The sequence below is a fragment of the Nelumbo nucifera genome, chromosome 7, assembly GCF_055504915.1.
Source record: "Nelumbo nucifera cultivar China Antique chromosome 7, China Antique-T2T, whole genome shotgun sequence".
NCBI lineage: Eukaryota > Viridiplantae > Streptophyta > Magnoliopsida > Proteales > Nelumbonaceae > Nelumbo > Nelumbo nucifera.
Genome location: NC_142655.1, coordinates 21,661,626 through 21,733,714, shown reverse-complemented (window position 1 = coordinate 21,733,714; position 72,089 = coordinate 21,661,626). Strand labels below are relative to the sequence as shown.

At 38.4% G+C, this 72,089-nt stretch overlaps 1 protein-coding gene across 3 annotated transcripts; it reads left to right on the top strand.

Annotated features, from left to right (window-relative positions):
- The first annotated feature begins 32,859 nt into the window (after positions 1-32,859).
- Positions 32,860-70,883, top strand: ASD1 (alpha-L-arabinofuranosidase 1). 3 transcript variants are annotated; one of them, XM_088891647.1, is made up of 19 exons: positions 32,860-33,106; positions 33,903-34,108; positions 34,761-34,815; positions 36,367-36,578; positions 37,217-37,338; positions 37,455-37,608; positions 43,987-44,056; positions 46,126-46,271; positions 46,395-46,440; positions 46,560-46,612; positions 56,058-56,202; positions 57,635-57,753; positions 57,875-57,946; positions 58,023-58,126; positions 63,369-63,425; positions 63,533-63,731; positions 64,530-64,676; positions 67,861-67,933; positions 70,533-70,883. In XM_088891647.1, exons 2-19 carry the CDS (start codon positions 33,935-33,937, stop codon positions 70,613-70,615), a joined length of 2,031 nt encoding a protein of 676 aa, XP_088747773.1. In that variant the 5' UTR covers positions 32,860-33,106; positions 33,903-33,934; the 3' UTR covers positions 70,616-70,883. The 3 variants fall into 3 exon arrangements, with proteins under 3 accessions (XP_088747773.1, XP_010251797.1, XP_088747774.1); XM_010253495.3 differs by lacking the exon at positions 67,861-67,933; XM_088891648.1 differs by lacking the exon at positions 67,861-67,933 and having other exon boundaries at positions 33,023-33,106; positions 33,802-34,108.
- Positions 70,884-72,089: the final 1,206 nt, after the last annotated feature.

Below are 72,089 nucleotides of genomic sequence, written 5' to 3'. Positions count from 1 at the left end.
AAGTCGAACCCAAGAGTAAATTTCAGCCCATTTAGTTAAAATGGGCTTGAGCCAAATTTCATATCATTTCAGCTCTCTTAGTCCTTGTTTCCTGAATATTATCCATAAAGAAAAAAAAGAATGGCCTGAACCTTGCTTTGTTTGCATATGATATATTCTACTGTTTAATTGAGCAATCAATTCTGAAATTTTTCATGTGATTCCACCATGAATTTGTTACAATGAGTAAAGATTTTCAGACCTGAAATCTATGTTTGCTTTGTAGCATGGGAATTAGCCCTCTTAACTTTCATTTGCAACAAAGATCCCTACTCTTACCAATCAGCCCTTTGCTGTCAACCCTACTCTTGAAAGGGCCTCTGATTATTGAAAATTTTTGTTTCCGCCTTATTCATATCTGTTTCAACCTTAGATTTATGTTATTCATGATGAGTATCCATTTCTTACCTTAATGATAGTCTTTGTTGCTTATATTTTGAACTTTAGTTGGGCTATCAGCTATGCATACAGAATAAGAGGTTTAAACTTCAAATGTGCTAAATATTTGCCAAATGTAAAGTATTGTTACAAGTGAATCATGTTAAATGTAGTAGCATTTTGCTCATGAGAGAGAGGCAGGCTTACTAAAAACAAGAGCCTACAAGGCCTCAAATGGATATAGTTCTTGTTGGATATATTTTTAAATTAATCTATATCATTCATTAAATACCGAGTCCGACCTGAAATACAGTCGGGCTTACTATGTAAGGCCCGAGGTCAGGTCCGTGGGCCTAATAATATGACAAGCCTGGCTGGGGTGCGGGCCGGGCCAGGCCGGGCCGTCGGGCTACCCGGCCCATGAACTTTGGAGCTTTTGTATCACTTTGAGAAAGAGGCGGGTAGGTAGTGTAGGACTGATGTGGATTGGGGAGTACACATTTCATCCATCCATATAATCCCCTATCTAATAGACAGATCTGATTGGTAAAGTTTTGGCAATCAATGGGCTTGGATTTGGGTAAGAAAGATAAACCAATTGGACCACCTCATTGGCATCCTTACTCCACATCTTTGCTATTGGGCTAAGGCCCTTTGTCATCAACAGTGATGAAACCTCTGTTGAAACTTGTGAAAGTGGAACCCAATCATGAATTACCAGTTAGAGGCTCATGGAGAGTTTTAGTTTCTTTCCTCATATGTGAAAGAAAAAGAAATAAGATAATCCAACTATGAAGTAAAGTGTAAGGGGGCACCTGTCATAGACTGAATGGAAGTGTGAAAAAAGTAGAAGTAAAGGATATTTAGTTCCTTTATATTTGTGTTTATGTCTACCAAAGTGACAAACATACAAGCGGAGGTGTTTCTAGCCACCAAGGTTTTTGGTGACATTTAAACAAATGTCACCAAAACAGGATATTGTGATGTTTTAAAAAACGTCACGAAAATAAACAAATAAATGTCACCAAAATTGCACATGGGTGACTCTTGAAAACTATTCCAATCAACAGAGCAGTGGGCAACGAGAAGAGGAGAAGAGAGAAAGAAATTGAGAGAAAACTCAAACTTATATTGGTGGCGCCAGTATTTTTATTATATATACTAGGATGATTGTACAACTTAAAAAAGGAAGAAAAAAACCAAAATGCCCCTTATAGCATACACCAAATATTAGATCACTCCCCCTCAAGTTGGGGCATAGATGTCAATTATCCCTAACTTGTCACATAGATTATAATGGTGCAAGGAATTCAATCCCTTAGTAAAGACATCTACAAGTTGTTCCTCTGAGCTGATGTAAGGGGTGCAAATTTCTCCTTTCTCAAGCTTGTCTCTGATAAAATGTTTATCAACTTCAATATGCTTGGTTCTATCCTAGAGAACTGGATTTGTAGCAATGTTGATAGCTGCTTTGTTGTCACAATAGAGTGACATAAGGTCTTTAGCTTGGAAACCCAATTCACTTAAAAGGTTCTTGATCCAGAGTAGTTCTGCAACTCCATGTGACATGACCCTATATTCCATCTCTACACTGGTTCGGGCAACCACACTTTGTTTCTTACTCCTCCAAGTAACAAGATTTCCCCTACAAAGGTATAATAATCACTGGTGGATTTCCCGTCATCTACCGAGTCAGCCCAATCAGCATCAATGTAAATCTCAACTCTCATATGCCCATGTTTCTTGAATAATAGGCCTGTCCCTAGGAATTTCTTCAAATATCTCAGCACCCTGTCTACCACTTCCAGATGTGCTACCTTAGAAGCATGCATAAACTGGCTAAGAACCCCCACAGCATATGCTATGTTAGGCCTAGTCATGGATAAATAGAGTAGTCTCCCCACAAGCCTTTGGTACTGCTTTGGATCCTCTAAAAGCTCACCACCATAGTCCCCAAGTTTATGATTCACATCTATACGAGTATTGGCAAGTTTGGCCCCAAGTTTTCTTGTATCTTTCATGAGATCTAGGGTGTACTTCCTCTAAGAGATGAAGATGCCCTGTTAGGAGCGGGCCACTTCAATTCCAAGGAAGTAACGCAATGGACCTAGATCCTTCACTTCAAATTGTGTAGTTAGGAACATTTTTAACCTTTGTATCTTTGAGACCCAGTCACCGGTAATGACAATATCATCCACATAAACAATCAGAGTTGCTGGTTTCCCTTGTTCCTTTTTCACAGAGAGTGTGTGTTCAGATTGGCATTGTTTGAACCCCATTTGTTGAACTGCCTGGTGAAATTTGCTAAACCAAGCCCTTGGTGATTGTTTTAGGCCGTATAAGGATTTCTTTAATCTGCACACTTTTTGCTCTTTACCCTTAGCACAAAAACTAGGAGGTTGAGTCATGTATACTTTCTCTTCCAAATCCTCATTCAAGAAGGCATATTTAATGTTTAGTTGATGAAGCTCTCAATCTAGGTTTTCCGCCAAAATGATAAGAACCAGGATAGAAATCATTTTTGCCACAGGTGCAAAAGTCTCAACATAGTCAACACTATACACTTGTGTAAAACCCTTTTCAACCAATCTAGCCTTGTATCACTCAATTGTATTGTCTGCCTTGTGTTTCATAGAGAACACCCATTTGCACTCTACAGGTTCCTTTCCCTCGGGAAGATCCACTAGCTCCCATGTGTCATTTTTGTGGAGGGCATTGATTTCTTCCTTCATAGCCTCTGCCTACTTAGGAGAAAGGAGAGCATTTGTGACACTTTTAAGAACTGAGACATTATCAATTTTAGATAGAAAAGCACGAAATGAAGGTGAGACATTTCCATAGGATAAGAATTGAGCCATGGAATGGTGTCTGGTGCATGACCTAACCCCCTTCATTTTTTTAATAGGAAGGTTTATATCACAATTTGAAGTGTCAATGTCAATGGGTTCAGGAGTTTGAACAAGAATAATAGTACCTAGGTGAGGGCATTGATTCAACTCCTGGAAATCCGATGGCACTGATTGCATAGTCTCAGGCTGTCCCTTGGTTATTGAATTATGTTGGCCTTGACATTTATAACGTTGTCTCCAAAAGACACAAAGTGGAGGAGGGTCAGGTGGGGAAGGCAACAAGACTGGAGTCCGTTTCTGTTTCTCTTCACCAAGATTCTCCCCTTGAGGGGAAACAGAAAAGAATGAAACATTTTCAAAGAACAAGACATCCATAAAGACAAAATATTTCCTTGAGACTGGATCAAAACAACGATAACCCTTTTGAGAAAGGGGATATCCAAGAAAAATACACATAATAGCCTTAGGATCAAGTTTACCCCAGGTAGGGGAAATATCATGGACGAAGCACTGGCATCCAAAGACATGCATGGGTATGGGAAACATTGGTGCCTTGGGGAAGAGGAGCTGGTGAGGGAACCTAAATTCTAAAAACCGAGAGGGCATCCTGTTGATAATATATGTGGCAGTCATAATAGCATCCAAGCAAAATCTTTTTGGAACTTGCATCTACAACAAGAGTCCCCGAGCAACTTCTAAGATGTGAGGGTTTTTTCTCTCTACAACCCCATTTTGTTGAGGAGTCCTTGCACATGAGCTCTTGTGAATAGACCCACAAGATGTAAAGAAGTTGGAGAGGTCTCCATGAAAATACTCCTTGGCATATCTGATTGAAAGACCTGAATCTCTTCCTGAAATTGGGTGTAGACCATTCGTTGAAAATCTTTCACAAGTTTAGGAACTTCTTCTCGTGAGTGCATAGGATACACCCAAGTGAATTATGAAAAGTCATCAATAAAAGAAATAAAGTACTTATAGCCATTCTCAGTTGGAATATTCACATGTCCCCAATCATCAAAGTACACAATATGGAAGGAAAATCCGATATTTTATTACGTAAAGGAAACGAGGTTCTACAGTGCTTGCTTAATTGGCAGACACACTTGACACTGAAAATCATTGACAAAAAAGACTTAAATAAATCTAGAAATAAGTACTTCAAAGACTTAAAAGACATATGACCCAAACGGTGGTGCCACAAAAAAACTTGACTATTACTAGACTGACTCAAAGACTCTGAAACTACAAGACCAACTTTATTCTCTAGAACATAGAGGCCATCGACCATTCTCCCTCTACTAATCGTCCTCTCGAAAGCCAAATCCTGAAAAACACAAGAGTCAAGAAGGAAGGTTATTGAGCAGTTCAAAGCATGTGTAATACTACTGATGGATAACAAATTAATAGGCATTTGTGGGACATGCAAAATATTTTGTAATGAGAGACCAAAAGGTAAAGATAGATCCTCGACCAACAATGGAGGAGAGGGATCTATCAACAAGTCTCACTTTATCTTTTCCAGATAGAAGGGTATATGACTAAAACAAAGTTGACTTACCAGTCATATGGTTGGAGGCACCATAATCAATAATCAACGGAGACTCCAGAGGATCAATAGTCATATGAAAAGCAGAGGTTATGTTACCTGAGGAAGAAGCAAATGAGGTAGAAGGTGCAGGTCTAGAATCTATTTGTTTGATAGTCCTACCATACTGCTCCAAATGGTTATAGAAGGAGCTGATAATATTTTCCTTAGATTCTGAACTAGAGGGACAATCCAGAGACTCTTGTGAGGCAAGATTGGCAGAGGTGGACTTCTTCTGATTTAGCTTCTTGTTCTATTCTGTTGCAAATTTCTTGTTGAGTTCCTATGCCCATTTCGGTTTTCCATGCAGTTTGGAACATGTCTCACAGGTGTGTCTAGACTTTTGACAGTGAGTGCATTGCAAATTATCCTTATCATCCACCTTTTTTTTATTTTCCCCCTTCCTAGCTGAATTAGTGTTATTTCTTACGGTTAAAGCTATGGTCTCCCCCTTAGGAGGATTCATAGCAGACCTCCTACTCCCCTCAAACTGAACTAAAGCATACACCTCTTGAATAGATAAGAGATCCTTGGTACCCAAAATCTGTACCCAAATAGGCTTATACATGGGGTTAAGGCCAAGAACGAAAGTAAACACCCGTTGCTGGGAGACCAACTGTTTGTAGGCCTTGGCATCTTTCTCACTTTCCCATTCAATGGTTTGGTAGTAGTCTAATTCCTTCCAGACAGATGTGAGAGCAAAGTAGTAGGCTGATAAACTCATCTCACCTTGTTTGCATGTTGAAGATTCAGCTTGCAGCTAATAAATCCGTGCATAGTGTCTCTGTTCTTAATATGTTGCCTTGGCTTAATCCCAAATTTCTTTTGTTGTCTCAACCCACATGAAATTTTGCTTGATAAATGTCAGCATTGAGGTCAAGAACCAAGACATTATCATGCAATTTTCCTAGTCCCACTTATCATATTCAGCAGTACTAGCTTTAGGTTCCTTTGTCTTCCCAGTTATATATCCAGCCTTACCCCTATCAGTGATGTACAATCGCATCTCCTTGGACCAAGCTAAGTAGTTTCTTCCATCCAAGGGGGTAATGGTTATAGGAAAGTGCAGGGTCTCATAACCACCAGACATCCCTCCTTGATGTGAGGTAGTTTCTGAAGTTGTAGACTCTTCAAAATTCATTAGAGCCAAGTGAAGGCAGCAAACACAAATTGATTACAGTCCTTACCCAACTAGGTAAATACAAAAAAAAATGCTAAAAATAGAGCATAGTCCTTGCTGTCTCAGATTTTCACAGACCTAAGAGGTGTCTTCTTAAGGCAATATGAACTATAGAAAACATTTAAAGAGGTTGCTACCTTCTGCCAGTCGAACCAGGTCACTTATGACCTACCAAGATTCCTCAAACATGAAGATTATTGGGTCCTCACACCCATGAAGAGGGATAAACTTCCTTTATATCATTCGGTCAAGCAGAATAGCTTAATTAGTTCTTGGTTTCAACACCAAGAACTAAAAAAAAGGGTGGTTTAAGCTTTTGTTCGTTTTCAGTCCAGGGTCTCTGTAGTTTCCAACCCAGGAGCAACAAAAAAACACAGGAAGAGAGCATTGACCTCTTAGGGAGATTCAGTCAGTCATCCATTGGCCTCTGGGTCTCGTATGAATCAATTGCAGTCCCAAAAACAGGAGCAGGACAAGAACGAACAGTCTTCAAATGGAGTTTGTGTGTGTCTCTTCCACTTCTCAGTCCAAAGGCGTAGGAAAGAGTTTCAACTTGTAGGAGAGGATTTACAGAGCACTGTCCTGCTCTGATACCATGTTCCAATCAACAGAGCAGTGGGCGAAGAGGAGAGAAGGAGAAGAGAAGGGGATATGAGAGAAAGAAATTGAGAGAAAACTCTATATACTAGGGCGACCGTACAACTTAAAAAAGGAAGAAAAATACCAAAATACCCCTTGCAGCATACACCAAATATTACATCACGAACTTTTAGTGACGACTGTGAAATGTCACTAAAAGTGGTATTTTTCATAATGTTTCACAAACGTCATGAAAATAAACAAATGTCACCAAAATTGCGCCTGGGTAACTCTTGGAAACATCATAAAAATAAACAAATAAATGTCACCAAAACTATGCATTGGTGACTTGAAAAAATGTCACAATAACTAAACTAAACATCACACAAACTTTTGTGGACAATGCATTTGGTGACAAGGGTGCAAACGTCACGAAAACATTTGTGCCATCATTGGTGACGTTTGTCAAACGTCACAAATATACATTTTTTTTTGTGTGCCAAAAGCCCAAAATATAGCACTATTAAGGTGGATTGTAGCTTCACAAATGCTGAACTGCTAACACAATTGTAAGGACCAGAAGCCCAAAATATATTTCTCATGTCTAACAAGTATAGCAATTGGACTCACATTTAGGGATGTAAACTTAGGGCTGCAAACATTATCCTATTGTCTGAATTTCAATTCAAAATTTAATCTATATATAGTTGGATGGAATATGGATTCACCTCGTGTCCAATCTATATAATCTAATTTAATCTAATTTAAATATATACACTCATTTATATATATATATATATATATATATATATATATATATATATTTAAAATTCAATTTGTATGTATAGTAGTAGGTTGATTTCAATGTTGTGTGTGTGTGTTTTTTTCCTTCAAAAAAAAAAGAATGTTGTGTTTTTCTTTGCCTTCAAAAAATGTATAATATAATTATACTATAATTATATATTTTAATTTTATCAGTTATAATTCTACATATTAATTTTTTTTGCCTTCAATGTTATGTATAATAAATTTATTTAAATATCAAATATTAAGTTTAACAATTATAAACTTTATATAATTGTACATAATATCAATATTATGTATACATAATTATACTATATATTTACATAAAATAATAATTTTTATTGGACTTGAATTCCAAGAAATTTGGATTTGGAGTCGAATCAAGTATTGGACTTTCGGAGTCCATTGACAGCCCTAGCGAGTAGGGCCTAAGCTAAGCAACCCCAAGCTCAATCTATAAGTTATATACATATATATTTAGGTAAAAAAATTATATTAATATATAAATAGAAATTTTTATACATCTTCTATAATATACTAAAACTAAATAAAAATCTTAGTTTGTAAAAGAATAAGAATTGTGTAATTAACACGAGAAATCCCATCCTTCTCCCAAGCCCAAAAAATCTTATTACACTTGGGGTATGGGCTCTGTTAGGCCAAAGCACCTTAAAAGATGTTAATACACTATCAAAACCTAGATTTACTTCTTTTTATTTTTTCTAATATTTTATGCAACACAATGGAGGTAGCCCATCCCCATGGCTCTTTTTAATTTGCTTTAATATTAATAAATTTTATTTAAAAATAGTTAAAAACAAAAAAAATAATGTAAACATGGGGTGTACTTGGTTTGGTTCAGTCTAATTACGAGTGTTTTGTTGCTTTTAGGGATGCAACTTGGGGATTGGGTTAGGTTGAGGATTAACCAAAGCCCAACCCAAAGTCTTCAACTTTGAATTCAGGCTTAGAATAATTTAATCATGACTAGAAAATTAATCTATAGATTAATTTAATTATGACTACAACCTAATTTTATATATTTACAAAATGTGAGCAAATAGGTAGATTCTACCCAAAACCAAATGGAACCAACCCTACCCAATTTGTTATAGGATAGGGTCTAGTTCCAAATTCTTGGAACTAACCCCTTCCCAAACCAGTTTTAGGGTCTAGATGGCTTACCTACCCAAACCAACTCGGTGTATCAACCTATTTTTTGATAAGTAAAATAAAATTTATTAAAAAAGAAAACAACAAAGGCAGAGAAAGTGCAATTGGGCCCTAGAGCTCAAAGTCCATATGATAAAACAAACCCAAAAACTGTACATCAGAACCGTTTTTGCAACACAGACTCCTCACAACCTCCTTAAAACAAGACAAATCCTTCCAATAAGCAAGAAAACAAAAGCAACCAATAATCAACCAAACTGCCCCCTTATCCTTCCAAGTTCCAAGTGACCCCCTACCGTAGGGGTGTCAATTGGGCAGGTTTGGGTGGGTTGGGTTTGGGTTGAGTTTCAACCCAACCCATTTGACCCGTTAACCCATTAATGACCCATTTATGAAAAGTTAAATGGGTTGGGTTTGGAATATACCCATTTACATGTGAATCCCAATACTATTCACATATGTCACTCAATTATATAACAGTACAAACCAATACTATTCACATATGTCAAATGGTTCAACATGGACACTAACCATATTCCCAATTCTAGTTAAAGCTTAGCCCACTGTTTTAGAAAAAACTAATGATAATGTTAATTGTACAACTACAAAACCGACGAAATGGCAACTGGATCTCTAGGTTTGGAAACCATCCCGTCAATCTCCACTTCTCTTCCTACTTAAATTTTAATTTCTCTTTTTCAACCTTTAATCCAAGGATTAAAGTATCAGTATCGGATATTGTATTGGACAATTCAGATAAGGATACGTTTTGGAAACGCATGGGTATAGAGAAAAAATATGGAAATGAATGGATACGCTAGGGAAATGCATACGAATTTCATAAATATATTAATAGCACTAAATTTAAGATCGAAATGATCACAAAATAGCATATAAATATATAAAAAGTGTAAATATTAAGGATATATGTGAAGAAATATAATACGATTAATAAATCGGGATGCATAGTTTTATTTATAGTGCATCAATCAAGAGTCCAAGACACTAAACATATGAACCTATTATATTTTAATTATTATATGAATTATTTTTTATTTTACTATTTTAATTTTTTTACATTAAGAAAAAGTCAACTAAATATTAAATTTTCAAGTGCAAATTAAAATATCAATTAATAATTTATAAAATTATAATATTATCTTAAAGTATATCAAATTTGTTAAAATTTTTAAGATGCATATTATATACAAATTCATAGTTTTTAATTACTAAAATAATTATTCCATTATTAATATTTTCATTTATATAAATTTTATGAAATAAACAATCATTTTTTGAAATAAATGTAGATTAGTGGATTTGATAGATTTAATTTAATATTATATATTCTTCAATATTTTGTAAATAATAAATAGGGTAAAATACAAAAACCTCCCCTAAAGTTTCTAACAATCATAAAAACTTCCCCTATAGTTTCATTTTAACAAATATCTCCCTGAACTTTTGAAAAACTAGACAAAAACCTCCCTTCCATCACCTTCCCAGATGGAAAATGTTAGATTGATGCACCAAAATTTTCCAAATACCCATTCTACCCTTTTATAAATTATTTTACATACAATATTACTAAAATAACCCCATTTTAACTCAACAAAAATATTAAAAGATGACCGTTAAAGGAGGTTTTTGTCAAATTGAAATATGGTTATTTTTGTAATTTTGTATGTAAAATAATTTATAAAAGGGTAGAATGGGAATTGGAAAAAACTGGTGCATCAGTCTAACGTTTTCCGTCTCGGAAGGTAACAGAAGGGAGGTTCTTGTCGAGTTTCTCAAAAGTTTAAGGGAGATATTTGTTAAAATGATGGGAAGTTTTTATGATTGTTAGAAACTTTAGAGGAGGTTTTTGTATTTTACCCTAATAAATATGTTGTTATTACTTATTAATGTAAATTAAAATATTATTTAATAACTAAAAGATTATATAAAAATTTTAAGATTTATATCATGTGCAAATTTATAAATTTTAAGTATTAAAATAATTATTTTGTTATTAAAATTCTATTTGTATGAATTTCTTTATATAAAAAATCATCTTTTTAAGGTACGCATCTCTAACCCGTTGTATTAAAATAAAAATTCTATTTGAGCCGTCGTTGACCCAGATGATCGGACCGTTCGGCCCTAAAACCATCCAAGCAACCGGTTCTGTTTCACCCCTAACCCGTTCTTGGGTAAAAAATCGTTGACTTCATCAGAAAAATGCTGACTTGGGTAGTTGAACTGTCGACTCGTTTGACCCAAACAGCAGTTCACGGTTTAAAAAAAATTGTAGAGAGGGGAGAAACTGAGACTCTGAGTCTGAGACACTAACTTAGATGTGAGATCCAGCACAAAGAGAGAGAGAGAGAGAGAGAGAGAGAGAGAGAGAGAAGAAGAAGAAGAAGAAGAAGAAGTTGAAGAGACTTGATATCTATAGAGCAACAAATACAAATGACAATGGATTAGGTGTAGGATACTTCTAGTTAATTAGGGTTAGCGTCGAGGCAAATCCATTGACATCCCTACCTAATTAAGTAATTCATAGTTATTAATAAAAATAAAATAATAAAGAAATTTTAAAGCTAATTAATAGAGATGTTAAAGTTAATTAGCAACAATAATAAATTTGGTAAAATTTTCACAAAAGAAAAAAGAATTTTGGTGACATCCCTATCTAATTAATTAATTGGTAATTGGTAGTAAAATATAATAGTTGAACAATTTTAAACCTAATTTATAGGAATATAAAAGTTAATTTGTAATAATAAAAAAATTGCTAATTTTTCACAAAAAGCTTTTTGAGATAGACTCTAGCTACTATGTCCGAACCCAACGGTGGCGGAGATAGAATTTAGTTGCTGGTAGGATTTGAGACAGACTCTACAATGTCCTAACCCAAACACTAAACAACAGCTTGGGTAGTCTTGGGTTAATTTATGAACTCCTAGTTAATTAACGACTTGTATATATATTATAGTTGGATTACGATTAGGGTTCTATTCTATTTATAGATCGATCAAATAAGAGTTTGTGATCAACCCACATTATCTTCGATCTCCTCATTATCTTCTTCTTCTATCTCTATCTCTATCATCTTGTTGACCTTTAAATCTTTATTAGCGGATATATATTACAATGGAAATGGAAAGAATAACATGGGTAAACGACGAAGTGGTGGAGCTTCCAGTGGGCTTCAGGTTTGCACCCACCGATGAAGAGTTAATAACTGCCTACTTGGCTGAGAAGATCAGAGATCCGACGCTAAGAATTCATAAAATAACTGAAGTCGATATCTATCAATTCGATCCTGAGGAGCTGATAGGTACGTACGTAGCTTAATTTCTTTATAATAGTTTCTTTGTTTTCTTGGTTACGTTAGTTCTTTCTTCAATTAATCTACCGTTTTTCTTCTTTCCGTTGTTCTTCTGCATATATGAGTCATCTCTAAATTTAAAAAATCTTCATGCGGGCATGGCCTAAAAGTAGGCAAAAAGAAAAAGAAAATCAAGGTTGAACCAGCAGCCTTGGGTTGGATCGATCGACGTGTGGTTCGTACTATGCATGCATATCTTTCTTTATTGAAACCTTAATCTTTCAACTTTGGGGCATAATGGGTTCACCTTGTTTGACCGACTGCACTTCTTGATTTACTGAAAAGTTTAAGCAGAAAACTAATTAATGAATGATGATAACATTTTTGCCACTTGTATATTTTGCAGCAAAATACAGATACACAGGAGAGAGAGAAGGGGAATGGTACTTTTTTACACCAAGGAGTCGAAAATATCCCAACGGTAGCAGGCCAAGGCGTGATACAACCAACGGACACTGGAAAGCAACCGGAGCTGACAAGCCTATCAAGGATAAAGATAAAAATGATATTGGTGTCAAGAAATCCCTGGTATTTTACAGTGGATCATCATCTCACAAAGGAAGCAAAACTAATTGGATCATGCATGAGTATAGGATTGCTGAACACGAAAGGGCTGTGAACAATGAACCAGATCGCCTGAAGGTATATATGCAAATCTGAACCTTTACTTATATTTGGGATGTCTATTATATTGTACCAATAATATTTATATATATATATATATACTCCTAAATATATGTACCAAATATAATAATATTTGGGATGTCTGTTTTTCTCATCTATTAATAAATGTTTTTTTCCTGCAGTTCGATGACTATGTGTTGTGTAGAATATATAAACATAGTCGTGGCAATGGAAAAGGGAATGATGCTTCTCCAACTGTAGCAACTGATCAGAGTGGTGAAGCTGGGGTTGAGGCTGAACGGGAAGGACAAGAAAGAATTCAAAGGCAATATGAAGCAGAAAATAGAAAGGAAGAAGAAGACCTATATGAAGCTCTCGATAAGATGTTGAGTGATGATTATAGGAGATACTCGGATCTCTTAGAATCCCTTGAATTGCAGTCAGATTGTGGTCCGTCTGAACCCAGGTTCTCAAACCTTAACTCAGCACATGCTACGTTTGACATGGGCAACATGATTAAACCAGCTCCAGCAATGCCTAGGCATAATCTTCCTTCAATGAGCAACATGCTTGAACCAGTAATTCCAGTGATGCCTTTGCAGAGTTTTCCTCCAACAAACACCTTACCGAATGTGGAGTTTACATCAGAATTTGGGATTCCAATGCAGAATGTGGGTGAACCTGTTACTCCTAACACAAAGAAACAAAGAATCCTTTGAGACATGGGGATACATGCATGCCGGAGGGTCTTGTCATTGATTTCAGACCGCTTGATGAATTAGGGAAAGTTGGGAATCTCTACAGGCTTATAGAAAGTTTGGTACTCTTTTTTATGTGTACTTCAAACTTTGATTTATTGTGGTCTGCTATTTTTTTCATCTGATGCTAATTATCTCACTGCATCTTTTTTGAGAACTGTATTGTATTTATAAAGCTGCATATTGTAAAAATGTAAAACTTGTATTTACATTGATGTAAAACTTTATTTTGATGAGGTTTTACATCGACTTAAGAGAATTCCACTCCATCCAAATGTCGATAAATTTAAATTGGAGTGTAATTTTACATCGATTTTAATTTACGCTCCATCCAAACGCCAATAAAACCAAAAATAGAAACTCATTTGCCCATAACAAAAGCATCTCAATGATTTTCTTAGCTACTAAAATCTCATCACTAATGAAAGGATAACATCTTCTAGCTTATATATTAAATTAGGGTATGCATGGAATTTACTACTGTACAAGGCAGTCAACGGGTCTGGGTGGATCCGACAGATCTACTCAATTGAACCGACCCTATTATATGGATGAGGATTATCTTTGGCTGTTGGGGCCCAATAGCATAGGCTGTTGAGACAGTTTCTAAGCTGGGCACTTTCTTGGCAGTTCACCTATTCACGTCCATGCTTTGATTTTTAATAACAATAAATTAAAATGTAATTATTAATTTACCCATTCTCATAATAACGTGACAGCCTAGGCGGTTGACCCCCAACAGCTAAAGTTTTTCTGGTCTGGTCTGCATTACATGTCCATAAAATAATTCGATTAATACTGGATTTGATATGATGTCCCAATTAATATAATAAGATTGAGATTGGATTTGATTTGATTGTTCCAAAACTAGTTAAGACACATATAAAGGAAATGGTTTATTCTATGTTTATGGTTGTTTTGGTCCGTGACCTTTTAGGCATTTAGGGTTCAACCTTCTGGTCAGTTTGCATTGCCTTGAAACTTGAAAAAATAAAATAAAATAAAGGGTGTTTTTCATTTGAGGTCCATTTTTCCCTTGTATAGTGTCAAAACAACATAACAAATGAGAAATGGGTTAATTGATAACTTGCATCTGTGCCAAATAGCTGGATCTGGATGAATGGGGCCAGGTAAAGAGAGTACTGAGACTGACCAGACCAACCTAATATTTAGCATTTTATGCATAAAATGGTAGGGGTGCAAGTCGGGCGGGTTGGGCTGGGTTTATGGTCCACCCTAGCCCAAATCTTTTTGAACTAACTTCTCTTTTATTTCATCAATCGTCGGTGCAATCTCATTTCGATGTAGCATTTGGTTTTCTTTGAAAGAGAAGGAGAAGTGGTGCTTCCGTACCTGTTTTCTTGATCCGTTTTGATTCCTTTCATCATCCTCTAATTGTTGTCTATACACCTCATAGATGAACTCGTGTAGCATGCAATCATCAGCTTGGTAGAGCAGCTCTCTAAGATACTTCAAATGGAGCCTTATAATATCAACTTTCAATTGCATCTCCTCTAAACAATTGAGTTTTGTCTTTTTCTTTTTTTTTCTGAAATCGGAAATTTGGAGAAAAAGAATGAAGAGAGAGAGGCTATTGGGCGGCTAACAATTTTTAAATATAAAATATGTTAAATCATAAAAAGAATATACATTAATTAAAAAGTAGGGAAATTGTCTAAAACTTGCTATAAATTTTTTAACATACCTTCTTCTTCTTCTATTTATCTTCTCTTTCTCTCTCTTCCCCCTCCAAACGAAAAGGATTAAAACATACCCAATACACAGACAATAAACCACTCTAAGAGTAAGTTGTTTTCCATTCTAACGAGTTTTAGTTCCACTTATTGGCAACTCAAAATCTGACGGAAAAGTCGTTAATTTTGAAGAAGAAGCACCACCGACTGGTAGGTTATTATTAAATCATACCGAAACCAACTTTTGACGGAAGTTCTTGCTCTGTTTTGCAGTCGCTGATGTAAATTTTGAGACTAGTAAGTGGTCCTAGCCATCTTCCCCAAACAATTTGAAGTTGTCACAAAGTGAATGATTCCCCCGTTGAGTTGATGATGCTCAATGTGATTAATTAACGACAACATTCATCTGATGATCCAGCTCTGCTTTTGGGTCTCTGAAATTCTCCTTGAACACTAAAGGCTGTGCCATTGGCCTCTTGCTTCGTCTCTTGGAGTTAAATAAAACACGAGTTGAACTGCTTCCCTCACCAAATTGCCATTGAGATTGAATTCCATCACCTTTCCTTCAAATGCTTTTTATTAACCAATGCTACTTGCTACCACTAAAATCCAGTGTGTAAGAATGAATCCATGACCGATTCAACTGGAGAGCTAAGAGCTTTAAGGAGATCCATAGGGAACTCAAAAGGGAAAAAGACCAACTTTCAGTCTCAGAGGCAAACCCCCTCGTTGTCGTTAGTGTGGTTCATATTCTCCGTGAGCGTGAGTTTATTTGTCCTTTTCATGAGTACGTGTGTCATTGAGAAACTAAGAGGGAAGCCAAAACTCCCTGTCGTCTATGTCCTCTACCATTTCAGAAGCCCTAAAAAGGGAACAGATAGAGACTGAAGAACTATTTTCTTTCCCTTCTTCTTCCCCTCCAAGAAGAACTATTTTATTTCGTTCGGAGCAAAATCAAATGGAAGGGTAGCGTAGTAAATTTATACAAGCCATTCATATTGTAATTGTAATTGTAGATTTCTGACATGGGATTCCCTGGACGTTTTAAAAAGTTACCGTGAATTTCAGACAGTTTCCCTTAAAATGTAATACAAGAGATAAATGTAAAATGTGGTTGGTTGAATCAGTTTTTGTTCGGTTTTTAATGCAATAACCAATAACTGAACTGAATTGTCGGATTATACTATTTTTAAACCGAAAATGACTGAATTATTTTGAAAACCAACCATATCAAGTCAAATTGGGCCGGTTTGGTTGGTTTGACCGGTTTCTACTTTTTTGTGAACATGAATGACTGGATCTCTTATAAGCAAAAATTCTGTGATTATATCATCCAATTGTGTATAGAGTGTGTTTTCCATGTGAGTTATGGATCATCTGCCAATAAAACAGGTTTCAATACCCTCCCAAACAACTCCTAATCTCCTACCCACAAGAATTCTATCCACACCTACCCACAAAACATTATACCCGTGAATTGAGAACATCTCCCTATGCATAATAACATACAAGTACAGAAGATGTTCCTTATGTTGGGATATGATGTCATGTGGGTAAGTGTGGGTAGAGCTCTTGTGGGTAGGAAGTCCAATCTCCTCCCAAACTTGATTTGACACTGCATGTTTTCACCATGAGATTAGGACCCATCATAAAAATGGAACCCGACGTGTATGAGATGTGTTGTGTAAGATCATATTGCAAGGGTGTTGACTGTTTTTAGACATATTTTGTTGCCAAGAGATATAGACTCATGTATATTAAATTCATAGAGATATATTTTCATTATGCAGTTGCATGTCATAAATATCTCCCATATTTATATGTTGTATTGAAAAATATTTCCAATGCAAAGCTATAGTGGACCCAACAAAATCTAACCGAAGTGACCCAATTATAACATTTTAAAGCGGTAAGTCGGCACACGTCTCAACCAAACACATGAAATTACTGATTATGCTTACATAACAGTTTTTTTGGTATTACAAATAGGTACCTTGAACTTTCAATTGCAATACTTGAGTACCCTGAACTCTCAAAAATAGACACTTGGGTCCATTTGTTAGTATACTATCGGTTAAACCTTACATATTGCCAAAACTACCTTTCTCGTGTATTTTAGACCACTTTTCCCTTTTAGTTCGAGATTGAGTGAAACCAGCTCCGACCCGATAAGAATCGGAACAATATTTTAGGAACCAGAACCAACCCAATTGGATTGGGTCCGTCGGGTCTAACCCAACCCATTAACAATCCTAAAGTGAGAAGGAGAGAGAGAGAGAAAATAAATGAAAAGTAAAGCGAGTAATAACAACTATGTGACAATATTATAATTTCTTTTTGATGACACTCTTATAATTATATGAAAACTCAATGCCATATGCACAACTAAAAAAGATGTAATGATTGCTTCCAAATAGCACTCTTATAATTAACAAAATATTCAATGTGATAAATAATGGCACTCTTGTAATTAATAAATAATTAACAAATGCTCATTTGTTAACAATTGTATTCTTGTAATTAATAAATAACTCAAAGTGATAAACAATAGTATTCTTGTAATTAACAAATGCTCATGAGCATCCACATGCACCATCAGTGACAAAAAAAAATCAAAATATTTCATACGAGCTCATAGTTCCCTCACACATTGATATTCCATTTGAAGCAAAATGGATTCATTGTTCATACCCATTTTTGCTGTATATATATACTTTTTATATTTATATGTAATGATTTTGCGATTTGGAAGTCTGTTGACAGCCCTAGCATAAATGGCCATGGGCCCATCAAGATTCAACCAATGCCAACACCCACATGCAAATATGGGATGATGGGTTGAGTGGATGGGTTAGAGATATTTATTAATAGGATATTTCATGTTGTAGTGCTTTGAGTCACACTTTTAAACTTAAATCATGGCATAGAGAATTTAGACAATGAGTGTTTTGTCTTGAAACATGTGTTTCAAAACATATATGTAGGGGTGATCATTTTCATCCCGGACTGACCCACAATTTTTTGTCTTGGGTTTGGGTTTTGTGTTCAGGCCCACATTAAGTCCAAAAATTTCCAAGGTGGGCCTAGATCTAAAACTTCACACCCAGCCCACGATATATTTATGTTAAAACATAGACTTTATTCATATGTTATATGACATAATATAAATTATTAAATCTATTAAATATAATGCATTGGATGACTTAGTTCCAAAGCCCCAATCGAGTCTAGACCCATATAGACATAGACATAGACACAAGCTTATATTTTAGACTTGTGTTTTTTTTTTTTTTTGGATTTTGAGAGAGGGAAAAGTTTGTCAATAGTTTTGATTCTATTAACCAAAATACTCATGTTCTTTTTTTAAATTTATGTGGGGTTCATGCAAAATTTATTTTTCTTAGTAAGTGATACCCATCTCTCAGGTGGATAACTTTCCCAATTGAAAGGAAAGTTACCAATACTTGAATGTAACTTACCCAGATAAGTGTTTTCTAAGAAATATTTATCTAAGTAAGTACATTTACTTAAGTAAATAAATTCCCATAAAACAAACGGGACCTTGAGGTCCAGCCTAGGCCTAGACTAGCCCATGATCACCTGAGGCACCATTAAGTGCCATATAGGACAATTGAGGTCATGACTCCATGCAAAATTCAGCCATTTTAGGTTAAATCTAAGTAGCACAAGAGTACCTACTATGCAACGTGCAAGTATTAACCATATGTTATTTAGATTTAATTTTATGACTTGCATGCAAAATCCAATACAATTATATACTTTTTACTAAATAGCCTACCATGTGAAGTCAAAAATAGGAATGCAACAACACAGTTCCAAAAACTATTAAAGGTTTGTAAGTTTGTAAGAGTCATTTTCATTACTATTTTCAAGATCTTGATTCACCCATATGTTTATATGAGCGTTGTTATGCCAACCTGTCATATTCTTTGGCATCCTTGGATTAAGAGGGTAGCAATTGGAGCCTGAATTTGCTTTCACATCACTACATGTAGGCAGTTATATATATATATATATGTCCAATCATGGGTGAAAACGTCAATTTTCACAGCAGTGGGAGTCATACATCCCAAGTGTACCAACTGATGGAGACTCGTCAACTTCTCTCGTTAGTTGTAAATTTGTAATAGAGATTTGGAATCAAACCCCTTGCCAACAGGGTTTGGGGGGTTATGGGTATAGGGGATGAGCTACCCCCTTGTGTAGCCCCATGAAGAAATAAAATCAAATGATGAATAAGAAATGAATATTAATAGAGTGGGCATCAAAAATTCATAATGACTGAATTGAACCATCATTTGGCTTAACGGTTCATTTGGTTCACGGGAAACAATGGTATATATAGACTTGGAATCATAATCGGCCATTTCGATTCCAACTATTTGGCTATGTAGAATTGGAACCCCATTACCATTCTTGGTGGAATGACATTCCCTCTCCCTCCCTTGGGAATTAAATTTTGTTGATGCTCGGGATGGTTGAGGACAACAAAATAATTTTGCCCCTAGACTCCGAAGGCTTCGAAGGTTTGGGGGACTTATTGCTAAGGCCGAGGCAGAGAGGGCTCCGAGTACTGTAGAAGTCAAGGGCAGGTGGTCGAGGTGTTGCAAGGCAGAATGCGTCAGAGGCCCCGAATGAGAACCCAAGGTAGAGTCTCTGACGGTCAAGTTAGTACGGGGTGTGAAGAGGGAAATTAGAATGTAGCTTTTGAGACCAGTTCCAAGTCCAAATGCAGATTGTATTCCATCCCCTTACCTGGAGGAGGGCACCCCTATTTATACTTGAGATGCCTTGAGGTAGGTGGATATGAACACCTAAGATGGGAGTCGTACGAGGGCAGTCAGAGAGCTTTGCGGGAACGCATGGGAGCTCCGCGATTGGCTTCGTACGAGGGGAGCAGAGTAACCTCTGGTGTAGAGGATCTCGTTTCCAGGTCTGGCGCTCGTGGACTGGGTTGGGTCACCCCACATCACTTGCCCCCCACTCACGAGGCTAGGAGAAAAATTCGGCTTCAGCTGATGGAAGTAGTAATGGTTAGCACCAGTGGGCCCAATAGCCAAGGTGTACCCTACAGTGGCATCCTCTTTTGTGTCTCTGCCTAGTTCATCTTCGTAAGTTGGGCCGAGGCTGTGAATGGTCTACACTACTGTTGCTTTGGACAAGTGACCCAGGGGGCACGCTCATTACGAATGCTCTGGTGCCACCATTTGGGCCGAGGACCTGTGAAGCCAAAGGCTGTTTAAGCCGAGGACCTACAAAGTCGAAGGTTGTTTAAGCCGAGGGCCTGCAAAGCCAAAGGTTGTTTAAGCCGAGGGCTTGTAAGGCTCGAGGATCTGTGCACAGGACGGCTTTCCAACCGGACCGGTGTGCGCATTCGTGCAATCGGGTCACATAAGCCGGTGGTTCACAATGGGCGGACACGTTGGTTCACCCGGAGTGTCGTTTCGTCTTTCAAGGGCGGGTGTCATTTCGCCTTCCGAGGATGGGCATTCGGGGGTGCAGCACGGCTGGATCACAGGTGTGGAGGCGTTGTGCATCCGTTGGATCATGGACAATCTGTTTTGCCGCTAGCACATCGTTTCTCCTTCCGAGGGTGAGCTTTACGTGGCACACCATGATTGGGTTGTGGAAGCGGTGGCTTCTCAGCCGTTGGATCTCGAGAAATCTGGGTCATTAGTTCCTCTTTAAATAGGGCCCTTAGCGGTGGCATTCTTGTCGTTTGCCTCTAAGCGCCTTTGCCTTCAAGTGAACTCAGCTTACAGACTCTACAACCTTCAACACTTCACTCTCACTCTTTCTTCCTCCACATTTCTTATGTAACTTTAAACAATGTCTTTCTTAGATTCTGGTACTAAGTGTTATGATCTTCCGAATGAGTCAGAAGGGAGCTCTTCCCGTACCCTTCCCTCTTTTCCTTTTCGAGTCCTACTCTTGCCCCCCTTCAGCAAGAGGTTGAGGTGCTCCGGGGGAGGGTAGCCCCTAAGGGTGCCAAAGGCAGCCGTCGAGGCGAGGTCCCTCCTTGTAAGAGTGCCACTTCCGTGACACTGAGAGAGGCCGAAGGGTCTTACCCAGCCAAGGGGGAGGGAACCCTAGACCATGTTCCCGGGACAAGGGCTGCCCAAGTAGTAGCTAAAACCGATGTCCTCCATCTGGGTTTCGAGAACTCTCTAGATGGAGACCAGGTCAAAGCTCTGGCAAGGCAGTACTTCATTCACTCGTCTTATGGTATGAGGGTGCCCGAAGTAGGTGAACAACCATGGACTCCTAAGGAGGGGGAGATTTGCATCTACCAACATTTCCTCCAGTTCGGTCTTTGGTTTCCCCTTCATCTGCTAATTTCCAAACTATTGAGGGCGTATGGGATTACTCTTAGCCAGCTAGTTCCTAACGCCATTAGGACCATAGTGGCCATGTTGGTGGTGGCTCAAACTGTCCCTAGGTCAAGCAACTGCACGAGACCATCGTTCTCCTTACTCGTGAGCACGGGGATACTCTTCTACGCAGCCTAGCTAACCTCTCCCCACCCTGACTTAAAGGACCAATCCTCGGGACATGACAGAAAGAAGAATTTTCCCTTCCAATTATGCACATAATTTTTGTGCATAATGAAAATCAGTGGCATTTTTTGATTTTTTGCTTCAATTGTTGCACTTGTGTTTTGTTGTGTTGTTTTTCCTTGTATTTTTTGCACTTATGCTTTTGTTGATTAATGGTCCTTGCCCCTCCAAAAGAAAAAACACAGCGTGAGACAAACGTAGTTCTCTTCACTTCACTTTGTACGTCAGGAGCATGGCAAAGGGGTGGCCTAGGCGAAACCTCCGCGGTTAGGCCGGGGCTTGCCTGGTCTAACGCCCTTTTAAGTATTCACTTAGGCATTGCCAAAGAGGCCTATGATGAAGGGAGGCCGAAGCAGAGCGTGGGGCTCGCCTAGCTCTCTCCCCTTTACCTATACTTGGGTAAATAGTAGGATGACCTGTCGATGTGAGAGTGGGGGCCGAGACTGAGCTGAGGGTCGCCTGCCTCCCATTCTTCTAAGTGTTGAGAGTGGGGGCCGAGACTGAGCCGAGGCTCGCCTGGCTCCCGTGTCCTTACACATTTGATTTAGCGAGGCCAAGGTAGCCTACCCTATTGGGGGGTGGCCGAGACAAAGTTGAGGCTTGTCCGGCTCTATGAGGCCTAGGCAGAGCCGAAGTTTACCTAGCTCCCATATCCCTGCATACTTGTTTTGACAACGTCGAGCGCGATGCTTTGAGGAAGATGGCTTCCTTTGCTGGTAGCGCTAAGTGTGAAAGTTTAGGAGGTCGCCGCCGAGGTGGGGCGCCGAGGCACATGGGGCCCTCGTCGTCCTGGTGTATTCTGATGCATTAAGTCATAGTTAAGGTGTTCGCTACTTATTCGTAAAGTCTTAGCATCGGCCTAGTGAGGAAGTGTAGCCCTCGGAGAAGGCCATGTGCCCCTGCTAGTTGCGAGGCCGAAGAGTTATAAGAATTTACTAGGTACACGCGCTAAGCATTGAGCCGAAGAGGAACTTTTCTTCGTTCATTCGACAATTTCAAAAAGATGTTACAATCATTTGCAGTACATCCAGAGGTTCTCCGAATTCCATGTTCGAGGTATAGGTCTTCCATCTATGTGTTCCAGGCAAAAAGTGTTGGGGTCGATGACTTGCTTGATTTTGTAGGGGTCTTCCCAATTGGGGCCCATCTTCCATACTCCGGGTTCGGAGGCCATGACTTTTCTGAGGACGAGGTTTCCCTCTTGATAGTGTCTTTCTTTTACCCTGGTGTTGTAGTAGTGGGTCACTCTCTGTTGGTAAGCAACTACCCTTATTTGTGCTTGCTCTCGGGCTTCTTTCACCAGGTCTAAGTTTGCTTTGAGGGCTTCATCATTCTTGGCTTCATTGTACACCTCAACTCGGAGTGTCGGCTGGCCAATCACTACTGGGATTATTGCTTTTGTACCGTAGGTTAAGCCGAAGGGAGTTCCTCCCGTGGCTGTCCGACGGGTAATTCGATAAGCCTAGAGTACACTATTTAGTTCTTCAGCCCATAGGCTTTTTGCTCGATCTAACCTGGTCTTCAATCCATCCAGTATTGTCCTATTGGTGACCTTGACCAGGCCATTAGTTTGAGGATAGCCTACCAAGGTGTACTATTTCCTGATGCTGAGGGAGGCACAACACCCCCGAAACTTGACATCATCAAATTGCTTCCCGTTGTCGAAGACCAGCATGTAGGGTAGGTCGAAGCGGCAAATGATGTTTTTCCAAAAGAAATTTTGGATGGCTCGCGTCGTGATGGCGGCCAAGGGCTCGACTTCCACCCATTTGATGAAGTAGTCTACTACAACAACGAGATACTTCCTGCCCCCCGTGGCCGGACAAAAGGGGCCAAGGAGGTCCATGCCCCACTTGGCAAAAGGCCATGGGCTGTTGAGGGCCGAGAGAGTGGTGGCCGGCCTGTGGCATAAGTTGGCGTGCCTCTGGCATGGATTACACTTTTGCACCAATATAGCTACATCCTTGTGGAGGGTAGGCCAGAAGTAGCCCTACCTTAGGGCTTTTTGGGCTAGGGCTCTCCCGCCGAGATGGTTACCGTAGATGCCTTCGTGAATTTCTTGTAGCACATAGTTGGCCTCCTCCGAACAAAGGCATCAGAGGTAAGGCAAGGTGAAGGATCTTCGATACAACTTTCCCTCTAGCAGGCAAGGTGAAGGTATATCAGCCGCCTTTCATCTGAGTCGTTTTGCCTCATTTTTGTCTCCGGGCAACCATCCAGTTGATAGGAAGATGACGATGGGATCCATCCATCAAGGTTCAACCTCTATGGGGAGTACTTGGACTTCTTCAATAGAGGGCCGAAGTAGCTTCTCGACGTGCACGATGTGGCCGGGGGATCCGCTCGAGTTACTTGTCAACTTGGAAAGGGCATCGGCTTGTGTGTTTTCAACTCACGGGACCCATTGCAGGGAGAAGCATTGGAAGTGGCAGGATAAATCTTGGACTTTGGCGAGGTACTTGGACATACTTTGTTCCCTGGCCTCGTACTTGCCATTCACCTGATTCACCACCAGTTGAGAGTCACTAAAGGTTTTGACGTGTGAGGAACTAAGGTCCCTAACAAGCAGCAGACCAGCGAGGAGGGCTTCATACTCGGCTTCGTTATTTGAAGCTAGGAAGTCGAGCCTTTGCTCGTACTTCAAGGCAACACCATCTGGGGTGAGGACGATGAGGCTCGCCCCGCTTCCTTTAGCATTGGAGGAACCATTGACAAAGAGCTTCCATTGAGGTTGAGGCTCGTCGTCCACATTATCCCCCTTAACATTTTCTAGGGGCTAGCGAAGGGCTCGGCTGAAGGTGCATTCTACTATAAAATCTTCCAGTGCTTATGCTTTGATCGCAGGCCTCGGCTGGTATGGGATGTCAAACTCAGACAGCTCGATGGCCTACTTCGTCAGGCGCCTCAAGGTCTCGGACGTGGCAAGGACAACCTTAAGGGGCTGGTTCGTTAGGACCACTACAGTGTGGGCCTGGAAATGCAGTCAGAGTTTTCTTGCCAAAATCACGAGGGCGAAAGCCAACTTTTCTATCTCGGGGTACTTGGTCTCAGCATCGCAGAGAACCTTGTGGCATGGTACACTGGCTTCTGCATTTCATCTTCCTTGATAAGGACTAAACTAAATACTTCATCCCCGACCGAGAGGTACTGGTATAGGGTTTCCCCTTCGGTCGGCTGGGTGAGGAAGAGAGGCGAAGTGAGGTACGCCTTGAGCTCGTCAAAGGCATGTTGGCACTCCTCCGTCCATTGAAACTCTTTCAGCTTCTTGATGGCACGAAAGAAGGGCAGGTAGTGGTCGACTAACTTTGACATGAAGCAATTGAGGGCTACTATTCGGCCAGTGAGTTTTGGGTCTCCTTCACCGTTCGCAGGAGTGACATGTCTAGTATGGCATGTATCTTCTCAGGATTGGCCTCAATGCCTCTTTAGTGATGATGAAACCTAAGAACTTGCCTAATGTGACGCCGAAGGCACACTTGCTGGGGTTGAGTTTTAGGTTATACTTCCACAAGGTGTTGTAGGTCTTGGCCAGATTCAAGACATGGGTCTCGGCTTTCAGACTCTTCACTACCATGTCATCCACATAGGCTTCAACGTTCCTCCCCATGTCACAAAAAGGCATCACATAGTAGCAATATGTGCCATGTTAGGTGATGAATGAGGTCTTCTCTTCATCATCCGGGTGCATCTTTATCTGATTTTATCCAGAGAAGGCATCCATGAAGCTAAGTAGCTCGTACCCTACCGTGGTGCCAATGAGGTGGTCTATTCTCGACAAAAGAAAACTGTCCTTAGGGCAGGCTCGATTAAGGTCTGTGAAATCAATACAGATATGCCATTTCCCATTAGCTTTCTTTACCATAACAACATTTGGAAACCAGTTAGGGTAGTGTACCTCTCGGATGAAGCCGGCATCGAGTAACTTTTCAACTTCCTCCTCTATGGCCTTCCAACGCTCCGATGCAAAGTTCTTCTTCGTCTACCGAACTGGCCTAAAGCTCGAGTCAACGCTCAGCCTGTGTGTAATGACCAAGGGGTCAATTACGAGCATGTCAGCAGCAGACCAAGCAAAGATGTTAGCATTAAGTTTGAGGAAACCTACCAGTTTGGATAGGCTCTCGGGGGGAAGGTTGGACCCGATGCGGACTACTTTGTCGGGCTCGTCCTTGTCTAGGGGGACTGAGATTAGGTCCTCGGCTCGCTAGCTCCTCCCTGAGGTCAAGTCCTTCTAGAGGCAGAGCTTCTTTATTCTTGCCCTTCAATGCTGCCACATAGAACTGATGGGTGGCGTGTTAGTCCCCACGAACAACTTCGATGCCGTGCTTGGTGGGGAACTTCAAGGCGGGGTGGTAGGAGGAGATGGCTGCCCGGAGTGCGTGAAGAGTTGGTCTCCCCATGATGGCATTGTAGGGTGATCCGATCTTCATGACTAGGAACTCTGTCATCAGTGTCAACTGATGGGGCTCCACCCTTACTGTAACTGGTAAGGAGATCTTTCCCTCTGGCTTGATGATGCTGCTGGAGAAGCCGAATAGTGGGTTATCTACTGATTGAAGGCGCTCTGGGGCTATCTTCATTTTTTCAAAAGCTTCGTAGAAAAGGATGTCGGCTGAGCAGCCAATGTCAACAAGGATCCTTTTGACTATGAAGTTTGCAATGATGGTCGAGACCACCAATGTGTCGTCATGGGGGATTGCTACCCCCTTCAGGTCCTCGTCCGTGAAGGAGAGGGGTTCTTGCTTTTGCTTCTTGGGGGTTGGCCCCTGGATATTCAGCTGTCTGGCATAGGCTTTGTGAGCTGAGGCTGAGGCTCCACCCGAGGCTGTTGCTCCCACTATGACGTCGATGACGCCTGTTGCTTATTGGTGCTACTACTGTTGAGAGGACAAGGCACCGGCCTCGCCTCCGACATACTGCTTAAGGTGGCCCCGATGAATGAGGGACTCTATCTCGTTTTTGAGATCATAATAGTTCTCGGTGTCGTGGCTAGTACCTTAGTAGAACTTGTAGTCTTTTTTGGGGTTTCCCCTACGGGGGTTCTTCTTCAACTTTTCAGGCCACTTCATAAATTTCTCCTGCTTGATCTGCATTAGAATCTGTGTGCGTGTGGAGTGAGTTGTGTGTATTGATTATAAACCAAGGCCGAAGCCGGTGGCTTCTTGATGTTATTGTTGTTGTTGTGGCCCTGGTCCCCGTTCTTCCTCTTCTTCTTGGGGGCTCCGTCCCAGTGCTCTGTGCCTCTCTCATCGGCGTCTGTAGCCGAAGCTTCTTCGACGACAATGTATTTCTATGTCCTTTCTAAGAACTCCAGCTTCGTCTTTGGCTGGCTTTTGGAAATGGAGCACTTGAGGGTCGAGCCGGGGAGGAGCCCGTTGATGGCAGCATGCATAGAGACCAGGGGTCGAGGTCACGGACCTCGAGTTCTTCTTTCTTGAAGCGGTCGATGTATGACTATAGGCTCTCTCTTCCCTTCTGCTTGATAGTCATCAACGAGACAACGCTTTTCTAGGGGCGTTGACTACTAGTGAAGCGAGCGAGGAACATGCTAGAAAACTGCTCCCATGAGGTGATGGGTCGAGGAGAGAGGCTAGAAAAGCACCATTGAGCAGTTCCCTTGAAGATCGCCTGGAAAGTCCAGCACGTCAAGGCGTCAGAGTATCCGTACAGGATCATGTGTGCCCTGAAGCTTTCCAGGTGGTCGTCTGGGTCTGTATTCTCGTCGTACATCTCCAAGGCAAGAGACTTGAAGTTTGGGGGCAGAAGCTCGATGACGATATTAGGGGAGAAGGCACCCATTCTCCCCAGGCAGTTGCTTTGCTCGGCCGAGGTGTCAATTCGACCTTCCTTAACCTGTCGGAGCTTGGCTTTGACAACACCAAGCTTGACTCGGAGTTCGGAAAACATGGGGTTGGGCATGGCCTGCATGCCATCCCGGTCTTCATGAACATGGTGGTGCTCGGCACGGACTCTAGAGTGCTCGGAGTTGAGACCGTGTGCTTCGCGCTTAGCACGGTTGTCGTTCAGGACGTCCCGGAGGTCCGAGACGTGAGGGGAAGAGGCTCGATGCCAACCCTCGACCCTGGAATGGGCGTTGGGGCGACCGTGGCGTCCACCTTCATCCCTCGGATTGGCCTTTTGGCGTCAGTGATGCTGTTTGGAGGGCTGACGGCTATCATTCGATCGTTTCGGCTCCTCCTCCCTTCGAATGGGAGGTCTGGTTGTTCGGGAGAGCGGGTCGGCTGGGCGACTACTACCAAACTCTGAGGGCTCAGTCCGTTGTGCATGGCCAAGGCTGGGGACCAATTGGCTGGTGGACCCATGTCGGCCCGGCTATGTTGACTCCCCAGCGGGGTGGCCACCCTAGGGATGACCTCCTGCCTGGGGGTAGTTCTGCTCGACTCGCTATGTCAAGTACTCCAGGCAGTCGAGCACGGCCTGGAACTGTTCATTGGTGACAAGATTTTGTGTATTTCTTGTTCTTCGTACCATGTTGGTTGGTTGGAGCTTGGGGACTCGTTAGCTTGTTAAAGTTCTTCTAGGGAACGTCCTAGCGATGTTTCCCATAGATAGTGCCAATTGTTGATGCTAGAGATGGCCAAGGAGTACAAAGTAATTTCCCCCTAGACTCCGAAGGCTTCAAGGGTTCAGGGAGCTTGTTGCTGAAGTCGAGGTATGCAGGCTGAGGCAAAGCGGGCTCCGAGTACTGTAGAAGCCGAGGGCATGTGGCCAAGGTGATGCAAGGCAGAATGCATCAGAGGCCCCGGGTGAGAACCTAAGGCAAAGTCTCCAACAGTCAAGTTAGTACAGGGTGTGAAGAGGGAAATTAGAATGTAGCTTTTGAGATTAGTTCCAAGTCCAGATGTAGATTATATTCCATCCCCCTTACTTGAGCTGCTTGGAGGTAGGTGGAGATGAATGCTTGAGACGGAAGTCGTATGAGGGCAGTCAGAGTGCTCTATGGGGATGTGTGGGCACTCTACAATTGGCTCCGTACGAGGGGAATAGAGTAACCTCTGTTGTAGCGGATCTCATTCCCAGGTCTCATGCTCGTGGGTTGGGCCTCCCAGCCTCAAATGGGTTGGGTTAGGCCGCCCCACATCAAATTCCATTCCATTTTATTCTAATTCCTACCTAAACCAAATAGACTATGGAAATAGACTATTTCGGTTCTGATTTCGAGGGATTGCAACTCTAGTCTTGAATAAACCTCCCCAAATGTTTCAAACAAAGATTAATTTCTCTCAAAGGCTTTGGATTTTAATTGGATAGGATGGAGTTAAAATATTAATTGGATGTAAATTTTAACACCCAAACATGGGGTAATCGAATTTGGAGTTTTGGAATCATTTGACTGCCCTACTTGCCCTACTTGCCCTACTTGGATTGCATTTGCATGAATCCAACAAAAAAAAAGGCAGATAGGGTTGAAGTTCAACTTGGGTTTAGGGTTGTAAAATATTAACCTGACTTAGCTTAGATTGAGATTTTGGCCAATCTAGGCCAACATGTCTCCATACTTCTATGTATAAATATTATATGTATTTGTATATATACATGCATGGAAGTAATCCTGTTTTCATGAATACAACCGATTGAAGTTAAACATTATCTGGTGTGACAAAATAAAATATGGTAATACTAAAGCACCATAACTTTGTCCTTATAATGCCAAAATCAAGGAACCTTAATCTAATCTTAAATTGAAGAAATAGAAATATCAATCTCGATATCTAACTATCTATATACTACTACTATTACTACTACTACTAAAATTACAAATAAGCTTGTGAATTTTTTTTTTGCCTAAAATACCTCCCGTTTTTTAATTTGGTTTATCTCTAATTGTAAGGGTAGCAAATATTATTTGAATTACTACTTTTCACCTCATTTAATTCTCTCTCATTAAATCTTACATTTGAAATATTAAGAGAAATAAAAACACAAATTTGGGCACATACATCCTTCATATTATATATCCATCATATTAAACAAAAATATATATGATAAATAAAAATAAATTTTACACATATAAAAATATAAAAAAATATAAAAAATTAAATACCTATTATTACTATCATCATCATCGTCTAAAAGTTACCATATGCCTAAATTCAACCTAGCCTGAAAAAAATTAGGTTGGATTAAGATTGCTCAACATGGGCACTCCAAAAACGTTCCTCGCAGTTAGAAGTAGCTGCATGCCCTCCCACACAAATGCATCCTCAGCTCATGCGACATCCCGTTAGCTCTAATTTTCTCCCTTCTTCGGTCATACTCTTAGAGTCTCAGTCTCTCACTCCTCTCGACCTGCCCTTTGAAACTCAGACCCTTGCACCTCCTCCCCCGTCCGATCTTGCCTAGAAATCTGACGTCGACGATTGTTCTGATAGATAATCAAAGATATTCTCGGTCCCTCTCATCTCATCTATTCTATCACATTGTTCGAATATGCTTTCTGAGTTTTTTTTGACTTTTTTTTTTTCTTTTTGCAACAGAAAAAATGAATAAGGGAAGGATCGTCAATGACCACTTGACCATTATACAGGTGTGGTTTTCTTCTTCTTTATATTTTTTTCTATTTGTACTTTCCCCCTGTTCTATGTTGCCGGATAGCAAATACCTCTGGTTGTCTCTTGGAACGATCGTTAGCGTCGGATTTCTCGACAAGATCAGATGGGGGAGGAGGTGCAAGGGCCTGAGTTTCAAAGGGCATATCGAGAGGAGTGAGTGAGTAAGAGACCAATAGCATGAGTGGAAAAGGGGTGGGGGGTCGAGTTTTGGGTGAAATTAGAGCCAATAGGACGTCTCAATAGCTGAGGGCACATGCGTGTGGGAGGACACGTGGACGCTTCTAACTGTGTGAGACGTTTTTCATACACCAACCAGAGGTAAGGGTGTCAATGGACCGGTTTTGGACTGGACTCCGTCCATTCTAAAATCAATTTGGACGGACCAAAAAGACATAATGGATTGGACCATTCCGGTCCAAAATATTTATTAGATTGGATTAGACCTGTTCCATCGGTAATAAATTTATATTGGATTAATCCAATATCCAGTCCATTGGTATAAGAAAAGAATATAGGTGTTAATGGACCGGATTTGGGTTGAAACCAATCTAAATTAAAATGAATTTGAACAAATTAGATGGTCCAAATATTGAATTGGATCGGTCCAAAATGGTCCAAATTATTCATTGGAATGGATTGGACCTAATCCATTTGTAATGGACTCACATTGGATTGGATCGGATTGGACCAAATCCAGTCCAATCGACACCCCTAATTGGAGGGTAGTCCAAATCACTTGCCCACGAGAACTCTGCCCATGCTTACCCACAATACACCCCCTCCCCCCTTGAATTAGGAACATCTCCCCCTGCATAATACTATACAAAGGATGAGATGTTCTCCATGTGTGGCTCCGATAAATGTGGATAAAGTTCTCGTGGGTAGGAGATCCGGACTCACCGGAGGGGTATAGATTCAAGCTCTCCAAAGATACCGTTGCCCACAACCCACAATAACTCTGCCCACATCTACCCCTATAACATCCCAGTCACAAATGGAAAACGTCTCATCTTCCAACATAATATTATGTAGGGAGAGATATTCCCAATGTACCGGATAGTATGTTATTATTCATAGGAGATGTTCTCAATGCACGATGGATGTACATGTGAGGCGCTATAATTATTGAAGATACCACCAAATGCACTAACGCAAGTGTTGAACCGTAGGTGGGCCCTGCTTGTCCCAAGAATATATGGAATTAGATGGAAATGTACTTCATTCATGAACTTGCCACTCAAATCATTGATCCATGTGACTCCTTTCGCCCCTCCCGAGTCCCACGACTTCTCATCCCTGCGATAGCCTTATAACTGTCACCTTATATTTTTCAAAAGACAAAACTACTCGCAGAAGCATAAGGGCATTTGATGTCTTTTGGATAACATGACATTGACCCAACCCAAGTGAAGCACTTAGCTTCAAAATACCCAAACTACCCTTATACGTCACCCACCCACTCATCTTCTGTCTTGGAGTAAACGCAATGCATCACCCCCTTAATTAATCCGGCACTCCACGTCTCACTTTCTGTCGTCTTGTATATTAATTTATCCAATCAATGGATCATAACACTCTCAAGCTACCATCTTAAAATAGTCCCAAACCTTTTACCGCCGTTGATCCAAGAACTAGCGGCCAATGCGGTAGATCGCCATGTAGTAGATAGATCAGCACAGAACAATCGGAAGAACCGGGTGTAGGTCGTAGACCGAATCATTTGATTGTACTTTTCGTTATCGTTGTTATCCAATAGAACAGAAGCTGAAATATCCACGGTGCGTACTGCGTAGTGCGCATCCCTCCGCTGAATTTTTAATTGGGTAAATATATATGGACCCCATTGTAAAATACTTCCTAACTTTGATTTGTGAATTATGATAAAGGCCTCCTACACTTTTTACTTGTGACAAATACCCTTTAGTCGTGAGATAACAGAATATTTTTAATTATTAAAATGCCTATCCATATTTTACTTATTTTATTGTTTTCATCATTTTCTCTTAAACCCTAATTCATAAAGAATATCTCCATTCCTCTAAATGAACCAGGTAAAATAACAATAACATTTCATTGACATAGAAAAAAAGTTTTTTCTTTAATCCTTGATTCATTTTACTGATATGAATGTCTCTTCTCATCTTAAACTATAGAAATTATCTACTCTTTTTTTAATAAATTAAGAAAAAGCAAATAAAACCATAAATTTATATCTATTACAAGAAACTTTTATCATTCCATTTAAATATTAGTTGAATCCAATCACAAATCTACAAGGATCTATTGAATTAATTAGGAGGATTTCAATGCTATATTTAGAAAATTAATTAAATCATAAATTGTTCAACTAAATAAAAAAAATGATAATTTAGGCTCAGTTTAGAAGGAGTGCAAATACAAATATATACAGTACAAATCCTTGTATTTTGTATTTCTAAACCGATATTTGCACTGTACATATTTGTATTTGCATTCCTTTCAAACTGAGCATTAGGGTTTTAAAAATTTTAAACAGCTGAATGAATTTTTTTAAAATTAAACTGACGAAACTTTAACGAAGGGTTTATTTGTGGCAAAGTGAAAACTTAGGGGGTTTTATTGCAAATGAAATTTCTGATTAATGGCTTGGCCGGGCCCACGATAAAAAAAAAAAAAAATGAAAATTTGCGTCTTGGGTGAGTCTTTGCTCTTCAGTCTTCCCCATGCCACAAGCGAAAGCGAGAGATGCGTAAAACGCTGTCTGCGTGATAATTTCCGGCTTTATCCAGGAAGCAAGACACCTGTGGTCGTGCTATGCCTTAAATATGATCTCTCAACGTTGAAACTTGTAGTCTAAGCACACTCTCCCTCCCTTCCTCTCTTCTCTCTCTCTTAAATACACATCTCCTGCAGAATAACAATCATTAGATCTTTTTTGAGGTAATTTATCGATTTTTCTTAAGCTCCATAGTCAAATTATGTCAACGAATTTCATCTGTGGATGGTTCTTTGTGAAGTTTTGGTTTTCATTTATCAGTTGGAGACTTGGAGTCTTTAGAAGGGTCTGTTTGATTGAAATTCGTGGTTGCTCGATTGTTGATCTTGTTGATGTTCTGCATTATGCATGTTTTCAATGATTGAAATTCGTGGTTGCTTGATTGTAAATGCTGAAGTCTGCATGTTTTCTGCATGAAAGTTATGACAGTTAGAAGGGTCTGTTTGATTTGTTTATGTGATTATTTTGAAACAATGAGAAATTTGGATATTTACGCTTGATAGGCATAATCAGGTTCTGGGTTAGACAAGTTTCTTGGAGACAGTTCATAAAGAGTCTAACTTTGAGAATAGATTGTTACGAAAATTCGTTGGGGTTCTGTATTTAGGCGTAACTGATTACTTGATAAGCTTTTCTATGCGTTCTTCTTTCTGCTTTGTTTTGTTCTGGGTCAGGAAACAGAGGAAAATGTATTAGGTGGAACTTATATTGCTTTTGTAATGTGGGAAAAGGATTTGTTACAGCTGAATTTGCTTCTGTGTTTATGCTTCATCGTTGGGGTTCTATATTTTGGCGTAACTGATTACTTGATAAGCTTTTCTATGCGCTCTTCTTTCTGCTTTGTTTTGTTTTGGGTCAGGAAACAGAGGAAAATGGATTAGATGGAACTCATGTTGCTTTTGTAATGTGGACAAAGGATTTGTTACAGCTGAATTTGCTTCTGTATTTATGCTTCATCAGGTCCCGAGTAGGTTGAATGTGGTAAGGAAGCCATGGGATCTTGCAAGGGACGTCTCTGTTTTCTGTTATACGTTATCCTTGGGCTGTGTGGATTGTACAAGAGCTTTGTTGTTGGAGCAGATACAAATCAGACTGCGCAATTGTTTGTAAATGCTTCTCAAGAATTATGGAGGATCCCAGAAACACTGTTTGGGATATTCTTTGAGGTGAATCGTTGACCTTTGCTTATGGAGTTTCATTAATTCTGGTTTGCTTCTGTTTGTTGTTATTGATGTTGTTTTTTATGTATCAGTATTTCCATCACTATTATTGTTGTTATTTGTTATTACTATTACTGTAAGGATTCATATTCTGTTCTTTTGAGCATTGTAGCTTGCAATTTCTTTCTTGTTTTTCATGGAAGTACTGACAATTTTCCTCGTGTATTTTTTTTTTTTTTTTATATGTATATGGCCTTTGAAGTTGATCATGTTGTGACTTCAATTGGATTTGCAGTAGTGCATTAGAGAGATTTTCTTGTATTGCTCTTTTTGTTCTTGGTGCTTAGTCATCTAGTAGTTTTTATTTGTCATGTAGAGTTGTAGAAGTGCATTTGGTAAATGACTCTAGATTTTTGTGGACCCATCTGAATGAGGTTATGGAGAAGAGCTCCTGTATTATTTTCTTACTGTTCCTTGATGAAATATTGTAGCTATACTATGTCTAGATGTTTCTACAAGTAAAAAAATTTCATGATGCATATATTATCTCATGAAGTTTGGTGTCAATATGCTTCCCTTGGTTTATCTATCAAAAAAAAAACAAAAGCTTTCCTTGGTTTCTGGAGAATGAGCTTCTTTCTGAAATGCTTTCATGCAGGAGATCAACCATGCTGGGGCTGGTGGTATATGGGCAGAGCTTGTGAGCAACCGAGGTCACTTCCATATACTCTTGATTCTTACCATATAGCACTATTTTTTTATCAACAGCATATGAAATGTTTTGGATAGGGCTGTTCATAAGAAGACCCAACCCGACCAAACTGACCAACCCGGACCGACCCAACCCAAGTCGGCTGGGTTTTCTTCAGCACCGGTCGGTTTTGGGTTGTAAAAAATCATAAACCAATGGTTCGGGTCGGTTTCGGTTTTCATGTGTGAAAACCGAAACCGACCCAAACCGAACCGACTTAGTAGTTAGTAGTTAGTTCCTAGTTAGTAGTTACAACCTACTTAGTTCCTACTTAACTAAGTTGTCTCTATTCTAGTTACAACCTAACTTAATTTCTAGTCTTCTAGTTAGGAATGACATTAATGGCAAGTATTGTAAGACAACTAGACAAGGAATTCTTTTGGAAAAGTTTAAAGAAAAGAATCAAAGGATCCTAGTTTCTATGGTCTTTTACACCAAATAGGCAACCAATTACAATTAGAATTAGGTGTCCTTTTTTACTTAGATTAGAAGGTTTCTTGAAATATACAAATTTCAGTCTTCTTTCTCTAATACAGTTTGACTTTCTATTTTCTTGATAACTTGATTGGGGGGTGCTCCTGCTTCACAAAGTTATTGGCCTGTTTTCTCTTAATTTATGTGCTTTCCTTGCTGGATGATGTTGCTAGCTACTTTTCTGATGCCCAATCTACAAATCTATTACCATGGTTGAACTTAGAGCCGAAACCGACCCAAACCGACCCAACCCAACTCAAACCGACCAGGTCAGTTTTGCTTAACACAGGGTCGGTTTCGGTTTCAATTTCAGGTAACCCGACCAGGTCGGGTCGGTTGGAAAAATCTCAGTAAACCGACCCAACCCGACCCATGAACAGCTCTAGTTTTGGAAATGAAATGAACAATGAAACACTTGATGGCTTCCAAATTTTATGCAGCGTGTTATGATATTTCATAATGTCTCACAATCTCCACTGATGTGGTGAAGATGCATGTGGCATGGATCCACCAATTTTCTACTGCACAATCTTTACTTACCATCCAACAACCAGACTTTCCATCTTTCTCATCGATATGCCCAAATAATTAAATCCATTTGTATGAGATGCTTAGGACTTAAGATTATCAAATTGAGCCAATTTCTTGAAAGGATCTTTCTCACATGGTACCAAAAATATTTACTTGGTGCCACTACATATACCTTGTGGTCTTCAAACAAATAAACTCTAAAGTTCCAGTGTATTTGAAACAACTTGACAGAAGAACTGATTACTTCTTTGTGATACCAGATGCATTTTTGGGCTTACCTTTCTATTTTTATCACTGTCAATCTTCCATGTTGATTTTCATTTTTGTGGAGAGGGGATGTTGAAGTTTATATGGGCAACATTACTGTTGCAGACTTGCAGTAATTGTAAATCTTTTATAGGATTTTCCTAATATTGGATTTAAAGTTCTTGCGATGATTTTGGTGCAGAAATTTAGAAGGTTCCAATGAATCTTTACTGATGAGATTCTGATAATTTTCTGATGCTAGGTTTTGAAGCTGGGGGTCCTAATACGCCATCGAACATTGATCCCTGGTCTCCTGTTGGAAACTTGTCATATATAATTGTGTCAACTGACCGTACATCATGTTTTGACCGTAATAAAGTAGCACTGAGAATGGAGGTACTTTGTGACAGCAAAGGCTCTAACATTTGTCCATCTGGAGGAGTTGGAATTTATAACCCTGGATATTGGGGCATGGTAAGAAGTAGGAAGGCTCTATTCTTTCTGAACGTGATTTTCTGCCACATCTTGTTTTCCACATGACTTTTTTTTTTTTTTTTTTACATCTCATGTGTATCAATCCTCATCTTGCTATACCCGTAGCTTAGCTTGGGACCCATATACTTCTTGTCTCTTCTATTGGTGAATTGTCTGGTCAATTGTTCTTCACTAGAATGATAATCTTATCTCATACCATCTTACTATCCATATGTAAACATGGACATAAGGTTGTTTTTGGGTTTGTGTAGAAATGGAAAACTTGAAACATTGATGGGAAGTGATTCTTAAAACCCTATTCACCTCTTGGTTCTGATAAAGGAGCAAGGTGGAATCCCTAGAAAAGTAGACTTTTAGACATGTTTTTCACCATTTTAATGATTCTAGGATCTGTAAGGGGCTAGCCGTTCCATCTTCTATTCATTTTTACTTTCGACATTTCCCCTTCTGTCTGTGGAATACTAAAACATCCATATTTTTCTTCTGTTAACGCTCTATTTCAACACTTCATTCATAATTTTCCAATAGTATGCTAGTTTTCTGAGGTCTGGAAAATTTCTCCTTCTAATTTACGTATTCAATTTGTCCTTGAATTCTTGTACTTTTTTATTGCACAGAACATTGAACAAGGGAAGACCTACAAAGTGGTTCTGTATGTTAGGTCATTGGATTCAGTTGATATAGTAGTTTCATTTGCAAGCTCCGATGGATCACGGACCCTGGCTACTGATCACATTAGGTGAGCATTTTCATGTATTTAATTGGTTCTTCTCATGTTCCTATACTCTGCTAATAAAATCTTCTTTCCATACTTACGATTTTATTTTAACTTTTCTGGCTGAATCATTGTTGCAGATTGACTGCTTCTGATGTTTTGAATTGGAAAAAGGTGGAGATTCTAATGGTTGCACAAAGTACAGACCATAATGCTCGACTTCAATTAACAACAACAAAAAAAGGAATAATATGGTTTGATCAGGTGTCAGCCATGCCCTTGGACACATACAAGGTATTAACTCCACAGACCAGTGAAGTAATTGGATAGACATTATTTATCTCAAATTTAATATTCAACTGAACTCAACAAAGCTGTAACCTTACTAGATAGATTTTGTTTTTTCATATTTACCTCAAATTGAAAAGAATTGGAAAATTGTCCAAAAAAACTTCCAATTTTTACAGAGGCATTGGGTTACCATCCTGTATTCTTAGAAAAGAATTTAAGGCATGGTTGATGATGATGATTATGATTCTTAAAAAAGAATTTATGTTTACTTAAATTTATCACTAGCAATTAGATATATTGAAAATTTGCTTCCTTTTATGTTTATTGTAAAACTCTTGCATGAATGCTGCAAGATTGCTATTAAACCTTGATGCTGAAGATTTAATCAATAATATACTTAATCTTTATTCTCCCTTTTATTTATTTAGTTCTTTTTTTTTCTTTTAAAACCCTAGAGTAGGAATAACACAAAATAAAAAACTCTTAAGAATTTCTTTTACAAAGATTTCCAAAACAATTATATGTTTGAGCATGGTGGTGATGATACTATCTATAAATTTTAATTCAGTACTCCTCACTGGATTTGTGACAAGGACTCAATATCATGTTATAATATTTCAAAAAATGCATTCATGTGTAATATCGGCCAGAGGATATCTATTTCGCTTTTTGGATAAGTTATGTGGTTGGAATGTCAATGCTTGTGAAAAAGGACGGAAATATCTGGACTGATATAATCCATGATGGTGCAAACCATTATATCTGGAATTTATAAAAAAAAAACATTATTTCTGGGCTGATATTATCCATGAAAGAGGATGGATAAGTTATGTGGTAGAAGGTGACTGTCAAACCATTATTACCATTAGTTTTTGGATGAGAAGTCACTTTCTTTGGCTTTCTCATTGAACAGATCATTCAACCAGGTGCTTAGAAGTGCGAATGGTCTAGCTGACTCTCTTGCTAGGTTAGGTGTGGTCAAAAGCCAGCTGGATTGGGGTTGCCCAGGGCCGGGTTGTAATCTGTAACTTCTTAGTTTTTGGTGATCTGTTGTTTGTGTTTCTTGGATCATCTTGTCTAGAGTAGTTTTCTTTCTTTTTTGTTGAATGCTTGGCTGTTTCTGTGGTAAAGACTGCTGCTTGTTTTTTCTTTGAGCAAGAGGGCGTTCTTTCCTTCAATAAAATATAATGTTCATATAAAAAAAAAACATTTATGCATCATTTAATCAACATTGGTGTCCAATCAAACTATTTGGTCCAACTACCTGAATTTTGTTACAACATTTTACTCTGTTTAGGGCCATATTATCTATTAATGAATTATCAGCCATTTCTCAAATGTTGTCATTAACTCAATCTTCTTCTTTTTTTTTTTTTTTACTTCGTTGTTTGTTCTTTTGGCTGTATTTAGTAAGAGTGTTGAGTTCAGTTGAATATTAAAATGTATTCTTGCCAAATGCCTGCAAAACTGAACTGGAGTACAAATTTGCGTCAGTTCAGCGTTTTCACTCTTACCAAATGCAGCCTTGAGATCTTTGTACGAAATTACTATTTCTCATTTGTGTAGCCACTGGCCTTCATTTTACATGATCAAACAATCTCAGTTGACCACTTGACTTTATTTATATTGTCACCAAGTGGGGCTGAATTTAAAGTCACTAAACTGCAGCCATTTCATACCTCCTACTCATGATACATATTCATCTCTGCATCTTTATTTCTTCCATGTTTATTTTATGGATGTGGTGTTTCTTGATTTTAAATGTTCTGCTCCACAAAGCATACCAGTCTTTAGTAGTATAAAATTTCGCATTCGGTTTGATTACCAAGGGTTTGGTCCCTTAACTATTGAGAAGCATATCTAACTTCATCCATTCAATTTTAATCCAATAAAAAATTTTAGGACAAGATTTTATGACCTAAGGTTGGATTTCTGTAAATATTGAGAGGAATCTCATCCAATGTTTTCTCTTGTTAGAGAATCCCTAAAATAGATATTCTGGGTGTTTTCTCTTTCTTCCTCCTTTCTTTCTCTTTTCTTATCTTCTTCTATATGAACTTTTCCTTTTTCTTTCTCTCTTCACTCTTTAGAGATTGAATTCCGTAAGACTCTCGAAAGTGTTGGGGTTACTTAGTAACCTTTCTCCGGAAGGGGAGCTGTAGCCTCCCTCAAAGGAGATTAAATAGGGATTTGTGGTTATGTAACCACTTCTCTCTATAAATAAATGATACCTAGCCTGCCACTTAAAGAGAGGGAGAGACAAGCATAAGATACTCCTTTAATGACCTAAATGGACTTTTTAGTTTGCCCTTTAGCCTTCTTTCATAAATGTGGTCCCTATCCACTTAGTTGAGTTTTAAATGAGCCCAACTGCCTACTCTTTTTTTTTTTTTCAAGAAAAGATAAGATACATTTTGTTGGATCTTATTATAATATTTACTAGGGCATTCCCTAGGAACTAAGCTCCCTTTGTTTCACCTGAAAGCCTTGACTTATAGCAAAAAGAAACTTTTCTAGATGACTATGTACCTGCCTCGGTGACAACAATAACAAAGTAGGCACCTTATTATAATATCATTACTATGGTTACATCTTGTTAATATATGTGTTAATATATTCTATTATATTCCATATATTTTGTTTTAAAGTTTTACTAATAAGATTTAAAAGATCCAAGAGTTTCCAGTAGAGAGAAAGTCGAAAATAAGAGAAGGATAAAGAAATTTTTTTGTTTTGTTTTGTTTTTTTTTTCTGTTCTCTTTCTTTCTCTTCCGTTAAATAAAATAGCAGCTCCACATTTGTTTCTTTTCTCTTTTATTTACTCTGCTTTTTAAATTGTTTCTCAAATAAAATTATAGCCTTCTTTAGTTTCTTATTTGATATGAATTTGCTCTATAAATGCTTACATATTAGTATTATCTTTGAAATATTAAAATTAATATATTTAAAATACTATTGTCTTTTAGATATGATGATTTGGGAGGGTATTATTACAGTTGCATATGGTGGATAGATGACCTATTTTTAAGTTTAAATAAATGGCTAGGGTTCAAGTCTCTTAACTCACATTTTCTTCAAAATATGTGTGTATTAAAGCAATAAATACATTAAAGGGGCACAAATAAATGAAAACAAAGAGATGGATTAATGGTAACAAATAGGACGCCTTGGGTTCAAGTCTTGTTATGAACATTTTGAAGTTTTTCTATTCACGCTATGAATTGGGTGGTTTCATAAAACTGGGACCAGTTCACCAATTTTCTGGTTAAACCGGCCGGTCAGCTGGTTTTGGGTGGTTTTTCATGAATTACCGTTTTTAGTGTATGACTGAACCAGCCAAAGGGCTGGGTCACAGTGTAACTAGTTAGGTCAGCCAGTTCAGTTTTCTAAACAATTTATTAGGATTCGGCCTGCCCTTGAATCCTATTAAGCTGATAACAGTCAAGAAGAAGGAAGAGAAAGAAAGAGAGAGAAAGGAGAAGAAGAGAAGAGAAGAAAGGGAGAGAAAGAACTGGTTCGAATGAGAGAAAAAGATCACTCTCCCATTCAGCCAAAATTGATTTATATTACTTATATTGTGGAAAAGACACATGTGCCCCTACTTAAGTAAGGGATACTAAATCTAACATAATCTTACACATCAGCACATAAACATAAGTATAAAGACAGAAATACCCCTACATATTCGACAATAACACTCCCCCTCAAGCTAGAGAATATATATCATATAATCCCAGCTTGTTACATATGTAGTCCACTCTTCCCCGACTCACCCCTTTAGTAAACAAGTCTGCCCACTGGTTCCCTGTGTTAACATATGCAGTATCTATCACTCCACTTAGCACCTTCTCTCTCACAAAGTGACAATCAACCTCTATGTGCTTGGTTCTCTCATGAAACACCGGATTAGAAGAAATATGAATTGCAGCCTGATTGTCACAGTAGAGCTTCATTGGAGTGTCAACAGTGTATCCCATATCCTGTAGAAGGTTCTTCAGCCACACTATTTCACAAGTAGTATGCGCCATAGCTCTATATTCTGCCTCTGACTGCTTCTTGCCACAACTGTCTACTTCTTACTTTTCCATGTCACCAGATTATCCCCAAGAAAAGTGCAATAGCCTGTGGTAGATCTCCTATCAAACATAGAACCGGCCCAGTCAACATCAATACATCCTTCTATTTCAAGTTTTCCACCACTCTTGTATATCAAACCATGACCAGGAGCCCCCTTTAAATACCTCACAATTCTTAGAATTGCATCCCAATGTGGAACCAGAGGATTCTGCATGAACTGACTTACCACACTAACCGCAAATGAAATACCTGGCCGAGTAATGGTTAGGTAGTTCAGTTTACCTACAAGCCGCCGGTATCTTCCAGGGTCTTCAAACACTTCACCCATATCGCTGCTCAGCTTAGTGTTTGTTTCTATAGGTGTTTCAGCTGGTTTAGCACCTAACAAACTTGTTTCTTCCAGCAAATCAAGGGCATATTTCCTCTGACACAAGTTAATACCATGCTTAGACCTTGCTACTTCTATCCCCAAAAAATATTTCAATTTACCAAGGTCCTTTGTCTGAAAATGTTCTTGAAGAAAAGCCTTCAACCTATCAATGCCCATTTTACCATTTCCGGTAATAACAATATCATCTACATACACCACCAATAGGATCTTTCTTGCCTGAGAGTCATGACTGAAGACTGAATGGTCAACTTGGCACTGTTTCATACCAAAGTTCTTTACCACCTCATTGAACCTATCAAACCATGCTCGAGGAGACTGTTTAAGCCCATAAATGGCTTTCTTTAGTCTGCACACCTTACTGTCCTCCCCCTGAGCAACAAACCCTGGTGGTTGCTCCATACAGACCTCCTCGAGCAGATCACCATGCAAGGAAGCATTCTTGATATCAAGTTGATAGAGGGGCCAATCATACATAGCAGCAAGAGAGATCACAACACGAACTAAATCAATCTTAGCAATTGGGGAGGTCTCTGTGTAGTCAATACCATAGGGGGAGGACTTCTTAGAAACCACAACAACTAACCACAAACAGCATAACTGGAGGCATAGAAACCTCCAAGGGAAGAGGGTGACCACTCTTTTTCAGCCCTTTCCCTTATCTCCAATAGATGGCGAAGAAACCAAGAGAAAACCCTAGACTGGGTGCGCAGAAAACAGAATTCTGGGCAGGTCTGATTTGCTCAGTTTGGCTCTGATACCATATTAGGATTTGGCCTGCCCTTGAATCCTATTAAGCTGATAACAGTCAAGAAGAAGGAAGAGAAAGAAAGGGAGAGAAATGAGAAGAAGAGAAGAGAAGAAAGGGAGAGAAAGAACTAGTTCGAATGAGAGAAAAAGATCACTCTCCCATTCGGCCAGAATTGATTTATATTACTTATATTGTGGAAAAGACATGTGCCCCTACTTAAGTAAGGGACACTAAATCTAACATAATCTTACACATCAGCACATAGACATAAGTATAAAGATAGAAATACCCCTACATATTTGACACTAACACAATTATTATTATTATTATTATTATTTAATTTTGTATACCTGAAAAAGGTGTGGGCCTTGCTTTGCTCCTTGCACCTCAGGCACAAGAAGGTCCTTGCACTTTTCTTGCACCTCGTGCTTTTAGAATACTGTTCATGTTGTCCATATTCTACCTATTTTTTCCTTATTGATTTACTCAATACCAGCTTCTAGCTAACATCCCCTTCTTGAATCCATTTAAATGAAAATGGCTTACCCTACTGTCATTTTAGCCATACCAATCTCTTAGATTTCTTATTATTACTCTGGTTGCTAAACTCTCAAGTTGAACAAATAAGCAATCTTTAATTAGGTTGTTCTACATCATCAGACCTCAAGGAGAGAATAAAATTTCCTTTTTTCATAATGATGACTATATCCTACTACTACTATTACCATTACTGTTACTATCATCATCATCAATCTTTATTATTATTTCTTTGGAAATTAGGGGCCATTGCTTGGGGCAATGGTAAAATATCAGACTGATAAGTGTTAGAATACGGGTTCAAGTAGCAGTCACTTTGTGCAAAAAATTCCAAGGTTTAGATCCATATCAAGTCCACCCCTCCCAAGATAGTTGGGACCAACATTGGGTAATTCCCCCTTATTTCTCTGGAAATTCCAGTTTAGTTTATATATCTTTTTGTCTTGCTTTATTTCTCTAACTTTCATCATCTTTGTATGGATCTTTTATGTTGATTTCTTTTATAATTTCTGAAAATTGTTTTCTACACTTTGATTCATTTTTATAGGAAGACTTGTGTGTTTCTCCTTCAAGCATATTTGTATTATTTTGACTTATTGTTCTATCTTTATCCTTTTTTTTTTCACAGGGACATGGTTTCCGGAAAGAGCTTGTGGATATGCTTGCACGCCTAAAACCCCAATTTATTAGATTTCCTGGTATATAATGCAGTTGGTTTCTTTCATGTTTTACAAAGACCTAGGTAGACAATATGCATGTGCCCTTCCATGAAAACCTTTGAACGTCACCAACTAAAGGTCACTAACTTTTTTCTTTTTGAATAGAAAAGAAACTTTATTGAAACACAATAACATATTACAATACAAAGAAGGTGATGAGAAATCACCCCAAAAAAAGAAAAGGAGACCACAACTAAAACAAAATGCCCTGCACCACCCCTAAACAAATCTGAAAAAAAAAACCACAACCTCCCCAACAATTCACTGCAAAAAATAGAAGTAATCAAAACTCAAACAATCTCCTGAAAGAACATCCTCATCCCAAAAAGATGAAGCCACTCCCATCTTTACAGCCACTCAAAACATTACAAGTTTCCCAAAGTAACCCTTTTTCTTCCCTAATCAACAAAACCTCCTCTAAAAAGCTCTGACACCGCACCGATCTTAACAGATCTGATCTTCTTTGCTCTTTCCAACTCCCAAAAAGTATTCCTAGCGAATTCTTCTCCACCCAAAAAGAAAAGTCCCAAAATTTTACTCACTTGAACCTCTTTCTCAACCACTACTTCTAGCTCAGCCTTCTTCTCAACCGGTCTTATTTGATCGAGGATCTCATCCCCATCAATCTCTTGAATCTTTGAATCTTCTTCCTCCTTATCTGAATCTTCCTTTTTAAGATCAACTGCAGTATCCACTGGTTGAACATCACAAGAATCAACCTTCCTTGTCCCCAAAACATCTTAAAGCTTGGGTTAGCCAAGAAAGGGGTGAATAGGGGGTATTTCGTTTGGGCTCATTTCTAATTTTGTATCCTTTGTTTTGCTCTAATGGTTGAGTTAAGAAAGTTTACCTCCCCCTTCTCTTGTAATTAAAGTTCTTTATTCTTATAAATCCTGCTGTTACTGATAAAAAAAAAAAAATCTTAAACCTTATCCACCATCCCCTTAACATGCCCTGCTTTAGCTTTTACTCTTTTCCTCTTGTAGAGTAACATCTATAAGAAAACACTTCCATTTTGAGAGTCTGTTGAGTAACATCACAAGAATCCCCACCCTCAATAATATCTATAATTTTTTCAGAGTCTTCCAACCCAAAGGCATTATCTCTCTCTAAGGAAATACTTCCATTTTCTGTGGCTGCTGACTAAAGGTCACTAACCTTGTTTCCTTTGGAATCAAGTTTGTTAGGACAATCAATAGCATTTAGCTGGAACAGTATTGGACTAATAAATTACCTGTTTCAGATTATATAGTTATAGATGTTGCACCCATCATATCTACAGATCCTGGAAGCTTCAAGCAAAAAGAACAAGTTTACATGGTGTTCTGATATTACAATTGTTATCCTTTTTACTATCCATTCAAACACAATAGGGTCAATACCATACTTGTGTTTATGTAATTGGTGATAGGCCATACCATACTTGGCTTCTTCATGGTAATCCTATTATAGATTATCAGTCTCTGAAATTAAAAGAACTGCAATTAGCCATATTTATTTATTTATGCATGTGAAAATCTCTGAAGTGCAGGAATTGTTCATGGTATCTGGACATGTGAATATAACTCAATCAAATTCATTAGTCAAACTCTTATGCATATTCCTCTCCCTACATATATGCATATATGGTATTATGGTCTAGAGCAAATACATCTATATAAGTCTTAATAAGTTATAGCTAACCTTGTCTGGAGTTGAATATAAACTCCGTGGAATATGGAATTGGAACCTATTCTAGCATAAACCTTAATTACAAAAAAAATTACTTTAGCTTGAATCTAGGATAACCAATTCACTCTATTAGCTTGCAAATAGAAGCATGACATTATTTACACAGTAGTCCTTAGAATTAAGAGAAAAACTGTTGTGGAAAAGGTTAGGGTCAGTGAAGATGGACATCCAAGCAGAAATTTCCAAGACATTTTCTTTTGATAAGGAGAAGTTTCTAAAGCCTGCTGCACCATTTATTTATTCAATATCTTGTGTCAATATGGAAGTTAGATTTCAAATGATTGATGCAGAAAACTTCTTCCTCTATATTGTATTAGGTGGTTGTTTCGTTGAAGGAGAGTGGCTGAGAAATGCATTTAGATGGAAAGAAACCATTGGTCCCTGGGAGGAGAGACCTGGACACTTTGGTGATGTTTGGATGTACTGGACTGATGATGGGCTTGGATACTTGGAATTTCTACAAGTAGGTTTTTTTTTTTAATTTTATTTTTTGCATTGTTTGGGTGTATCTTATTGTGAGAAGTTTTAATCTATAGCTTTTGGAGACGATGATGTTTAATGGATTATCACTATTTCATTGCTGCAGCTAGCAGAGGATCTTGGGGCATTGCCAATATGGGTTTTCAATAATGGTATTTTCCATCTGCTCAGTCAACCAACATGGTCCCGAAATGTGAATAAATACAAACAAGACATGACTAATATTTTTCCAATTTGTTCTTTTTCCTCTTTTTTTTTTTTCATTTTATAGGAATTAGCCATAATGACCAAGTTGATACTTCAACTGTTTTTCCTTTTGTACAGGTAAATATCCATCTTTATTTTGGTTTCAATATATATTGGTCAGCCATCCATTATATTGCTCAAGCAATTCAATGAAATAAATAGATGTTCCAAATTGTTAGGGAGTAGCAATTCTTTAGATGCTGATAATGCAGCACAAACTTATCCCATTATGCCTTAAAAACGTCAAAGAAACTTTATATGCTCTAAAGGCTAGAGCTCATATCCAATGATATAAGATTCTTTCAATTTGATATGTTCTCAAAGTCAACACATAGCACACATATTTCACCAGAACTCAGTATGAACTTGATACATGCACAATTTTACCAAATGTATATGCTATGATTTTATATCTTCTTTCCTCCAAAACTATGGATTGCAATGATGACATATTGGACTAAGAATCCATTTAATAACAGCTGAAGTGGCTGAACTTAATGACTTATTGATTTTGTCTTTTTTTTTTTTATCAATAACAGAAACTCATTTATTAAGAAAAGAAAGGATTAAATACAGCACTCCAGGAAGAGGTAAAATGACTTAATCTCTCCCCAAGAGAACAAGAAAGAAATTACAAAATAGCCCAAAACATTTGTTCCCTTCCAACACCTTGCTTTGCCAATGTATCTGCAAATGCATTTGCAGTTCTCTTCACCCAATAATACTGAACTTCCAATCCACTGGATAACCACTTAACCTCCCTCCTTTCATTTGCAAATTTCCATAAACCACTATCCTTCCCTAATCAGTTTACAATCAACTTTGAATCTCTTTCAACCACCAACTGTTGAACGTTCAGCTCCTTAGCCTTTCTTAGCCCTTCCAAAACAGTGAACATCTCAGCTCTAAGGGAGTCACCAACCCCAATGGGGCCTGAGTACATAGCAACCACCTTCCCATTTTCATCTCTGAATACACCCCAACTCCTGATGGTCCTGGATTCCCTTCACTACTACCATCAAAGTTTAATTTTATAAAATCTAGAACTGGTGGTCACCACTGAGGGCTCACAGCTGAAAGAGCTGGATCAGAATTTGCCACCTCCTTCCAGCTATTAAGCAGCATCCCAATAGAGATATCAACAAACAACTCCAATGATTTTACCCATTGTACCACCCTAACTGTTATAATTTCAATGATACCTTCTTTCTTCCTTTCCTTATTAGAGAATATCCTTAAATTCCTTTCCTCCCATAGAGTCCAACATATGGCAGCTCTTAAGCATCTCCACAAGATTTTCCCCTTCTTTTTTGGCCACCTGAAGAATGAAGCAGCAAACAACCCTTGTATACTTAGGAGGGATCCACCTATAACCAAATAAAGCCATAAACCACTCCCAAATACAGAACCAAACGGGTAAGCGATTAATAAGTGGTAGGGACTTTCACCATTAGCCTTACACAGTATGCACCAATTTGGGGACAAGCACCAATTAGGCCTTTTCCTTTGGAGTAAGTCACAGGTATTACATCTTTCCAAAAAGGCTTCCCAACAAAAAAATCCAACCTTTGGAGGGATCAGTTTACCCCATACTTCTTTTACTAGGAAAGTTTGGGCAATGGAATTGGTAGGTTGCACCAAAGACTTAAAGAAAGATGCACAAGAAAAGACACTGGAAGGAGATAAGGTTCAAATTCTGCTGTCCCTTTTTGAAAGATGTAAAACCATTCCCTTCAAAACCTGAATTAACCCCAAAACATTTTCAAGTTCTGAAACCTTAATGCCTCTTCTAAGACCCAAATCCCAATCAAAACCAAAGTTGGACTCAGAAGGGGCCAAGAAGATAGACACAGTTTTCCCTTTATATAGGGGTAGAGAGAGAAAACAGAAGGGAATTGGTCTTTTAAAGGCATATCACCCACCCAAATATGCTCCCAGAATTTCACCTGGTTTCGAGAACATAGATCATACCTGATGTGCTGTACAAAAGAGGGAAGAATGGCATGTATGGATCGCCAAGGAGAGGTACTAGTAGCTCTTGCCAAGACCCCAAAGTCCCAGCCACCATCTGCCTGTCCGTGGATGCTTAGTATTACCTTACCCCACAACTTGTATCTTTTTCTTGCTAGCCTCCACAACCACTTTCCCAAGAAAGCTTCATTTCTCTTCTGAATGTTGCCTAATCTCAAGCCTCCATCAGCCCCTAGACATTATTTCTCACTTCACCCTATGGTCTTTCCTGTCCTCCCCTAGTTCCCACAAGAAATCTCTCATCAATTTTTCCAATACTTTGCTTACATTCTTTGGAATCCTAAAAACAGAAAGGTAGTAAACTGGCAAGCTGGACAAGGTGGCTCTAATCAAAGTGATTCTACCACCTAGAGATAGGTAGTTCTTCTTCCAAGAGGCCAACCATTTTGTTAATCTATCAATTACTGTGCTCCAAATGCTATTCTTCCTCGGATTATCCCCTAAGGGCATCCCCAAGTACTACAAAGGCCATTGTGATACCACACACCCCAATAATTCAGCCCTCTCCATCATTGTGCTCTCCTCCATATTAATCCCCACCACACAGCTCTTATCAAAATTCACCTTCATGTTTGACATTTTCTCAAAGGTTTGAACTACCAACTTCACCCATCTGATATCCCCCTTCATAGAAAAGAATTGTGTCATTAGCAAATTGTAGGTGAGTGATAGGTATTTTATCTTGCCCAACCCTCCACCCCTTCACTAGGTTCCTTGAATCTGCTCTCTCCATTAACTTCCCCAACACATCTGCAATCAAGGTAAAAAGGAAGGGAGAAAGGGGGTCTCCTTGTTTGATTCCTCTAATGACCTGAAAGTGATCTACTACAACTCCATTTACCAAAATTGAGTAATGACATGTCTCCATACAACCCATGATCCATTTGCACTATTTCTTCCCAAATCCAAAGTAATCCATCACTTGCATTAGAAAAGACCAATTCACCGTATCATAAGCTTTTTCTAGGTCCAGCTTGCACACAATTTTTTTCTTCTTTTTTCTCTTTAAATCTTCCACACATTCATTAGCAATTTAAATTTGATCCACAATCTGCCTATTTCCCACAAAAGCTCCTTGGTTTTGTGAAATTATGTGTGGAAGCACTTTTTTAATTCTTCGAGACAAGACCTTAGCAATGATTTTATACAAGCTATTCACCAAATTGATAGGTCTAAAATCTCTTGGATGACTTGCTCCAACTTTCTTTGGGACTAAAGCAATAAAAATTGAGTTTAACCTTGGATTTATTACCTCCCTTTCAAAAAATTCATGAAAAACTTTTAGGATATTGGATATCCGATTTCAGTATCTCCCAACAATCTTGGTAAAAGGCCATTGTGAAGCGATCCGGCCCTGGAGCTTTGGTTCTGTCCATTGCAAAGATTGCTTCCCTAATTTCCTCCACCTCAAAGCTTCTTCCAAGCCACATCTTAGCATTTTCAAAGAGTTTGAGCCAATCTAGTCCTTCCAACCAAACCCTTTTGACTTAATGGTCTTCTATAGATTAACTTAAAACGCTCCACAAAGGCCCTTGCAATCTTAGCCTAGCTTGTAAGTGTCACCCCATCCACCTCCAGTTTGGAAATATGATTCTTTCTTCTCCTGCCATTGGCCATTGCATGAAAGAATTTGGTGTTTCTATCTCCCTCTTTCACCCACTTGTGCCTAGACTTCTGCCTCTAACTAACTTCTTCTTTATACAAAGTGTCCTCAAGTTGTTTCTTAAGTTCCCATCTCACTTGCTTATCCTTCTCTTCAAAGGAACCCCCTGCCCTTTCCTTAGCATCCAACTCCTCAAATTTACCAATCACTTCTTGCTTTCTTTCCTCAATTCTGTCAAATTGAAGGGTATTCCACTCTTTAATCTTTGTCTTTAACTCCTTCAACTTCCAATGGAATTGCATACCCTCCAATTGGCCCTTGGATCACTTCTATTCTACCTAGTCTTAACCATCTCAATAAAGCCAGTGTGAGCCAGCCACATATTCTCAAATCTGAATGGTGTGGAACCTCTATAGCCAATCTCCGATTCTCCTCTTTTATTAAAATGATAGGCCAGTGATCTAATGTAACCCTAGGCAATGTCCTAGATGTAATCACCCCCAGTGTTCCTCCCAATCTGTTGTGAATAAAAATCTGTCCAACTTTGAGCAGATTGGATTTGCTTGTAAATTAGACCAGGTGAAGTTGCCACTAAGTAGAGGAACCTCCTTCAACTCAAAAATATTAATGAAATTGTTGAATTTCCTCGTACTAGTGTTGTTTCCTCTTCTCACACTGGTGAACTCCTCTGTGAATCTAGTAATATTAAAGCTCCTAAACACCACGAGCCCTCCCAAAGTCCTCTAGTATCCCCCAATTCCTCCCACAAACCACTTCCCTCCCTGTACCCAGTTGATCCATATGTGTTTGTCAATATCCACTCAAGCCCATCTTCCTTTTGTCTAAACTTAATGGAAACAGTGAACCTCCCAATCAGCTCTTCCACTCCCTCCATGGCTTCTTCTTTCCACGTCGTTATTATTCCTCCTGAGCTTCCCCAAGATGGGCTTATTGCCTAGTTGATACCCCTTCTCTTCCAAACAGCTCTTGCCCATCCACCATCAAACTCCATCAACTTTGATTCTTGTATAAGCACAATGCACGGATCTGCTCTTTTTATCACTTCCTTAATTATAGCTCTTTTCCTTACACCCCCCAAACCCCTAACATTTCAACTTGGGATTTTCATTTCCACTTTTATGCACCCCCTTTTTCCTACCCCCTAATTATTCCCCCTCCTCCCCTTTCTCTCACTAAACTCCTTATCCTCTTCAATATCTCGCCTTAGCCTTTCAGGTTCACTCAGCTTCCTCTTTCTAACCTTCCCCCCTTCCTTTCCCTTTCTTAGGAAAACCATCAAATCATTAGCATTCTTCATTTTACAGCCTAATTGTTCTACAAAATCAGCAACCAAGTCTTCCTGTTCGTTTTCCTTGGTACCACCTCTCTCTCTATTGGCCTCATTTTCCTTATTCCCTAACCCCTAGATCCTTTACCTTTCTTCCTCCTTGCCTTCCTTGCAACTCCTCTCCTCCCTGCTAACCTTCCAACTACCACCCTGGGCTTGCGGCAGAATGGCTGACTGGGGATCTGAAATAGAGGCATCAATCAGAGGACAACAGTTAGTACCACAATGGGAAAACGTAACCATACATTGGGTGGGTTCCAGCCTTCCAGGAGCGGTTCAACTGGAGTACAAGGAACACCTGCCAAGGAGTTCATATTTTGAGATTTACAGATCTCCTCAGGTGGAACAACTCGTTGTGGAAGACCTCCTGCCATAGGCTTTCCTATTGACATACTTCTAAGGCTCTGTAGCTCGTCCCCTGTTTGGTCATCCGTACTTGGCTGCCAGCAACCACCATCTACCTGCTTACCAAAAACCTGCATTTTGCTTGTTACTTGGTCGGTTGGGCCCTTGTTCGATTCCAGATCAGCTCCCCCCATAGCTAAGCCACACTCGGCATTGTTTAAACCTTTCAGTTCACTCGGCAAACCTGAACAGGGGTAATAATTTCCGTATTTTGAACATCACTGAATAGGAGGCTTGTATCCAGCACTTCGTCCTCAAGGGCCACCACTTCCGTACACTCCAAACTGTCTGCTACCGAAGCATTTGAAGAGAGATCTTCCTTGTCATCAGATGTCTCGCAATCTATCCACCCACTATCTTTTACATCCACATCCTCCTTGTGCTCCCTGGAATATATTGGGTTTGGGCGATCTGTACTTTTCCTTTCTGTCTCCTGTTCTTTGAGAGGGGGCCTTGGAAACCACTGTAGGTTATCTTTAGTTGACCTCCTGAAGTTCTTTCTCGACTTAGCCTTGTTTGGAGAAGAAAATAGACCATATCTTTTGTCTATTGTCTTCCCCCTTAGTGTGTAACTCACGTGACTATTAAGAGTGTCACTTGAGCGGTTGAGCCTTCGTCCCGGTTCAACCTCCTGGACTGTCCAGCCTGTACCCGGTTTGGTCCAGTTCCAATATTATTATCAGACCCATTAGCTTTGACTCCCCCTTCACTACATCGCAAAAGAGGGCCCTGCCCCCTGACCCTTCGAAATAAAAATTTGGGAAAATTCTTGATAGGTATTTAGGTCGAGTGTCAATTTAGTATTCGAATTTTAAAATTCGATAATTTAGTATCCAAACTTTTATTTTGTGAAAATATAATACCTACCGTTAATGGACGTCAGTTATATATATCATGTGCCATTTAAGAATTTTAAATTGTCAAAATTATACCCTTAAAAAATGCACTGTTCATCATCTTCTTTCTCTCTCTACATGTCGAATTCATCAGCTGCAACGAAACTCCACCGCTCCATCCCCTCTCTCACATATTCTTGCAAAGCGGTTTCCTTGAGATACGGTGTAGGCCACCTGCTACAGACCAACCCAACCCATATCCGCCTTTCACTTCGTCATGTTTTAGCTGCCCTCGGTTCATCTGATCCACCTGTGACAAGCCCTCCGGAGCTACCGTTGAGGCCAACTCCGGAGCCATCCTCTTTTCCACCGGAGGTGTCTGCAACTCGTACAACTCTAGATATCGAAACCGCACCGCCGTGCCGCCGCCTGAAGTAGGGATCCCCAATCCTCCTCCTCCATTTCAGATACCGCCAAGGCCTAATCTTGGGCAGGAATTTCCAGGACCCCCAATTCCGTCTCCGTGCATTCCTGACATTCCGATACCAAAGCCGCTGAATGTAGTGCCACCTCAACCGCCGGATCAAATACCGCCTAGGCCTCCGAGTATTGACCCACCACCATCGATGCCTCCCGATATCATACCACCCACGGGGCCGTTTGCAGTTTTTCGACAACTAGTTGGTGAATTGTGAGGATTTTTCTTTAATTAAGTTTGATATATATAACGTGCTTATTTACAGCGTACATAAAAGGGTTATATTTCTCATTGGTGAGCATTATGTTCACTTTTATTTATTTATAGTTTTTCAAAGAAAAAAGTTTCCATCTGAAGAATCACAGAACAGATATCAAATCATAAATAGGAGGTCGAAACAGTGGCGGTGAACAGTACGATGCGGAAACCATGGTTTGGACTGGATCAGTGGCGGTGAGCAGTCTTCATAGACTGGAACAGTGGTGAACTTTTGTTTAGTTTGACTCTATGAACACTGATTTTCTTTCTTTGGTGTTCAACACAAGAGATGATGAACATTGGCGGTGAACAGTAAAAAAATTAGATAAAACTTAAGGAGCATTTGTGTCTTTTCCCATAACACTTAACTGTGAGTTAACGTCAAGTACTATATTATCTTAAAATGAAAGTTTGGGTATTAGATTATCGCATTTTAAAGTTCGGATACTAAATTGACGCTCCACCTAAAATACAGAGTACCTATCAGGAATTTTCCCTAAAACTTTTTGAATTATTTTCTTTTTCTAGGCTACGCTTATGAGTACATTGCACCCCGACTATTCCCCTTCCCAAAATGGATTATCTCCTTTCTTATTCCTTACAACCTCTCTCCTCTTGCCACATAATCTCCTGCCCTCCATGTCATCATCGTCTTCCCCCTTCGACCAAATCCTCCATAATGATGCTTCAACTTCTGTTAGTAACCAGACCTTCCTCCACATAGCATCAGAGAAAATGTTCACCACGCGAACATCTTCCGGCTTTATTGCACGCACCTTCACTTCGGTCGCTCTCAGGTTGTTGAAGTTGCAGTCCTCCATTAAACCCCCTCCCCCCCCCCCCCCCCCCCCATTGTAGAGATTATTCTTTCCACCATCGCCTTCTTCCAGAAGTTAAAACTTAAACGGCAACCCAACTAACTTGGAATTGAAGCTTCCCACTGAAATTTCCTGGTCATTGCAGGACATGTGCCACTCTTCAATAACGATCAAGCCAGCCTGGGTTTCGAGTGAGGAATCGTCTCGCCCCCAACGTCAAGAATGGCTCTGCTATCGCTGAATGGCACCACCATAACAGACAAAGAAAGGCCAAACTTCTCCACCACTGCTTCCACAACCGGCTGCCACTCCACAATCTTCTTACCAGCAGAAAGCACATATCTAGACTCCCACATTCCTTTGTCCACTTCCATCTTCAACTTTTGTGATTTTAAGGAACAAAAGACTGCAGGCTTTGAACTCCGTTCTGCCTCTGCTGCTTTACTACTCTGTTCACTACTATTTGCCCCGGCAGCCTCTACATCCTCGTTCTCTTTCTCCAGTAATGTATTCTGAATAATGCTCTCAACTTTCTCTGTCAAGACAAGATACTCCTGCAACTTCTCCACAAAAAACCTCCATCCTGACTTTTTAATCCCTTCTGGAATGCACACCATCTTCCTCTTATCTTCTCCAAAGCATTCAGTCACCACTATAAACCAACCTTTTTTTGTTATTTCTTAGTTCTGCTATAAACCTCTTCCTCTCAATCTTCAAATGGCCCTTCCATCCATTCTCTTTTTTTCCATGCAAGGCTCCATCCATAAAGCCTTTCACCCAGACCACTGCATCCCTGAAGAGAAAAATGGTGGATTTTTTCTCTTCCCTGATCTTCAGGCAGACCTGGCCGTTGTTTCTACACTCCTCAAAAACGAACTTCTTTGCCTCGAAAGCCAGGTCCCTTCTCCATCTCGTGACTGGCCTGTAGTTTGTAGCTCCCTACTCCATCTGCGATGTAGCTCCCTTGATCATCAGTTTCATTTATTGATTTTGTCTTTTAGTAAATAAACTAATTAAATAATAAAGTATACAAGTAAATGTTAACCGTCCCAACTTCAGTTTCAGCTAATAAGGAGCTCACGACCTCCTTAATAGCATGTTCACTAAAAGACAAAACAATAAGCCATTTAGTTCAGCTACTTCAGGTTATCAAATGCCCCCTAATACATGGATTTCTGAACTTGAGTTGTTTCTATTTATCAATTTGGTTTACTGTAATAGTTGGGTGACTGCTGGCTGATCAATACAAGGTACTGGATGACATTTCTTGCAACCCTATACTTAGAATTATATGGGTTGCCTACATTTTTACTGTGTATGTAATGATTTCCAGTTTACAAATCCATTTTCCTTAGCTAAATTGGTCTAATAAATGTTAACACAAGAGAACTTAAAAATGTAAACGAGTATAGTTTTTCTCATATAGATGTTCTGATTGGGATCTTTTCCTTTTTTATGCTAATAAATAGAGAGAAAGACACTAATTCTTAAATACCAAAAAAGAAACTAATTCTTTAATATAACTGGTGAAAGATTTTTTGCAAAAAGTTTCTCTAATGTAAAAAATTAGGAAGATATGATAAGATGTGGCTATCTACTATAATTTAATTTTCCTAGCTTCTACATTTATTCTTAGTCATTCTAATCATTTTTAACATTAAAAGGTATTCATTGTTGATGCCAATACATTTCAATCTTGATGGATTTCCAAACAAGCATTCCTTCTGCCTTGTCATCTTAATGCAGGATGTTCTTGATAGCATTGAGTTTGCTAGAGGTGATCCCAATTCAACATGGGGTTCTGTTCGAGCAGCGATGGGTCACCCAGAACCATTTGACTTGAGATATGTTGCAGCTGGGAATGAGGATTGTTGGAAGAAAAACTATCGAGGTATGTTTGATTTTTCCAGAAATAAGAGTTTATGTACTCTAATGGTTTCAAATGTTAACGCCCATTCTCAGATACCTGTCTGTGAATTATTACACTGAAAAAGTTAAAAAAAAAAGTTTTTGTATTGTTTGATCAAAACGCTTGATACACAACTTTTGTGTATCCAGTATGTTGATATTTTAAACCTTTCTAACACTATATTTTGACTTTTTAAATTAAAACATTTAAAACTTCTAAAGTATCCTCTCTTTTTTGAGCAAAGGTAAAGTATAATTGTATTAATCAAAAGGTCCTTTGTACAATGAGAAGCTGTACAAAAAACAAACCAGAAGGGCCTCAAAAAAGGCCATCCTCAAAAAAGTACCATCAGACGTATCTTCTTTAAAGTAACCTTTTTAATCTTTGACTAAACTAAAATCTGTGTACTAAAGAATGATCTTCCATCAAAGAAACAGAAAGTGCTTAGTAAAAGTCTTTCCAATTCCTAGAATAACTGAAATAATCCCTAAAATCGGCAAGCACAGGGCGGATTCTCCTAGCTATGGCCAACTAATCATAGAATCCCTCCAAGATTCTTTCACAAATCCCAGAGAAACATAAGAACAATAAGCTGCACTGTAAGGAATCTCAGAATGCAGCACCTTTTAGAAAAGATGTGGACCTCTTTGTTGGACTGTAGGTTTGGACCTTGGTTATCCTTGTTAATAAGAAACAAGATATTTCATGAGTCCTTTATTATTTCAAACCTGATTATCCTACTTCCCTATCCTAATCCATCATGACTACATCTTTCTCTCCCCCCTAAACTTCCCTATTATTACCCAAGAATGCAAATAAGCATCAAGAATTGACCTTACTTGCATGATGCAAAATTCTTTTTGGTAGTCTCGTTCCATGTCCCAATCCTTGTCCAGTTACTCTACACTGAAGATTCACAGTGTGTCTCATAAGTATACCTCAATATTTTTCTTTGCTGTCAAAGAGATAATATCCTTTTGTACATTGATTCTGTCTTCCATATAATATCAATAAAATTTTTCAAGTTACTGATAAGAAACTGTGCATGATAAGAAGTGTTGAGATAGGCATGCAGCTTGTTATTTTCTTATTCCCTTTATTGGTTTTATGGACCGGGCAGGGGTACAATATTCCTTGTACACATCTTTATGTTGATATAAATTGAAACCTAAGGGGGTGGCTGCCCACTTTTTGCTCCCCTTTGAGCCTTTCTCTCCATCATTCTCTTCTCACTTTCTAAATCACTTTTCTACTTTTTTCTTTATTTTCTCTTCTGTTTCAGATCTTTTACTAGAAGCATTTCCATTGTCATGAACATTGCCTTTGTTTTGAAGAAACTTGATTAGATCTGCATGCATAATTCAAGTGTAGGACTTTACATGTGAACTGAGACTTTTACCACCCTATTGATCAGGAAATTACATTGAATTCTATAATGCTATAAAGAATGCCTACCCAGACATCAACATAATCTCAAACTGTGATGGGTCCTCTCGCAAGTTGGATCATCCGGCTGATCTGTATGATTTTCATGTAAGAATATCATAATCTATACTCCTCTTGTATATGTAGTGTAAGTTATGTATCATTTATGTATGGTAATGTTGTTAGGCTTTACAAGAATCAATATCTAACTCACCAGTTTCCTTGTCAGATTTACACATCTGCAAATAATATGTTTTCAATGGGCCATCAATTTGATCATACATCACGTGCAGGCCCAAAGGTATGATTGTGTTCCTTTTTTGTAAATTTGACATTTTCTTTTGGTTATAATAATCCTTTCAAAATATGCATTTCAGGCTTTTGTGAGCGAGTATGCTGTAACTGGAAAAGATGCTGGCACAGGAAGTCTTTTAGCAGGACTAGCGGAAGCTGGATTCCTCATTGGAATAGAAAGGAACAGGTTACATTTGACTTTTTAAATACTTGCATTATTTAGTATAATAATTAAATGAACTAGAAAAGAAACAATTGCAACCAATAACCAAGAGTAAATTAAAAATAGAAATGGAAAGCCTGGTTCTGAATTAAAGAATATAAAGGCAAGTGCAAGTCTCTGTTTCTTCAGATTCAATCCCATAAATATGTACATAAGAAATTTCTATTCTGGGTAATGATTGGTTACCAAGAAAAGATACTTCTAACTACAATAAACTTGAAATTTGAATTTCTATCATGGCTTTCCACTCTGCCACAAAATTATCAATAACTCTTTCAGATAACATCACAATTTTTGACATTCAATTGAATCTTTATATTGATATAAAATTTAAGATAAAATAAAAGTATTTTTCCCTTAAAATTAAGACAACAATTAGAAGACATGTGAATGGAAATCAATTAAGCTATAAAAACCTTACAAAAACTAGTTCTGACCAAGTTCCATTTAAATGATTTTTCCTATATTTTCTTAATTTCTTGTATTCGTTAATCAATATCCTCAAGTGTGTCATGCCCCTTTTAATCTGATGGTTTTTCCATTCCAATATTGTTAATATGATGCCAAGTCTTGGCCATGCAATCTTAATTAAAATGTATTAACTACAATACTAATAATCATAACAACGAGCTCTCTTATAGAGATTCAATTATAAAATGTGCAACAGTTCATAGAAGTTTGTTGATTGGGTGATTCAGAATCAGTTGTCTATAAACTTGGGGATTCATTTATGGGAAATAAAAAATTATTAACAAAAAGGAGAAGCATAAAAGGAGTAGTGCAAGTGTTGTGAGGACCAACCACACGCTGTCAACCCACACCCAATATCAAATCCATTACAGCCAGGAAAGGGTCCCTACCAATGTTCTCAGACTCGGACCATACTGGAAAGTTGGATGTCAGAACTGGGAATCAGCAGCTAAAATGATTTTTTTATTGACTATTTTTGAAAATATTGGCTTGGTCAAACTAACCCTATTTACATGGTTTAATGTCTTTTATACCCTCCAATATTTATTGTTTAAGCTTATTTTGATGAAAATAGCTTTAAAAGAAAGTCCAGAATCAATTCTGTTATTTATTTTTTAATTTCACATTTTTTTTATTTGAGCAAGTCAAGTAGTTGCACTCATTTATCAAAAAAAAAGTCAAGTAGTTGAACTGTTCAACCTGTTACCCAGTTGCCAAAACGGTTTTCAGTCCAGTAAGAGTCTGACAACACTAGTCCAACAAGACTACCACCTAACAATATTAATGCCTATATATGCAAACTGAGAGAGAGAGAGAGAGAGAGAGAGAGAGATCTGCACCCAAAAGCTAGCCTATAACATTTCCACAAAACACCTCCCGCCCCCAATGGAGGAAAATAATTGCAGGTACACAATATAAAGATGAGCTCCTCATCTTTTGCTTACACCAACTCTGCCTCTTTCTCTACTCCCTGCTTTATCACCAAAGTTCTGGCATATCCCAGTTTAGAAGAGTACAGACCTCCCTATGAGTTTCATAAAGTAACAAGCTTTGGTGTCACTCTGTTATTTTCTTCCAGAGTTTTGAAAATAATTGGTTGTTTATTAATCACCCCTGCCAAAAAGAATTAGCCATAAAAACTTGGCCATTTTTTGATAAATGCCCAATATATTGAACTTTATACTAAAATGAGCGAGAGTTTCCCTCAAACTGTACAAAAATAGATACAAGCATCAATGTTTTGTATTGACAGTGCAGCTACAGGTGTATACGAAAAAAAAAATGTATCATTCAACTTTAAAGCTAGAATTAAAAACTATCTGCTTGCAGTGATCCCTGAAATGCTTATACAAAAAACCTCTGAGCTCCTTCAAGACACAAGTCCATCCAATCAAAAGCCTTTCTGCTCTAGCTACATTTTTTTTTTCTGTATTTCCTTTTCTATCAAAGATTCTGCCCACTTTTTTCAATAAAAAATTTCTTGTTAATGATGTATTTTGTCCACCTCTTCTCATCCTTTTTTTTTTATCAGCAACTCCTCATCCTATGTTTCATCATAAGCTCGTTTGTTACCTTCGTCTTCATGTTCAGCCTCAAAGACAACTTAGAGATATGTCCTTCTTGTACAATAGGCATTGACCCTCCACTTCATTCCTATTCTCTCTGCTAAGCTCCTTATTCCTTTCATCATCTCGATATTTCCAATTCTAAACCCAGTCGCCTAATTCTACTAGTCTACAAATCTTTGACCTTGGATTCCAAGAGTATGACATTCATGCTTTCAGCCTCCATTCCAAAAGAAGTGGATCTCCTCAGAGTTCTGATTAGTCACGAATACTATGGATGCATATAAGAAATCCATAAATATCATAGGCTTCATATAATTTGATGATCCATATGAAATGCTGGATGACCCACAGAGATACAGCAAGAGTTCCTGTTCAGAAACTCACCATTGCTACTGCAGTTATCTTCGACGGTCATCCACTTCAAACTCTGGTCCTTCTATAGAGATGTTCAATTGATTGTTGACATCTCCCCTCTTGATTGAAATTTCTTCCACATGCTCCATTACCTCCAAAGCATCAAAAGCATAAATTCTGATCACTTGCGTTCTTGAAAACTTCATTATCCTATTTTTTTTGAAGAATAAAAAGAAAGTTTTCATTAAAAGAAAAAGAAGTGAGTACAGCATGGATGATAAGATATCACCAGAAACAAGGAAGCAACCTTGGGGGACCCGAAAGGCCTAAAGGCACCCCATCACACACCCAAAACAAACCAATCAAAACCAAGAGAAAGATCAACAAAAGGCCCAAAAAAGATCCAGAAGACAAAGACCACCAAACCAGCACTAGACTAAAATTGCAAGCCCATTCTTAAGCACACTTCAATCTTCATCTGTAAACTCATCCTCATGATTTGTAAAATCATTGTCCCAAACCTTGTTCCCCTGAAACTAGGCTTTTTTGTTCTCTTTCTCCTCCTTTCTACTTTCAAAAATCTCAAAGGCCTTCCTGGCAAATTCCTTGCCACCCCAATACCAAGCCCAAGCTTTTCCCAACCGTAACCTCTCTATCTACTAATTTCTGGATATCCACACCTCTTGGGTTTTCTTCATCCCCATCAATCTCCTACATCAACTGGATTCCACTAGAGTTAGAAATGACATCACTCATCTGTTTTAACTGTTATTCCTTCAAAGTAGGAGACTGGCTGAAGTTGCACCGCCACCCCCTCTGACTGGAATCAGAAGTCCCAATACCTCTTACTCTCTTCCTTCTGTATACCCATTTGTATTTTTTTGTAGGTCCTGCCCCTGCTAGCCCGAGTTTTTACCTTGAAAAGATCTTCGTCACATGAACTGTATTATGAGATCTCGGATTACGTGGTTTCTTGCTGATTATCCCATTACTTTGAGTCTCCTCAGATTCTTCTACATTGCTCCTTCGACCCAAATCAACCCCCAATCTTCCTGCCTCAACCTCCTCAAAATATAGATTACTTTCGACATTTCTTTCAACCTGTTCTTCGGTGTTCTCCTCATCACCCGAATCAATCAGCCTTGTCTTCGATTTCCGACTGGTCATCAGCACTATGGTTCCTCTCCGAGCCCTTCTCCTCTTCCACTTCCAACCTCTCAGTCTCGGTAAAGGCTAGAACCTCCGAAGGCTGTGAAGATTGAAATTCAGAATCACGATTGATCCCTAAAGACTTCGTACATTCTTCCCCAGTCTTAACAGATTCACAAAACCTATCAGTCCCCCCACATACCTGAGGCAATGGTAATTGGTTGGGAATCTTCCCTGAGCCTTCAAAAATCTTCTTCTTACCGCTTTTATCGAACTTAACTATCACCCAGATCCAGTTCTCTTCCTTTCTTTTTCTAGCCTCAGTCGAGTTCCTCCTTGTTCCTTTAACTCTTTTCATCTTTGGTTTGATTGGCCCTAACAGCTTCCTCTTATCACAATTCCTTTTTCTGCAACTAAATCCCTTCCTCCCGATATGCAGACTGACCTTGAGCTGTTCACTTCCCTCCTTACCTAATGGATGAAATGAGAACTTCATGCAAGAGCCTTTCTCTTCGGTATCCATGGGAGCATTTGTACCAGAAACTTTAATACCTTCCTCCGGAACATGAAGAAAATCTCCTGCATTTGCGAACTCAGAATCAATTGTTCTCCTACCTAGAGAGGAGGAATAAAGGGACCAACTTCTCCTGTCAAGCCAGACAAAGGACCCCACACAAAGGTCACTTGAAATCTCCTGGACCAACTTCAGCAGCTTGACCAGGACCCGGTTCATCTTCCATTACCTGGACCAGGTTGGGCCTTCTTTGATTTAATATGTATTGTGGACCCAATGGAATGGGTGATGTGGCACCGCCCCCTATGGGCGGGCTCTGCAAAAGACTTTTTGCCCCCCGTTCTCTCTCCATTTTCCAACAATTTTGAGCTACTAAAATTCGTAATCAGAGTCCTTCCAGCTAGCCCGCGTGGAGTCTCTTCAAAACCCACCGACGTCTGTTCTCTAGCCAATTGCATTTGACCATCTCTCTCCTTTCCACGTGTAACCCAACGTTCGAGGACTCCATCGTCTTCTTGCTTGGAACATCTCCTCCAGTGCGACGATTCTGCTCCCAGAAGTACCCACACCTTAAGCCAGTCGCCATCGACAAGAATCTTTAAACATCTGGAAACTTCTTCAGGTTCAAGGCCTTCGATTCTTACTCTTGCAGCATGAAGGTTGCCAAGATTGAAAGAAACCAAAACTTCCCCCAAAGATTGGATTAATTTTTCCAGAACTTCTTCCTTCCAGTAATTGAAGGGAAGCCCAACTAAATGAAGCTCCAGAGTTCTTTCAGAAATAATCTTTTGATTGCACGACGCATACCGCCTCTCCACCCATGTCTTTAGACTATTATTTCCATCCATACGTCTTTCTCGAGTGCAGTTTTTTTTTTCTAATTGGAAATGGTTACATTCGTCAAGGAAATGCAACTTTCAACCACCCAGAAAGAGGTGCTGGCACCAAAATAAACAAGTTACAACACAGCCCAGTGCAGTTTGTGACCCACAAAGTTAATTATATATGACAATTTTGAGATTAGTTTCAGTGCATTATGATTATGAATCTATGATAGATGAGAAAACTAAAGATTTGTTCTTTATATTTTCTTATTTAGCTTTCCCATGTTGCTTGCTGAGTGAGGTTGTAATTTTTTCTGTTAACACAGTGATGTTGTTCATATGGCAAGCTATGCACCACTTTTTGTAAATACCAATGATCGACGGTAAATTTCTTTTGATTTTTGAAAATTTTCCAATTACGATAGTATTATCTAATGTTATTGGTTTTACATTATGAAGCTTCTAAGTTTTGAACTTCATAATCTTGAAGGTGGAACCCAGATGCAATCGTCTTCAATTCATGGCAACAGTATGGAACTCCTAGTTACTGGATGCAAACATTCTTCAGGGAATCAAGTGGTGCAACTCTTCTCAACACCACACTTCAAGCGAGTTCCCCAAGTTCTCTGATTACTTCTGCAATTACATGGGATGATCCAGTTGGAAACAACAATTACCTAAGAATAAAGGTCTTGATACTCAATATAAGTTGGTTCTTAATATTTTTAAATTTTCAGCAGTGCATACTACATTAATGTTTCTATCATCCATTTTGCAATCTCATGGATAAACAAAAATTACATTAATAACATGTTTATTACAATAAGGTAGCACATGGATAAACAAAAATTGCAACTAATTGTGCTTTTTCTGCTTTATGGCATTGCCATGAAGTCTCTTCAGCAAGTTTCTGCATTACATAGTAAAGATGAATGCAAAAGCATGTTAGCAGTCTTGGGATTATTGTGTTGACATCTTTATGGGTTAGCACTAAGATATTTATCCTTTCTAAGCCCTATGGTTGGCTGGTGGAATTGTCTATTGCAATTCTGGTTTTCATGCCTCATCAATGAATAAGAAATTTGAAGGCAAACATTGTATTATTTAGCCATATTCTCCAAGAATACCGTTAGATCACTAGTTCAATGACTAGAGGTCAAAAGAAGTTTCTTTTATGTTGAGAGTTGTCTTCCATTTTATAGGTTTCTTCTGCATGTTAATTTCTTTTAGTAAACTCTCCTTAAGTCCTTTGTCAATAAAAAAATGTAAATGGTAACAAAAGTAGGGAAACTAAAACAGAAACAGAAGGTCACAAGACACTGAATTGCTAGGATTTTTTTTCCAGGTTTATCCATTTTCTGTGATTCCAGTTGTCCAAATCCCATTGTTCTCTCATTTTCAAGTTTAAAATCACTTATTTGTTGCTGTATGGAAACCATTATTTCTGTCAACTAATCTGTGCATTCTTTTTCTGCTTTTTTTGGTAGATTGTCAATTTTGGAAGCAGCATTGTGAATCTTAAGATCTCCATTGATGGATTGGAACCAAACTCCATAGTGTTGTCTGGTTCAACAAAAGTTGTACTTACATCCAATAATTTGATGGATGAGAATTCCTTTGGAGCACCAAATAAGGTAAATGATCATTTTCTTTTACTATTCTATATGCCTATGCATGCCCATAATATATAAATGAGTGGGAATCCTTGATCAATCTGCTCAACAGTCCATTATTTTTCTAGATTTTGTTTGAGATAACTTGACTAGTGAGCAAGGTCGCTCTGTTCCCTGCTTTTCTGATCCAGCCTGATTCCACTTCCAGGCTCCTCTCCTACCCCTACCACAGTCTACTTAACAGTATTGACTATTTGAGGATTTCAGTTAGGCATTTCTTGGCCCAATATAATTGGTGCCACTTGTTGGTATCAAAATCCCCATAGTTATATCTAATGTGAACAACAACCGTTTAATTCTTGGAACTCAGTTTCATGTTAGTAATATTTAAAGCGCTATGTCCATTCTGTTTGTGTACATGTATCATTATCAGAATGAAAGATTTTTTTTTTTTGAGACAAGGTAAGGCATAGTTGTCAAGGCGACCTTTGAGGCTCGCCTCGCCTAATTGCCTAACAGTTTTCTACTTCCTACTATAAAAAACTTTTTTATTCATTCTTTTTTGATATTCTAATTATAAAATAGACATTATTAAACTAAAATAATCATTTTGTGTGTTTATATACTAATTTCTTTTTATTATTTTCTTATTTATTAGGGTTTTAATCAACAAAAACATTGCTAAATGCTGTATTGAACCCTCAAAGACTTAAAAACCTGAACCAATAAGGAAGAACTAAAAATTTTATCTAATCAGCACATTTTCCCCTTCCATATATTCTTCTTCTTCTACTACTACTATTACCAATACTTTTTATTTTCTTCTTTTCCTATAACAAAAATAAGGGTTCAGCCCCTATATTTTTTGAATTTTATTTTCCTTCTTCCTTTTCTTCTCATGAATATGTTGATTTTCTATACTTTAATATGAAATTTATACTTTTCTTATGAAAATCATGAATAATTATTAAAGAAATATGGTTATGGTACCTAGGGAACTACCCTAGGATCTATGTTTTTAACATAAAAAATCCATCGCCTAGGCCTAGGCACCCCCCAGTCGCCTAGCCTCGCCTTGGCGCCTTGAAAACTATGAGGTAAGGTAAGAATTATATTAAGAAAAACAAAACATGTACAACAAGATGATGTACACAGGGACTGATCAAAAAACTGCCCTGGCAGCACTAAACCCCCCACCCTGCTTTACAAAAAGGTTTTCATAGACAAAAAGGGAACTAAGCTTGCATTCTTAAAGTGCAAATGGCCCATAATCCAGGAATGCATTTTTCCTGAAATTTTCTGAAAAACAGAATCTAAAGAGCTGCTCTTATTTTTGAAAATTCTTGTTTCTCTCCTGCCACAAGCACCAAAATACCACTGCTGGGACCAAGTTCCAGATCAGTTTTCCTATTTTGTTCAGACCTTCCACCCTCCAATCTTTTATAAACTCCGCTACTGATCCTGGACAGCAGCTTTCTACCTCAAAAAGTTGGGCTACTCTGGACCAATCAAAATGAAAGATTTTGGGGTCAGGGCTTTACACAACCCCTGTCCTCCCTCTTCATCGTAACAGGATATCCATTTCCATCCTCCCCCTTCAGCTTTACGAATTTATTAATAAAAATATGAATATAGAGGGGGGATGTAGTATCTTACTTTAGGTAAATACAACTGGAAAATTACTAATAGGTAAATAACAGTGTCCTTGTAACAAAAGAATGACCAAAACCTAAGAGGCTAATGTTTGGCAGACCCACCTCTCAAAAGAGAAGAAAGAAACTAGTTTAGGGGAAATAACCATCTAGAATAAAATTTGCTTCATCTTTTCTGGTAACAACTTGAGTTTGACTTTCTATTGAGAGTAAACAGTAAAAGAAATTGATGGGTTGTTGTTCCAAATCTTCTGTTCATCATCATCATCCAATCCCTATCCCAATTATATGAAGTTGGGTATTCGAATCCTGTTTTACCATTCCATTCTGTTTAATGCCATATCCATTGTTAAATTATTGATGCTTAAATCATTTCTTTCTACTTCTACCCATTCCTTATATGTCTACCCCTAGCCCTTCTAGTCCCTTCAACTTCCAACAAATCACTTCTTCTTATGGGTGGTGTTGTTGATGGTCTTTTATGCATGTGAGCAAACCATTTTAGTCTACTTTCTCTCATTTTATCACCTATTAGAGATACTCCTAGGTTCCTAAAAATGGCTTTGTTCCTGTTCTTATCCTTTCTAGTTTCTCCACTCATCCATCTCAACATACACATTTCCTGCCACACACATTTGGACATGTTTCTTGATTGCCCAACACTTACATACAGCATAACTGGCCTTACAACTGTTTTATAGAATTTTCCTTTCAATTCAATTGGTATTCACCTATCACATAAAACTCTGGATGCACCCTTCCATTTTGCCCATCGTACTCTAATTCTATGGGTGAGCTTCTCCTCAATCTCTCCCATGTCACAACCAGACCACACATTGGCAGGACTGGGCTGCCCTTTTATATTCTTTTTTAGTCCTGCTTATTTTAAAACCTCTTTTTTCCAAGGCATTTGTCCATAAGCTAATTTTGCATTTAATCCTTCATTAGTTTCATCAATTAAAATGGAGTCATTGGCAAACAATGTACACCATGTGACCTCTGGCTTAATATGTTTAGTCAATTCTTCTATGATAAGTGCAAATAAATAAGGCTAACTGTTGAACCTTGGTGAAGACCCATTGTACCTGTGAAATCTGATGTCTCTTCCATAGGTGTTCTAATGTTGGTTGCTACACCCTCATAATATCTTTAATAAGCTCTATATTCCTTTTTTGGAACCCCTTTATTTCCCAAAACCAACCATATTACCATATGCGTTCTTTAGATCAATGAACACCATATAAAAATCTCTTTTTTTTTCCTCTTTGAACATTTCTATCAATCGTCACAAAAGAATAATAGCTTCCATACTTGATCTCCCTAGCATAAACCCAAATTGGTTCCCTGATATACTTGTTTCATGTCATAATCTTCTTTAATTATTCTCTCTTACCAAAGTTTCATACTATAGCTCATTAGTTTAATCCCTTAGTAGTTATAATCTTTTTAATGCTTTCACTAGCCAAAATCAACAGTTTTGTTTCCAAGAAAATTTGATTTAGTTTCTGTCTAGGAGATGTATTAATTTTGCTTTCTTTGATATTCCTCTTCAGATTAGAAAAGGCCATTACCCAATGTTGGTTTGTCCCAATTACCCGGGGTATTGGGAGGGCTCTCATATTCAGTGTAACATTTCTTTTTTGGATTCATTACCACATCTAAATTCCACATTTGGGCACATGAGTAACCAAATCATTTATTGAACTGTTACCTTTAACTATAGTTCTTGCTATATTTTAGAACGAAGCTAAAGAAAAAGAAGATTCATCTATTTCTCTTGACATGGAAAGCCTCCAACATTATCATCTAAGCCTTGTCCCAACTATATGGGATGAGCTACATTAATCCTGTTCCACCATTCCATTCTATTCAGTGTCATATGTACTGTAAAAATAATGGGTCCTTCAGCCCATGTTCTTTTTGGTCTACCCCTAGCTCTTCTAGCTCCTTCAACTTGTAATAGTTAGCTTCTTAATGGTGCAGTAGATAGTCTTCTTTGCAAATAAGCAAACCATCTTGGTCTATTTTCATCATTTATCACCTATTGAAGGTAGTCCTAGTTCCCTTGAGTGAGTTCATTTTGGTACTATCTTTTCTAATTTTCCCACTCATCCATCATTCACATATTTGTAATACTCATTTATTTTGGACATTTTGTTTCTTGACTGCCCAACACTTTATATAACATTGCTGGCCTTGTAACTGTTGTGTAAGTTTTCATTTTGGCATAAGTGGTATTCTCCTATCATGTAAGACTCTGGATGCACCAACCCATCCTACTCTAGTTCTATGGGTGACATCCTCAATTTCTCCCTTGTTCGGAACAACCTTGTCCTTAGGCTATGTTTGGTTTGAAGGAAAAGGTAGGGAAAGGTAAGGAAACCTATACAAGGTTTGTAAAGGTTTCCCTACCTTTCCCTTCCTTTCCCTACTTTTTCCTTCAAACAACACACAGCCTTGACATCTGTATTTTTTCAAAATGGTAATGATCTCATGGCCTATATTTAATCTGGCTAGCTTATAAAATGTAGTTAGGTGAGCAAAGCATTACGAATTAGTCATGATCACTATTTTGAAGAGGGAGTGTCTCAAGTCTGGGAATGCAGGACCCATACCTGGAGATGGGTCTCATCCCCCATGGCATATCACATGTCCCTGTGTATGCTAAAAATTAAAATAATCTGATGATTTTGAACCACCTAATTTGGGCATTCATATATAACCTATATACAACGAATGAAAAGCGTAGCCCATTTCATGGAACCTATTTTTGGCATATTGCTTTAGCCCCTTGAATCTTAAGCCTTAATGCTCCACTTTGATTCCTATGCGAGCCCATTGCCTAAGCAGTTGCTGGACCGTTTTGTGAAACAAATTGTATTTACTCCTATGACATCTTTTTTATCCCACTCATCTCTTTAAGGCTTAAAGCCGGTTTACTGCAAACACAACTACACACTGCATTACAAACATGATTGGACCAACTAAAATAATTGTTTTTATGGTTAGTTGATACACAACTGATCTTTCTGCTAGGATTTCTCATCCAATAAATACAACAATTTAAATATAAATGCACAATGCACTTGCATTTATGCTGTGGCCCATAGAAATGCTTATCTTTTTAATATATGTATTGCACATGCAGGGTCTGTCTAGTTACTCGAACGACTTCTTAACTTTTAGGCAAACTTTCCCCTGTTTTCTAATTAAATGCATTGAATTCAGTAGGTTACAGTCTTCTTCTGTACATGCTATTTTTAGCCCAGATAAACCTATTATTAACTAGGAACCACCCATGCTGGATCCTGATGCTCAAAACATGGGACAGGTGGCAAGTTATAGTTGGCCTATTGAATATTTAGAAAGCGGATGCTTGCCTTGGTTTCTGTGCATACTATAAAAGAAATCAAAGAATTGGAATTCATATAAAGTTTGCTTTTACCGTTTAATCTTATAAATGCATAGCACATCCAGATCAGGTAGTGTTGTAAGCACATTCAATATGCACTTGGAAAATTTTGACACCTGTCCCTTAAAATACCCCCAGCCTACCCTTGAAAAATATTCAAAACCAATCTTGACAGTTGTCAGAGTATTTATCAAGTGCTTAATATATTGTGCCTACTACATCCGGTCTCAGTCTTACACCAATGTGTAATAAATTTTGCAAAAATGTCCATGTTATTTAGTGAACCATAAGATTTTACAAGTGATGTTCTCAAACCAAAAATTAGAATTTTTCTGTGGAACTTAATGTATACAAATCAGCATTCAAAGGATGTTTTAATTTTAAGCACATTCAAAAGTAATGTTTTTCTCTAATTTTGTTTATTCAGATTATAAAACCTGTAACTGCAAGTAATGTATGCGCATAACAGAAGATTGCAATAAAAAAGAAAAGAAAGAAACTGTGATTCCTTACCATCCAATTAACTTCACATATCAATTCTCATAGTATACGTATCTATATATAACCAAGATAAACCAATCTGGAATAATACAACAAAAGAAAAAAAATATATACATTTGATCACAATTCCCTCGTACTGTATAGACGTCCAAAGTAATTGCCCCCAGTACCCCATGACCATGACTTATTGTGTTTCTCTAAAGTATATCTTAATGTAGTAACCAATTGAGAGTTGGATGTGAATTTATGATGATTTTGGATTTGTTCTGCTTCTCATTTACTCATGTTTATTATTTGATATTTTCTCCGTAGGTGGTGCCAATCACAAGCCAACTTCAAACCGCTGGAAAAGACATGGATGTTGTTCTGTCTCCACGTTCTTTCACGTCGTTTGATTTGATAAGAACTTCAGATCTTCGCTTTAAAGAAGTAGAATCAGTCCATCAATCCTTTATTTAGAATTTTTAAATAAAAGACGATGTAAATATCTAAAAGAAATAAAAACCACCTCGTGTATATGATAGGTTGGCTTCTGTTGCAGCCAACCATCCTCTGGTGGCTTGTTTACTTCAATTCCATCCCCATGCTCTCTCTCTCTCTCAAGCATATGGTTGTATCATATGAAGACCATAATTCATTAAATGGAAACCTTGCGTTTCAAAATATCTAGAATTAGCTCTCTCTTCTCAACAACCCCGTTAAATTCCACTAATTTAACTTTATACCAAATGAATATTTTAGGCTGTGTTTATTTGCAATGCAAATGTGAACCTGATGTAAATTTTGCACCCAGTTTAAATTTGTATCTATTCGTCTCTAATAATGTTTTGCACTACTTATACAAAATTTGTACTTTTTGTCTCCTTCGTACTTATTGGCAGTGCAAATTTTGAATCCTAAAATCTGATGCAAAAGTTGCATCACCTCCTTTCTATGTCAAATCTCTCATATAAAGTGGGATCACATTCAGTGTTTAGAAAACCCGATTGGACCAGTTAAACTATGACCCGAGACCTTGGCTGGTTCGGTCATACCCCAATAACCACTTTGGTTAAAAAATTGGTAAAAACCAGTTAACTGAAAAATTGATGAACCGGTCTTGGTTTCATGAAATTGCCAAGGCCCTTAACTAATATGAAGTTTAAAATGTGTTTAACAATATTCAAACCTATGGTTTCTAATTTTTATATATTTCTTAATTACCATTAGTCCACTTTATTAGGTGTGTATTTAAAGAAAATGTAAATTAAGAAACTTGAATCTTAATCATTTGCTTTAAAAATTGAGGAACTTGCCATCAATATAACATGCTTAAGTATATTAAAAGTTGTAAAATGTATTACATATAATATTTATATGACCTCTAGTATATATATGTATATGCCACGTCATTGCGGTTTGACCTTGGTTGAACCTCTGACCAGTGAACCTCTCCCCTCTCTAGTTCTATGCCCGGTTCAGTTCTCAGAACATTGATCACATCATCTCTGTTTATTATTTCATTCCTAAACAAATAACCCTTCTATCTCCATTTTCTTTCATATAAGTTGGGGTGGGGACACACCATTTTACTTCTCACAAACAAATAAGACAGTCAAATATGAAGTACAAGTATATTAGAATTTACACTCAAACTATTTGCACTCTCATCCATTTACAAATTTAAACCAATGCAAATAAATTTGCATTGCAAACAATTTAAGCATCAAGTTTCAAAAAGCTAAAAGGGGAAGTGAACTTGAATATCTAGGTTAAACTGTTAAAGACAACAAATCTATCACCATGCCATGTTTCAACTTCTTGTTATAACCACATGAATTCTCAATTTTAATTTATATTTATTCTTAGTGCATGTCTATGAACAATTTT

Coding starts and splice junctions, on each gene's coding strand:
- ASD1 (XM_088891647.1), top strand. CDS start 33,935: ATGGGATCTTGCAAGGGACGTCTCTGTTTTCTGTTATACGTTATCCTT. Junction 46,613..56,057: donor CTGTTTTTCCTTTTGTACAG/GTAAATATCCAT, acceptor ATCTTAATGCAG/GATGTTCTTGATAGCATTGA. Junction 67,934..70,532: donor GGAGGGCTCTCATATTCAGT/GTAACATTTCTT, acceptor TTTTCTCCGTAG/GTGGTGCCAATCACAAGCCA.